Below are 72,089 nucleotides of genomic sequence, written 5' to 3'. Positions count from 1 at the left end.
CCGCGCTGCGGATGAGTGGCTGCTTAAGTTTGGAAATTAGGTAGGTGAGGGGGGCGTGTCGTGCAGGGAGAGCAGCCCAGGTGTAGGCAATGGGGCTCGCAGGGACTCCTGGGCAATGGAGTCCCCTGCTGCTCGCAGCCCTGTACAGATGCGCTCACCCCGGTGAAGGCAACCCCGTCCAGGCGCTCTTACGGTGTTCACTGGACGCTGCGGGACCCGCGCAGCGGGTCCGGCGAGTTGTTGGGCCGGGAAAGGCAAGAAAGTCAACTGGTTAGTCCCACGTCGTTCCTGAAAGCAAAGATGAATCCCAGGGATGGGAGCTTGGTGTTCTGCTTTTAATCACAGCTATGCAGGGGGGCGTGTCGTGCAGGGAGAGCAGCCCAGGTGTAGGCAATGGGGCTCGCAGGGACTCCTGGGCAATGGAGTCCCCTGCTGCTCGCAGCCCTGTACAGATGCGCTCACCCCGGTGAAGGCAACCCCGTCCAGGCGCTCTTACGGTGTTCACTGGACGCTGCGGGACCCGCGCAGCGGGTCCGGCGAGTTGTTGGGCCGGGAAAGGCAAGAAAGTCAACTGGTTAGTCCCACGTCGTTCCTGAAAGCAAAGATGAATCCCAGGGATGGGAGCTTGGTGTTCTGCTTTTAATCACAGCTATGCAGGGGGGCGTGTCGTGCAGGGAGAGCAGCCCAGGTGTAGGCAATGGGGCTCGCAGGGACTCCTGGGCAATGGAGTCCCCTGCTGCTCGCAGCCCTGTACAGATGCGCTCACCCCGGTGAAGGCAACCCCGTCCAGGCGCTCTTACGGTGTTCACTGGACGCTGCGGGACCCGCGCAGCGGGTCCGGCGAGTTGTTGGGCCGGGAAAGGCAAGAAAGTCAACTGGTTAGTCCCACGTCGTTCCTGAAAGCAAAGATGAATCCCAGGGATGGGAGCTTGGTGTTCTGCTTTTAATCACAGCTATGCAGGGGGGCGTGTCGTGCAGGGAGAGCAGCCCAGGTGTAGGCAATGGGGCTCGCAGGGACTCCTGGGCAATGGAGTCCCCTGCTGCTCGCAGCCCTGTACAGATGCGCTCACCCCGGTGAAGGCAACCCCGTCCAGGCGCTCTTACGGTGTTCACTGGACGCTGCGGGACCCGCGCAGCGGGTCCGGCGAGTTGTTGGGCCGGGAAAGGCAAGAAAGTCAACTGGTTAGTCCCACGTCGTTCCTGAAAGCAAAGATGAATCGTCTACTCATTGGATATCTGGGGGGGGGTTCGGAGAGCTAATAGTAATAAAACACTATTATAACTAGTCGGGCAGGGGATTGTGGTGGGTTCTGTTCTGATCGAGGTGTGAGTGTGAGGAAGGTCCAACCTCCCATCACCAACATCCTATTTTCTTGTGCAATGTTCTGAATGTGGAAAATCCCTACAACAGTATTAGTATGTCCTATCCTATCAAAATAGTAAAATCTGGATTGGTAAAATTGTTGGTGGGAATTGTCGAAAAACATCAAGATTAATAAAGCCTCAAAGATTATGAAGAATAGAAGGAGTACAAAAGGACAACCCAAAAGACTGGACTCATCAATGGCTAGAGCTACTGGTGAATCTGAGTTTTATTTAAAACCTTTTCAAATAAAGAGTGGCCAACTGGGCATGCTTAGCTACAGACAGACTAATAGTAGTTGTACAGAGAATCATAGCAGAGGCCGTTAGAGACAGGGATAACAAGAATCTAGAAACAGATAGTCTAGATCGAAGGGTAATTGTTGGTAAAAAATAGAATTAGGAAACGGAAACAATAGTTCGAGAAAAAAAATACGGTGCAGTAAAAGTTAGTGAATAAGAATTAATATTAAAAACAGGAAGACTTACTGGGGCCAGCAGAAGAGCCCTCGTTCTGGTCCTCCTGTCTGACTGGAACTGCTCCCGCCGACTCTGCCCCCGTCTTCTTGCCCCTGGGTGCTGATCATGAAAGATATAAGAAAGAAAGAGACAAACATCGATGATTGGTGTGAAACAAATAAAATATTTTTATAAGACTGTCAAAAAAACATTTGTGTAAACAACAATTGCAATAAAATTGACCTATCTAATCTGGTCGACAAGTAGTATCTGGGGATTCGCGAACCGACTAGTTATTATTTATCTACACTAATCCAGTGTTCCATTCTGATTCCAGAATACTAACTAAGCCTAAGTAGTACGTACCACCTGACCGAGCCCACCTATTCCAGGCGTGCCTATTGTATATTAAGTAAGCATTTCCACTTCTTTTAGTCCTCAAAAATACATAAATGGAAGACATATGCCTGTATTTTTGCAAACACTAAATTGTTGGTTGGTTGATGCAGATGTTCTGCCAGTGCTAAGCCTATTAGCACTCACTGAACAAACTACAAAAGGTTCTACTATGGACTGGGTAAGCACTAGCAGCACTCAGCAGCACATGACGTAAAAGAGGGGGCGTCGCAGACCACTAAAAAATTACAAACTTATAATAAGTAACTAAACCTAAGTATCAATCCACCCCTATCTCTTAGTGACAGGACAAAGGAAGGACTAGAGTCACTCTAGCATTACCTAACTTAAGTTTTCTAAAATAAACTCTTACATAATCACGCAAAACGAGCGCAAACGCAAAGTTGCAAATAACAAGATTAGTAGCGCAGAGCACCTGTGTCAGAACAATCACAGAAGACTTTTAAACGTAAATTACCTGTAATGTGGCATTCTAGCTGGTCGGAAAAAAATTATATTTGCAATATATAACACAGAGCAGAAGAACAGACACAAAGTAGTATTAATTAAATAGCTACTCACCAAGACCCGGGACCTCCACTCCTAGCAGGTCCAGCAGGTCCTGCTGCTGGTCCAGGATATCGGACCACCGGTGAGTCAGCTGGTTCTGGCTGCGCCGGACACCCGAGCAGCGAAACAGTGCCCGGCGCACCTTTCCCCACAGCTGCCGACGCTCCCTGAGTCCATACCCGGACCCAGGCCTGCGGCCTGCTGCCAGGTTTAAGGGGAGGTGGCGCTGCACAAAAAAAAACAGTGCAACCAACTCCACCTCCCCAAATAAGGCCCGTGCCTGCACTCCTTGTGGGTGCCGCCTTCTGCAAGGAAGGCGGTCGCGGCTCAGGCTGCGATGCCCCCTGTGGCCCTTTGCCATCGTTCTGGGGAAGGTGGGGGGGCAGAAAAGAAAAGGTAAAAATGAAAAAAGTAAGTAAAAGAAATAAATAAGCAGGTAATAGAAAAAGAGTGAAAAAGTAGTTAAAAAACACACAAAAAGCAGACAAAAACCAAAAATATAGAGTCAGGAAAATAGAGAGAGAGATAATAAATAAAAAAGATAAAATAAAGTTTTCAGAAACAAAGGATTGAAAAGATAGAGGGAGGATTGAAAAGCAGGCCCCAGAACCATAGCATAGAGTAAAAAACAAGATGGCCGCGCCCATTGCGACCGCTTGGGCAAGTTCGCGAGATATTTTCCCCCGAGTACGCAAAAAGCATCGCGAACACGCAATATGAGTTCCCAAACAGGAAATACCTATTGCGAACAAGCGCGAGCATGCATTGCGCGACCCAGGAACAGGAAATAGCATCGCGAGCGGGTGGGACAAGTGAAAACAAGATGGCTGCGCCCATTAGCGACTGCATGGGCAAGTTGGCAACACATTTCCAATGCGATCACGCAAAAAACATCGCGAACAGGTGGGACAAAAACTTCCGCGTCTTCGCAATATTTCCACGTCTTTGCGATAATTTTTAGTGTTTTCAGAAGATTCGCGTAACGCGATTACACAATTTCCGCCCACCCTTAGCCAATACCTCACTTAATTTTCATAGCCTAGAACTTTCACACCGGTAAGTATGATTAGTTCACTTCACAACCCCTCTATAGCACACCCTAAACACCCCACAAAAGTTACAGTGCTCCTACCCTCCTCTTTCCACCATTTTTTGCCCTTTTTCCCCCTTACTTGCTTCAACAGAATCACAAAATGGCGGCCAACACTTCCTAGTTGCAAACACTCGCAGGGCTCGCAGCCAATCAGCAGCAAGCTGTGGTAAATAATTTAATTACCGGAACTTAATTTGATGCGGAAAATCTATAACAATAGCTCAGTAAAATAAGAGGCAGAATCCGTGGTATTAGAGGTTCGGAACGGGCTTTATTCCAGAATCAATTTAAATTGATGAGCTCCATATTCCATCACCACGAAGGTTCAGGAAGTGAAGACACTACTTTATTGACAAGTAATCATTTTTATACAATAGGCATTACAGTGAAGCAAATGCAGGAGGCGTAACAATTGATAGTAAAGATAAAACATACATGCGTAGCAAAAGTGGGTGTAACTGGGTGTAACTAGAGAACGTCATCAGGTATGATGTCATAATAGGGTGGTTCCATGAAAGAATTTCGCAATGTCAGCAAAAATACTTGGCAGAAATGCGCGCGCAGCAGCATGACGTGTGATTGACGTGCAGCTAGGGGGTGAAGGGGACTTGACATTTAGCTCTACATGTGGCGACAGAAGTCTAGAGGGTCAAGTCAACCTAATCCCAAATCATATCTAACATCCTATGTTTAAAGAACTGTGTTATCCAAAAGAGAGGTCTCTTAGAGTAGAATCTTATTCTGTACTGCCTATACTGACTGTTAGTGCGTGTACAAGCGTCTAAGTGTCTACACTAGATGCGAGGGCAGAAATCTTCCATAGTAACAGGGCTATGAATTACTTGCATAAAGACAGAGAAGCCGGGCCTTTTGCTCGGTAGCTGGAAGAATGTTTACTTAAACTACTAGACAGGAATGCATTGGGTAGGGAGCGGAGCAGATAATTTCGAAGGTGAAATACAGTTTTTGGCAGGCAACAGGCTGATGTCAGGCACCGTTAGCTGCGCAGGGAGTAGGACAAAGTTCATGGATACAGATGCGAGCTCAGACTGGAGCTTTCAGAGGCAGAAGGCAGGAAAAGCTTGATGGCAGAATCAGGGCCTACTTGCCTGGACTGTAAAATGGCATAAGTGAACCATATAAAGTCGGTGGCCTTTCGTACTTAGGAATAGAATATCCGGCCCATTCATGGCGGATCTGAAAGAGGACTTGTTGACGGTGGACGCACATGTGTTTGCGTCTTCATAACTGGAACTGGAGGGAACATACATGTACTTGTGATTTATACATGAAACCGTTGGGGTCCAAGATAGGGGACATAACTGATCATAAAAATCCATATTTCCACATTCCCTCCTTGTCCCCTACTTGCCCGTCAAGAGATAGCAATCTTCATCAATCCGTTGATCTGTTCATATAGCATCATTTGTTCTTCTTTTTTCTTCTGGGATGAATGAAATCTTGGTGGTGGAATACACGACGTGGCACACAGACCACAGATCGCTGGTCCACATTGTAGACATAGACAGCAACTGAATAATATGAGAAAGCCAATACCGAGGAAGGATAGGACCCTCCATCCAAAGGTTGACAATACACTCCAAAACCAGCCGGACCAAGTCCAGGTGCCTGGATTCTGGTGTATCTGGCTTACAATCTTATGAAGGCGAGTTATGGCTTTATATACAGATGGCGAATTTTCTGGTATGAAAATGCAACAACTTGATCCGATGACCCTACAAGCTCCGCCCCTATCGGCCAGGATGACGTCAAGGACAAGACGATTTTGAAGCACAACAATCCGCATAGCAGACTGCTCTTCTGTTAAATTGCCTAAGGCGGAAATAGTTTCGTTCACTACTGCTTCAAGGGTTCTAGTTAATCTACGTATCAGCTTACTATTAGTAACTGTACCTATATAGGGAAAGAGACCTTTATTGAAATCTGTGTATTTTTCCCATGCTGTCTCAGTATAATCGACTATTGGGAGATCTCTCCTTTCTCTATTGTGTACTAGATGAGTATTTCTATGATAATCAGGAGGAGCTAGAAAAACAGGTGGCAAAAGGAATCCGATGTAGCAGGTACCATCCCAATCTAGTGGCAAACGTATATATGCCGTCTGACCACATATGAAGTAGGAATGGCGGGAAGCTCTAAATGTAGACTTGCCTTGATCACTAAATTCTATTACAGTGGTGCATCTACTATGGCCCATATGTATGGAACCATTCTTTCTTACACATAATTCACCTTTTACTGGAAATACTGACATGGCGGGCAAAATTGGAGTAGCTTCGGATTCGACATTTAGGATCATGAGATTAAGCGTAAAATTACCTAATCCATACACTTCATTTTCTAGATCAGTTCCTGTTCTTTTGGGAAGTCCCTCCTTGTTAGGGTGACAAACTTTGAGTAAAACTAAGTTCAGATTTCCCCATACCCAGTTATTCTGGTAAACTGCAGAATTCGGATCTAGGGAATTAATTAAACTAAACCATGCTCCACAGGAGCCATTGTGTGTGAACGGGTATGGAAAGAGAGGTAGAATTCCTTTATAGTTCTGATAGGGAGGGAGTCGACCACATATCCAACAATTTGTAGCATTGCTAACCTGATGGGAATGATGTAACATACTAATAAACGTGTTATTGCGCAGCGCAAATCTATAAGACAATTCATGCGGAGGTAATTCACTAAAAGAATGTTCAGCAGTAACATTATAAACATGTCTAGAAATAGGATAATATGTGTGCAACAATATACTTGCAGTAATTATTAAAAGACTTAAGAAAAACAAAATTAATAACGTCACTGTGCAATGACTACGCAGTGATTTACAGTACGCATGTCGTTTCAACTTTATCCTTCTGTTTCTTTCTCTATATAGGTCTAAGGGATACATGTCAGAGACAAATTCGACCGATTCACCTTGGAGAGGACTTAAACAATCAAATTGCCTGACTTGTTAGACCTAAGTTTTAGTTTGTATTGTTCATGGCTATTCAGTTCAACCAAAGGAAGTTTTAAGTCAATCGGGGAAGACACGCAAGGTGTGTCGTTTACGTCTGACGGTAGTCCATGAAATTTCTTGATATGACTTGAATGTATCCAGCCTTTTCGACCTTCGATCTTCACGGCTGTCCTCGTCGTTAGCAATACGAGTTGAGGCGATCTCCACCTAGGATCCAGCTGAGACTTCCGGTCAAAGTTCCTCACTAAAACCAAATCCCCTGGAATTACGTCATGGGGTTTCACCTCGGTGTTGTCGGGAAAGGCTGCAGCTACCTGTGAACGACAAGATTGTAGTGCAGACATCAAGGAAGCCAAGTAATCTGTCAGCATATTACAGTCAATATCAGTTATTTTGCGTGGTATAGGCGTCCCCCACATATTTGGCGGTCTACCGAAGATCACCTCATACGGGGATAGCCCTGTTCGAGAGTGTGCTACCATTCTCATGTAAAAGAGTGCAACGGGTAAGGCTACTACCCAGTCGACACCTTTCTCTCTACAAATTTTGGACAATCTAATTTTCAGGGTCTGATTATGTCTTTCCACGAGACCTGCTGCCTCGGGGTGTCGGACACAGTGAAATTTCCACTGATAGCCTAACAAAAGTGAAACGTGTTTCATTAGTTCGGATGAGAACGGCTGGCCGTTATCTGAGTAGACAACACGTGGTAAACCGTACCGTGGGAAGAATTCTCGAACTAACTGTTTGGCAGTAGTCGGGGCAGTGTAATCTGAAACCGGGTATGCCTCTGTCCAACGGGAAAGAGCACAGACAACTACGAGAACATATTTGAATCCTCGACATCGTTCCATCTGGATATAATCCATCTGGAGAACTTCAAAAGGGTGATCAGGAGGCTGAAATCCACCCTGTTCTACGGGAATGCTTTTTCCTGGGTTAAACTGACAACAGATCATACAGGTACGAACTTTTTGTTTAGCTGCTGCTCGTAAATGTTTGTTGAACCAAATGTGTTGAATGCTGTCTAGCATAGCTTTTTCTCCTAGATGCGCTGGACTATGTACAGTGTTAATAATGACTTGGACCATTGAATCAGGAAGGAACCACACAGATTTTTCCTTCGTCATCCATCCTTGATCCGTTTGGATCCCTCCTAATTCAGTCCATTTCTTTATTTCGTCTGGTGTAGCATGTGTCTGTATGTCAATTACGTCAAGAGCGGGATCCTTAACCGTCATGCAATATGTTGGTGTCGGGACTATTGTCTTTGTCATGTCGGGTGTTTGAGTTTGAGCAGTCTGTTTAGCTGTTCTGTCAGCTAGATCATTGCCTTGAGAAATGATATCAGTAACTTTCGTATGAGCTTTACATTTCATAATTGATATTGCAGTGGGTAGATGTATTGCATCTAACAAGGCATGAATGAGGGGTCCGTGCTGAATGTGGGCACCGTGAGAAGTTAAATAACCCCTCTCTCGCCACAGCACGCCGAAGTCATGTACAACTCCGAATGCATAACGTGAATCAGTGTATATGTTGACTTTTTTATTTGTGGCTTGAATACAGGCTTGTGTCAGAGCGATGAGCTCTGCTGCTTGAGCGGACAGGGTATTTATGCAATTAGTTTCAATGATTTCAGTGTCTGTTGTGACTGCGTAAGCGGCCACTAGCTCTCCTGTACCTGTTCTCATACATGAACCATCTACATACAACGTCAGGTCTGGGTCTAACAATGGGACGTCTGTCAAATCTTGTCTGGGTTTCGTCGTGATAGTGATAACTTCAATACAATCATGTGCTAGTGGGTCTGTTCCATTTATAGGTAACAGTGTGGCAGGATTCAATGTACTACAACGTCTGATTTCTATATGTGGCTGAAACAATGTTAATTCGTAACCAGTAAGTCGTGCTATAGTCAAGTGTTTTGTTTGTGTGCGGTTCAAGAGAACCTCTACTGCATGTGGTACTTGTACTGTCAATGGATGTCCTAATACTATGGCATCGCTTTGTCTGATTGCTAAAGCTGTTGCTGCCACTGATTTCAGGCACGCAGGCAAAGCCTGAGCTACGGGATCTAATGTACTAGAAAAATAAGCACATGGTTTGTGTGATCCTGCTTGTTCCTGTGTGAGTACTGACAAGGCAGTACCTTCGCGTTCTGTAACGAAGAGTGTAAACTGTTTATTGTAACATGGTGTTGCTAAAACAGGTGCTTGGCATAAGGCTTTCTTTAGGCTTTCAAAAGCTTGTGTATGTTCCTGAGTCCAAGGGAGAACAGTCGATGTGGCTGCCTCCTGTGTTGTCAATTGAATGAGTGGTTTTGCTAGAAATGCATACTGAGGGATCCACTGCCTACAATATGAAGTGAGGCCTATGAAAGCCCGCACCTCCTTTTGTGTCTTGGGTATTGGCATATTAGCAATTAGCTGGATGCGATCTGGTGTAAGCTGCCTTCCCTCCTTGGACAGCGAGTGACCAAGGTAAACAACTCGCTGGACACAGAATTGCAGCTTAGAAGGGGACACCTTGTGCCCCTTTTCGGCCAAAAATTGTAAAACCGTCAGTGAGGCTTGTTCACATTCAGGTTCGCTTCTAGCGGTGATCAGCAGATCATCGACATATTGAAGCAGGGCAGTGTTGACTGGCATGCGGATACTGTCGAGTTCTCGTTTCAGTGCTTGGCTATAAATGCTGGGGCTTTCTGTAAATCCTTGAGGTGCGCGTGTGAATTTAAAGCTACGTCCATTTAAACTAAATCCGAACAAATATTGGCTTTCCGGATCTATTGGGACGCTGAAGAAGGCATTCTTGAGATCAATTACAGTAAAGAATGTTGCTTCGGAATCAATGGCTGTCAGTAATGAAGAAATGTCTGGGACTACGGGGTATTGTGGTACTATGCATTTATTTAATTCGCGCAGATCAATAACCAATCGATATACTGGCGGGGCTGTTGGATCAGTTCGTTTAAGAATCGGAATTATCGGTGAATTACATACATTGGAGTCAGTTTCCACAACCACTCCTTGGGTAATAAGCTCGTCAATCATTTGTAGTAAAGCCACTACAGCATCTGGGGGTAACTTGTATTGTCGCATTCGTGGAAGTACCACTCCTGCCTTTAGTGTGACTCGATATGGTGTAATGTTCATGCAACCAACATCTGTAGGGCCTTGTGCCCATAAATGTGTGGGTAAAGTCTAGTCGGTGATCCATGTCTCGGGACACGTAGTGCCCTTTGAAATCACGTAAAAACAATCTTACTCCTTCCGGAGAACAACATATAATAGCTCCTAGAGCTTTCAAAGTTTTTATACCTAACAAGTTTTCTGGACATGATTTAGTAAGTAATAAATCTGTAGTTCGTGTCAAGGGACCGATCGTAAGTGGAAGAGGCTGTGTTACTTCGTTAATGATAGGTTTTCCTGAAAAGCCAAGGGAAATATTCTGTGAGCCTGAGAGGGGTGCCCCTGGAACTTCACTACGTTTTATTGTTGATCGGCTTGCCCCTGTATCCAGTAAGAATTTTCTATCTTGACCTAATAGTTCACTGTGTACATAAGGTCCTTCTTGATCTACAGGGACCTCAATAAGGGGTAAGCCAACTTCCCTCTCTAGGCTGTTTCATGAGTATCGTTGATAATCAGGATAGTCATACTGTGCGGTCTGATACATCTGTCGGGTCGTTGTTTGTGTGGCAGCAATAGGTTGCGGTGGTGGAGCTGGCATAGACTGTTGCGGAGCTGGCATGGACTGTGCATGCTGCGGTGCTCCTTGTTGGTTCTGATCCTGTCTAAGTGGTCGTGGTCTTTCTTTTGTGTTACCTATGGCGATATTGTGTTTTAAAACGGGACAATCGTGTACATAATGACCTGGCTGTTTACAATAGTTGCACGTCCCTTTAACAGGACCTGTTGAAACACTGGACTGTGTTATACCCTTCTTATGACCGTCAGCTGGCACTGTCTGGGAAACTAGCATTTTCATTTTCGTGTCTTTCATGCGTCTATGTTCATGTTCTTGTTCTTCTCTAATTCTATTGTGATGGTACTGTAGCATTTGTGACATTTGTGATGGAGTGTTACCTTGCCAGGTACTCTCGAACTTCAATATTCTATTCTTAACTTGGGGCAAGGTATTTTCAACCAATTTTGTCACAAACAGATGTGGATACGACTCGCTACTTGCTTTTATTCCACTATTTATACCAAAACATTTCTCAAATCGGGAATAGAAATCACTAGTGTCTTCATCTGATTTTTGTTTACAGGCTGAGATTGCACCCCAGTCTTCCTTTTTCGTAGTTAATAAACGTGGCAGTACCTGTACTAGTAAACCTGGTAGTGCTTTGGTCTTGTCCCCGAGCCCTGAACCTGGACCTCGAGCTCTTTCTTCGTTTTCTAATGCTGTCCAATCTATCTTCTGGTCTCCCACCTCCCAATCCTTTTCCTTGAGTTTTTCGTAAATGCCCGCAGGCATTAATACCTTCAATATTGTCATAATGTCGGGGTAGGTATATTCTCCCATGAGTAACATATCTTTAATTTCACGGTGGAAACCCGCTGGGTCTTTGTCATGACTGGGTACCACTTTCTTCATTTCTAATAGTTCTATTTTGGATATGGGTATGTATACAAACACACGTTTAAACTCATTGTCATCACCCTTTATCGAGTGCACTTCGCGTAAGGGATTCTGTCTATCCATGTAATACGTCGTTCTTTCCTTGATGGGCAGTGAGACATGTTCAGGACATACAAAAAGGATGTACTGCCTTCTAGATTCTAGTATTTCTCTAATTAACTTAGTACTGGAACCTCTCCATTTATTTGTGAGTAATTCAGTCAATATATCAGGTAAGGGGCCAGGATCGGAGTGTTGGCTTTTATATAATATAAGGAGTTGTTGAATCATATAGATACCAGCTAAACGCTGTTCATCTGGGGCGAGGTTCAAAAACGTATGTGCTAGCGTATCATCACCATATTTTCCAGGACTATCAACCCAGTGTACGGCTGACCTGGCTAATTCTTGTTCGTCCATAGAATCGAGTATATGATAACCCCTTCGTTCTCGGAGTAATTTGTCAGCGGCTTGGAATGAATGTTCAGGGGACCTTATATTTATTATAGGAGTTTGGAATTTTCTGTTATTATCTGGACGTATCGGACATATCGGATCAGTAAAGCATCTAGTATTATTGCAAGATCTTCCTCTACCTACATAGGCCATGGTTTCTAACTGTCCTGTGGGCAGTTCTAATTCTTCCTCGTCCTCGGTTTGTTCAGGCTCGTCTACTGCTAATCTTTCTTCGTGTATTCGTTCTATTTCTTTGCGGATCTTTCGGCTCATAGCTACTATACATGATCGTTTATCGTGTCTCCCCTCTGATATATTCTTACCCCATGTGGTAAGAATTTGCATTTCTTCCGGACTTACCCCTGGTTGATCTTGATTTCTGATCACACAGTTTATGAGGAAACGTAACAGTTCCCCCTGGATTTCCACTTTTTGGTACTCCATGGCTCTGGTAATACTCTCAGGGTCTCGCCCTGACTGAACAAAATGATATATATTTTCTAAATGTGCAGTCATTCCTGGTAGCTTCCCTAAGTATATTGCAGCTCGTCGGATACGTAATGATGCCAGCATCATTTCATCCCCTTTTCCGGGCACAGGGTCATATCTACAATCTATTAGAAGTTCCTTGAGCGTGTTGGGAGTTACTAGTTTGGGTGTACGTTGGTGGGCTAATTCTTGAAAGGAAAGTTTATTTGTTCTGGGTGGCGTAGAAAAAATGCTTGATGTACCTCCGGTAGCACCACCTGGGGTGCTGGATGTGAAAGGATTCGTTGAACGTGATATAGCAACCATAGGTGTGGATGCGGATGTAGAAACAGATGTGCTTGCCGGAACTTGTGTCGGGGTTTGCTGTTGCAGAGGTACAGACGGAGGAGGGTCTTGGCGTTGAACCCCCTCGGCAGACGGTCTATGTGGCGCAGCATTAGCATACTCGGGAGCTGCGTCGTCTAAATAAGAGGAAAGAAAAACATCTTCTGCGGATCTGGGATGCCCTTTGGGATGTGCTTTTATCGGAAACAATGGGGGTGGCAAGTCTTTTGGTATTTCCGGAGTAGCCTTAGGTAATCCTTCGGCCAGAAGAGGATACATACCATTCACAAGGGCATTTCTTTGTCTGTCTGTTTGTTCTGACTTTACTCGAGTACCTTCTTCAATTAATACACTTTCTCGAACCTTATTTGAATCCTCCTTACTTTTCTCTTCCTGTCTGAGCGCTTTCTCTGTGCGTCTATATGATTCTTTACGCCATAATTCAATGGCATCTTTCTGTGACTGTCTAGCTTTCTTTTTCCATAATTCTTCTTCTACTTTCATAATGCAATCTGCATCCCAGGTCCCAGCTGCGGGCCATCTCTGACTTTCTGGTAATTCCTTGGTGTAGTCTACCCATAGATCAAGAAATAATATGGCGTCTAGGCCATGTTTATGATACATGAAGTACCCTGGAGTGTCCCTAGGAGGAATGGGAACAGCTTCTTCGAGTACCCCTTTTCTGGTTTTGATCTGTCTTAATTTCGAAAAGAGCGGCATATTGGGAACTGATCTGATACCTAATTTTGAACACGTTTAATACCATAAAACACAATAATGAACAGTCATTCACACCACAGTATACAGAACGTATTTAAAACATTTTAACATTTAACATTTAATGAATAAACAATGATGGTCATTTAGGGAACTAGTCACTAAGCATAATACTCGATACTAACTAGGTAATTCTGAATTATATACTAGACATACTTGATATACTGCTAAACAGTACAGATACACTGCTGAAACAGTGCAGACCGGATTTGTGTACCCAAACCCGTCTTGACCGGCACAACCTATGTGCACGTCAGAACGCCTCCCCGATAATGGTACTCACCGGGTAGCTCGGAACGGAAGGCCTCGGAACTGAACTGAACTTGAACCGGACTGGACTCGACTCGGAACTTCGGAAACTTCGGAAACTGGTGGGCCTCTGTATACCTCGGATCTTGCTCTCTCAGCTAGGCTCTGGTCGGGATACTTCGCACTTCTCACCGCCTCGTCTGGGTGTTGATCGCAGCCTCAGTTACCCCCGCTCGGCAGGAGGGAGATACAGGAAATCCTGTGGGTACGCGTTGTTGTCCGTCCAGCTGTGACAGGAGACCGGGCCTGCAACGCACCGCCGGCGCGTGAGATGAGAAAGTGTCCCTATTCGGGCGCCATTTATGTGGTAAATAATTTAATTACCGGAACTTAATTTGATGCGGAAAATCTATAACAATAGCTCAGTAAAATAAGAGGCAGAATCCGTGGTATTAGAGGTTCGGAACGGGCTTTATTCCAGAATCAATTTAAATTGATGAGCTCCATATTCCATCACCACGAAGGTTCAGGAAGTGAAGACGCTACTTTATTGACAAGTAATCATTTTTATACAATAGGCATTACAGTGAAGCAAATGCAGGAGGCGTAACAATTGATAGTAAAGATAAAACATACATGCGTAGCAAAAGTGGGTGTAACTGGGTGTAACTAGAGAACGTCATCAGGTATGATGTCATAATAGGGTGGTTCCATGAAAGAATTTCGCAATGTCAGCAGAAATACTTGGCAGAAATGCGCGCGCAGCAGCATGACGTGTGATTGACGTGCAGCTAGGGGGTGAAGGGGACTTGACATTTAGCTCTACATGTGGCGACAGAAGTCTAGAGGGTCAAGTCAACCTAATCCCAAATCATATCTAACATCCTATGTTTAAAGAACTGTGTTATCCAAAAGAGAGGTCTCTTAGAGTAGAATCTTATTCTATACTGCCTATACTGACTGTTAGTGCGTGTACAAGCGTCTAAGTGTCTACACTAGATGCGAGGGCAGAAATCTTCCATAGTAACAGGGCTATGAATTACTTGCATAAAGACAGAGAAGCTGGGCCTTTTGCTCGGTAGCTGGAAGAATGTTTACTTAAACTACTAGACAGGAATGCATTGGGTAGGGAGCGGAGCAGATAATTTCGAAGGTGAAATACAGTTTTTGGCAGGCAACAGGCTGATGTCAGGCACCGTTAGCTGCGCAGGGAGTAGGACAAAGTTCATGGATACAGATGCGAGCTCAGACTGGAGCTTTCAGAGGCAGAAGGCAGGAAAAGCTTGATGGCAGAATCAGGGCCTACTTGCCTGGACTGTAAAATGGCATAAGTGAACCATATAAAGTCGGTGGCCTTTCGTACTTAGGAATGGAATATCCGGCCCATTCATGGCGGATCTGAAAGAGGACTTGTTGACGGTGGACGCACATGTGTTTGCGTCTTCATAACTGGAACTAGAGGGAACATACATGTACTTGTGATTTATACATGAAACCGTTGGGGTCCAAGATAGGGGACATAACTGATCATAAAAATCCATATTTCCACAGTAACACCTCAGCCAATCAGATGGCAGAATTCCCAAATATCGATATCTGTAAATTTTGATATTTCTCAAAAACTACTGAACGGGTTTACACCAAAATAAACAAAAGTGTGATTTCTAGACCAAGACCCTTTTCCCTGCCAAATTTGGGGTAATTCCGTTCACCCGTTCGACCTGTAGCATTGTCTAAAGTTTCCTATGGAAATTAACATTGAAAAAACACGTTTTGGGACCCCCTTTTTTCTCAGCCCCCCTTGACGAATCACCCCCAAACTTTCAACATAGGAGCTGATTTCAACAAAGAATTCGTTTTGAAAATTTCACGAAGATTCATGAATCGGCGCCAAAGTTATTGCGAATAGAATGTTGCCACTTTCCTGTAGTAACTAGGTCCTAACTACAACTACCTACTGGCGACCGCCAGTAGGTAATATATATATATATATATATATATATTCATGAAGAAATACGATCCAAATATCGGATAGAATCGAGCCCAGACCAACAGTTTCTGCGTGTAAGTTTTTTTATTTAGATTGCAGACAAGGACGACGCGTTTCGACCACGTCTGTGGTCTTGGTCACATGACCTCCGCCTCCGATCACATATTATTTAAAGGTACAGATAGCATTCGTCATCATAATAGACATAAAGAAAATAAATGTTATAGTCACATTGAAAAAAAATTATATACTGAGTGCCAAACTGTGTTTACAAATGGTAAAATAAGGCTAGCAGTTCTAGGTCTTTGCAGTGCATTATGTGTGTGGTATTGGATGAATAATCATGGTATACTGGGTCTAATGCCCATTTTAATACAAAACTTTTAGCCGTGTTCGTTCTCAAGATGGTCTTGGTTAGTTGGGGTTAATTACATTATGTTGATACAACGGAGAGATAAAGGCTCAATATTTGTCACAAGAAGGTTATTTTTGTTATTGTTATCAGCAGAAAAAACCATACACAACTAGTGAAATTGTTGGTTTTAATACACAAGTGGGGGTTTAGTACCCTGTTTATATTGCTGAAACTATAACGCGACTCGGAGTCAAATAGAGGGTCACTCCAGTGCTCATATCTCTAACACGAAAGTGCAGGTCAGATGATTTGCAGAAGCTCTCTCTTGAAAAAAACACAATTCCACATGATTGGTATCCCTACAGCGTCCATCGATCAAACAAAATACATATGACAATTTAAGATCAAAATCACCATCACACTTCTTTGAAGATATGCACAACTCTAGATACTGCTATACTATTATTAAAAACTTGAAATTGGTGAAGTGTGGGGAAGGAGGGAAGAAGCAAGTGTTCAGTCAAGGCAAGATTAAAAATGTGTATTCCTTAGTTTACAAATGGCTGTACAATTCCTCATCCTGATTAAGGCCATTGGGAAATTTTGTGCCTGCTAGGAGAATAAGACGTGATTCTCGTTTGCGTAGTGCAGCTATTCGATTCCCTCCCCTAGGATTCAGGTTGACTGTGTCCAGTCCAAAAAATCTGGCTTTGGTCCAGTCACTCCCCTGTTCTTTGGAGAAGTGTCTCGCTGTGCTGTAACTCTGGTCATTGTTTGTAATTGCATGCCAATGTTCTAAGATTCGTTTTTTTACTGCAAATGTAGTAGATCCTATGTACCATAGGCCGCAAGGGCAGACAATGGCATACACTACATACTCAGTATTGCAATTTATTGCACTGGATATTTTCCATTTGGTCTTAGTTCTCTCAAGAATGGTTTCAGTGACATTGCTGCTATGTTTGCAGGCTTTACATTTCCCGCATCTGCCGAAGCCTCTACTTCTCATGAGCCAGTTGTTGTCCTTGGGCCGAAGATGACTATGTACTAAGATATCTCTGAGTGATGCACTCCTTCTGAAAGTAATCGATGGGGAAGTAGTTATTTCGTTACGCAGGATGGGATCCTGTCTAAGGATATCCCATCGGTTCCTTAGAATCCTGCGTATTTGGTTCGATTGACTGCAGTATCTCCTGATGAAAATCCTTGGTTCCTTGGTTCCTGTTTGTTTTCTTTTTTTAGTTCTACTCTTTTCAAGGATCTCTTCTCTGCATTGTGTTTCTACTCGTTTTTCTGCTTGATGTAGTGCCTTTCTCGAGTAACCTCTTTCCTTAAACCTTGCTTTCATCTCCTGTTTTGTTTTAGTGTATGCTGTCTCAGTACTTCTTTTGCGCTTGGCTCTTAGGAACTCACTGTAGGGAATTCCCCACCTGAAACTAGGTGGATGTGAGCTGGAGGAGTGTAAGATGGAGTTACCTGCTGTTATTTTTCTAAAGAGATTAGTACTCACTTTCCCATTCTCAATAGTCAACTTAAGATCAAGAAATTCAATGTGGCTTTGACTATAGTGTCTAGTGAATCTTAGATTAACATCATTTTGGTTTAAGCAATCAATAAACAGGTTTAGATCACTTTCCGACCATTGTTCAGTAAGGTCATTCCAGAGCACCTGTTTCTCCCACCTGCCCACCAAAAGATTGGCATAGCTTGGGGCGAATCCGGTGCCCATAGAAGTCCCCTGCAATTGTCTGCAATGGACATTCTCAAACAAAAAGACATTTTCCTTGAGGCACATTGCAATCATTTCCAACAACATGTGTGTGTGTTGTAGCGATTCAGCTCTGCGTTTCTTAAGAAAAAATTGGCATGCTTTAAGACCATCTTCATGCCGTATGCTCGTGTACAGAGCTTCGACATCTAGGCTGACCAACCACTCGTTCTCCCCTATTGTGATGTTTTGTATTTTATAGAGAAAATCAGTCGTATCCCGTAAATAAGACGTCAGTTCTCTCACAAAGGGAAATAGGAAATAGTCTACATAAATGCTGGTATTCTCCATTAAGCTGTTTTTGGAGGGCACTATAGGTCTGCCAGGTGGATTACTGCTGTTCTTGTGTACCTTTGGTAGTAAATATAGTGTGGGAGTTGTAGGAGTATAATTTTTTTTAAATTGTTTTTCATCCCACGTAAGTAGATTTTGTTCATGCCATTTTTCAAGCTTGTTGTGGTATTGAGTTTTCAAGTCATTGAGGTATTTCTTATCAACTTTGACGTAGCAAGTACCAAAACCTGCCCTTGTGGGCGTGGCCATCCACATGGCCTTATGGGTGATGTAGTGTACTCCTAATAATTCCCAGTAGATGCATTGCCGCAGTCTTATTACTGTCCATAAGTAAATGATAGATATATATATATAAATAGATAGACAGATATATTGCCACAATGCACTCCTTAGGATCGTCCTATCCTCATCTGTAACCCCCCCCCCCAAAAAAAACGTATAGATATCTATATATAGCTATATATATATATATATATATATATATATATATATATATATATATATATATATATATATATATATATATATATATTATCTACTGGCGGTCGCCAGTAGATAGTTATAGTTACAACCTAGTTTCCATAGGAAATCTCAAAATTCTATTTTGAATAACTTTGGCGCCAGTTGACGAATCCTCGCGAAATTTTCAAAACTAATGGGGCGCTCCGTTCAGCTCCTACCCTGAAAGTCTCGGGGTGATTCGTCAAGCAGGGGCCGAGAAAAAAGGGGGGTCCCAAAACACGTTTTCCCCATGCATTTTTCCATAGGACCTTTAGACACAGCTACAGCCCAAACGGCTGAACAGAATTACTTGAAATCTGGCAGAGAGGTAGCCATAAGGTCAAGGAAGTGACTTTTGCAGGTCTGGTGTAAATCTGTTCAGTATTTCCTGAGAAAATAGCATTTAAAAGCATATATGTATGTGGGCGGAGCCTAACCACACATCTCATCCTGAGATCTGATTGGCTGTCAGCACTTCATCCAAGAAGTGTTGGCAGCCATCTTGGGACCAATATACATGATAGCACCTCATTAAAAAGCATTGCAGTTAATAGAAGGTTTTAAGACTTTAGTTACATTATAAATCATTTGTTGATGGTACCATACTCCTTTTAGGAATTGTGGTATGTTCTAAGGTGATCTCACCATGTGAAAAAGCCTTCTGCTGGGATATCATGATTGAGAGAAAAATATTTTCTCATGCTTTTACCACAGAGGTTTGGAAGGTGATCTATAAGCTAAACTGAGAGCTTATTTTCTGTAAATTCACATTATCATTCTCAGTCATGTGAGAATGAAGTCTGACATTCTCAGTAAAACATGTACATCCAACAAGGGCAGAGACTGTCAGTTTGTTCTACTGCAGCTTCCCAGAGTGTTCCAAAGAACTACTAGAGCACTAACAGTCCTACTTATGATAAACGTATGGCACACCTGAAGCCATCTTGCTTGGATTAAAGTGGTAACTCTTAAAACATTTAATTTAAAAAGGAACAAAATGAGGGGGTTCATTTTTCCATAAAAAGTATGATTAGTGCTGCAGAAAGAAAAATTAGGGCACATTTTGAGTGACTTCTCAAATCCTCTTCTATTTCATTAAAACATTCTGACATGCAGACTGAAACATGCACTTTCAATACCAGCAGCAGTTTTCCCTGGTGAGCAGTAGCTTTACTACAGTGATCTAATGAGCAAAAAGAGTGCTAACATTCAGAATTTATGGCAAATGTGTGACACATCTGAATGCCTTCTTGATGGAATCAAAGTAAAAAACTGAAAGTATTTCCTACTGAGGAGACTGCAGTAAATGAGGAAATTAGGAAACTTCATAACAAATAAGTCTCCCAAGATGGCCACCAGAGACAAAAGAGCCCAAATGTAGCCCAAATATCACCCAGATGTAGCCCAAGTATAGCCCAATGACAGAATGTCCCAGAATGTTCTTAAAAACAACTAGAGCGCTTACTGTCTTACTTATGACAAAAGTATGGCACACCTGAAGCCAACTTGATTGGAATAAACTGGTAACACTTAAAACATTTCATTTAAAAAGGAACACAATGAGGGGGTTCATTTTGCCATAGAAATTATGATTAATGCTGAAGAAAGAAAATGAGGGCACATTTTGAGTGACTTCTCAAATCCTCTTCTATTTCATTAAAAAATTCTGACATGCAGACTGAAACATGCACTTTCAATACCAGCAGCAGTTTTCTCTGGTGAGCAGTAGCTTTACTACAGTGATCTAATGAGCAACTAGAGTGCTAACATTCAGAATTTATGGCAAATGTGTGACACATCTGAATACCTTCATGATGGAATCAAAGTAAAAAACTGAAAGCATTTCCTACTGAGGAGACTGCAGTACATGAGGAAATTAGGAAACTTCATAACAAATAAATCTCCCAAGATGGCCACCGGAGACAAAAGAGCCCAAATGTAGCCCAAAATCACCCAGATGTAGCCCACATGTAGACCAATGACAGAAGTGTGCAAAACACTTATTATTTTGTGTTTTTGCAGTTTTATATAGTGCAGACTTGTCAGGTATTGGAATGCTTTACATGAGCACTGGTTACATCACACAAGATCAAATTCATTTTGGTTGTAGACATGGGGAGATTAAGTGAGTTGACCACAATCACAGAATGTTGAGCTGAAGCAGAAACTCCAACCTGGTTCCCCAGTTGCAAAGTCTGCAGCTCTGGAAGTAACACTACATCCTCTCGCCAAGGTGCAACATTTAATCAAGTGGTCAACTGGATAAAAAAACATAAAGATTACAAATAATTTAAAAGTTCTTTGTCGCTATTTGAAAACTCAGAAAATATGTCCTCATTTTAGTTTTTTAGAGCACTAACCATAATTTTGATGCAAATAAGACCCTCTCATATATGTAATTTCTAAAGGAAATACTCTAGGTATTACAGTTTTGATTACATCAAGATGACGTCAGGCGTTCCACACTTTTGTAATAAATATAGAATGTTAGCAATCTAGTTGTTCAGTGGGATACTGTTGAGAGGCAGAGGCCAGGGGCACGGACTCTGAAAATTGAAGGCAGGTAGGAGAGTGCAGAGGCAACAATTTGACCACACTGGGCAGGCAGGAAGGGCAGTGGCAGCACAACAGACTATGGAGGGCAGTGGAAAGGGGGGCAGGGGCAACAAACCAACAATACAGGACTGGCAAGAGAGGCTGTGGCAATATAATAGACCATTGTGGGCATAAGGAAGAGGCAGTGGTAGTACAACCATACATGCCAACAGACCCGTTTCAGCCAGGAAACGTCCAATGTTTTTAAGCTCAAATGGGCTTTATTTGATCTGTCTCCTGTCTACAATCTCCTCTTTTTCAATGTAACTCAAAGGGGAAAATCAATACCCCAGTTTTTTTTCAAAATCTCCCTCTTACCAAGTTCAAAATGTTCGCAAGTGTGGTACATTGAATCATGGTAGGCAGGAGGAATTGGGGTAGGGACATGGACTCGGATAACAGAGGACAGGAGGGACATGGAGAGGTGCATCAAACTGACCCTACAGGGCAGGCATCAGGGTTTGCAGCAGCACAATACACCACACAGCGCATGCGGGACGGGAGTGCAGCACAACAATCCATAGAAAGTAATATGGAGGGGACAGGACAATGCACATGGACAACAGAGAACAGATGGGAAAGAGGCATTGGTAGCTAGCTGACCATAATGGACAGACAGGAGAGAAAGCTGCAGCATAACAGACCATAAAGGGCAGGAGGGACGGATCAGGGGCATTGCAATAGAACAGACAAGCCAGGAGGGAGGGAATAGGGGGACTGCACATGGAAACAGAGGGCTGGGGGCAAGGTGGCAGGGCAGGAGCAGCAAGATGACCATGGAGGTCAGGCAGGATGGGCACTAGAAACAAGACACACCATGGAGAGCAACAATGAGACTATGGTGGCATACACACAGACCATGGAGGGAAGGTGGGAGGGGGTCAGGGACAGCTAGCTGACCACACAGGGAAGGTGGGAGGGGCCATGGCAGCACAGAAGACCATGCATTGCAAACGGGATGGTTAGTGGCAGCACAATGGCTATGATGGGCAAGAAGGAGCTGCAGGGGCATGCACAAAGGACCATGGAGGATAGAAGGGAGGGAAAGGACCTGGGCACAGACAAGAGAGTTCAGGGAAAGGGGCCTCACAAGAGACCGCACGGGGCAGGCAGGAGGAGCAGTTGCAGCAGAACAGATCAGGGAGGGCAGAAGGGTGTGGCAGTAAAATGGACCATGGAGGACAGGAGGAAGGGGATAGGGGCATGGCATGTGGACAGGCAGGGTGGAGGTGGCAGGGACAGGTTACAGTCATCTGACAATGCTAGGCAGGTGGGAGGGGAGTGGCAGCTCAACAGAACACTCAGAGTAGATAGGAGTGGCAGGTCCATGGAACATAGTGGGCAAAAAGGATGGAGCAGGGGCATGCACAAAGACATCGGAGGGCAGGGGGAAGGAGAATAGGGGCAGCAAGCTAAGCACAGAGGCTAAGCAGGAGGTCAATGATGGGCCATAGAATTGGGCAATGGAGGGCAAGTGGGGTGAACTGGTACATCATGCTAAATGGAGGGCAGTGGCAGCACTTCAGACCATGCATGGCAGGAGGGAGGAGGCTAGTCTATGGATTCAGACAACAGAGGATAGGGAGGAGGTGGATGGGGCAGCAAGCTAACTGTTCAGAGAAGGTGGGTATTAGGAACTTTATTGTTTTTAAAATGTGTGTCTGTGCGAACTACTTAAAATATGAACAAGTATGCAGCATAATCTCACTTTTGTTCAGGAAGAAGAGGACGTTTGTGACTGTGACTCCGGGCTCACTTGGCAGAAACACCCCCTGACCCTCCACCCCATCACAAAATGTAATGCCCATAAAAAGGGTAGGTGGACGCAGTGTTATATAGAACATAGTCCTGAGAGTACGATTGAAAATGAAAACTAGATGTAGTATATGGTATAAACTATGCACCAAAAAGTGTGATATAAGATGAACCGGGGCGTGAAATATAATTAGGGCTCCCGGTTTTATGGTATTTACTTTTTTGTCATTTCCGTCTGTATTTATCCATAATTATTTTTTGTCAACTTTATCTGTATTTATCCATATTTATTATGGGTATTGTGAAAAAAATAAAGCTGAAACTGGTATATTTCCACATTTATTTAACTAATAAATATGCAGTCATCCTTGAATGCCTGCCAGGTTTCAGTGATATCAACACCCGCAGAAGATAAATCAATGCACTTATGTGAAAATATGCACATTTCAGTATCAGCCTTGTGTCGTTTAAGCTTCTTTACTAAAATTTCTTTCATTTGAACCCCCCTTACCTATTGATCCACACAGTTATTGGTCTTGCAGTATTGGCAAAGTGTATTTAGAATCACTCAAAAAGCACCCAATTTCCGTTTTTATTCACATTTAAAAATAAATACATGCAAGAAAATAAATGGTTTTCTGTCTGTATTTATCTGTAAAAATCAGTAAAAACGGAAAACTGGGAGCCTTAAATATAATATGCAATACATTGTGCGCAATGACAGATTCATTGGAGAGCGCGAGATAGCACAGGCACTAGCGCGTGCTATGCGATATGCGCCTTGGAGTGTAATATGCACAGGGCAGTGTTGTGTAACATAACTAGTCTCTAAAGTTGTAATATAAAATATGTGCTGGGGAGTGTAACGTTGCATATGCACTGTGACAAAGATATGGATCCCAGATTGTAATATGTATGGCATAGCGCTGTACGTTATAACATACACATCGAGGAAGGCACGTTAAATAGGGCAATATAACCCGTGCGAAGGCAAGTGTGGCATGACAAATTCATGGGGTGGTGTTACAGTGCACATGGACTAGAGAGTGTCATAGCATACGCACTAGCTGGTGTGAGGCAATCGGCGGGCACTGGTGGGTGTAACACAGCATTGGGCTCAGCCAGGAGCACGCTGTGACTCTCAAGTGAGGTTCGTCTCCTTTCCAGAGAGTAAAATAAAAAGTATTACACATCCGGCGGTGGATGTGTTTTTTATTAACCGTGAGGGGGGTTTCTTGCATAGTTTGGTCGAATTTTTGTCGAATCCCCTTTGAATGGCTTGGTGTGCATGTATATTAAATGTGCCCATCAATAGCTACCCATGTTTGCATAAATAAACGACAAGGGTGTCTACTTGGAGAGTACCCACTGGCGGGGCCACCGGGATTAGGCACGGTAGGGCGTCAGACACGTCAGAGCTTCACTAGCGGTGTAAATACATTCCATGTGGATTCATTCTATGCATAGTCGCCTTTTAATGAATATCACGCAAATCATCATGGTGATAGGTACATACGGTTTGTCCAGCATGTCCTAGGTGTTTCTATAAATATATATATTTTTATGGAGCCATAAGTGGCCTGAGGAGGGGGGCAATGCAGCCCCCTCCTAAAGAATTTAAATTAAAAAAAGGCCATGACCCGGGGGTTGGGTCCCCGGGGCCAAATAAGGCCTTGGGATGGGCAAATTTTTTTTTTCAACAAAAAAAATTAGGGTGCAGGCCCTGGGGGATGGGGTCCCCAGGGCCAGTAAATTAGAAAAAGAAGGGGAGCCACACAGCCCTCCTTCTTAAAAAAATAAAATAAATAAAAGACCGGCATCGCGCTGGAGGCCACGCCCCCTCCTTGCAGCACTCTGCAAACGTGCCCCCTGGCCAGTTGTAAGTTGGGGAATTAATTCCCCTTCAATACTGAGGGTCCCTGAGGGCCAACTAGCCCAACAGGTATCTCCAGTGTGTGCCAGGGAGCTGCGTTGCAGACAGGTGTTCTGAGGCCACGCCCCTTTTCACACCTCTATGCAACGCAGCTCTGTGGCGCTTACTGGAGGTACCTAGTGGGCTAGTTTGACCCTAGGGACCCTTAGGATTCAAGGGGACTTAATCTCTCAACTTAGAACAGCCACAGGGCACGTTTACACAGTGGTGAAGGGAGGGGATGGGGCCTGAGGTGACGTGTGCAAACACGCCCTGTGGCGCGTTTTAAGTTGGGGAAATAATTCCCTTTCCATCCTGAGGGCCCCTGGGGGCTAACTAGCCCACCAGGTGCTTCCAGTAAGCACCACTGAGCTGCGTTGCAGAGAGGTGGTCCAGGCCGTGCCACTTTTTACACCTCTCTGCAACGCAGCTCTGTGGCGCATACTGGAGGTACCTAGTGGGCTAGTTGGACCCTAGGGAGCCTCAGGATTCAAATTAACTTAATCTCCCAACTAAAAACGGCCACAGGGCTTATTTACACAGTGGTGAAGGGAGGGGAACGGGGCCTGAGTTAACGTGTGCAAACAAGCCCTGTGGCACGTTTTAGGTTGGGGAAATAATTCCCCTTCAATCCTGAGGGCCCCTGGGGGCTAACTAGCCCACCAGGTGCTTCCAGTAAGCTCCACTGAGCTGCGTTGCAGAGAGGTGGTCCAGGCCGTGCCACTTTTTACACCTCTCTGCAACGCAGCTCTGTGGGGCATACTGGAGGTACCTAGTGGGCTAGTTGGACCCTAGGGAGCCTCATGATTCAAATTAACTTAATCTCCCAACTAAAAACGGCCACAGGGCTTATTTACACAGTGGTGAAGGGAGGGGAACGGGGCCTGAGTTAATGTGTGCAAACAAGCCCTGTGGCACGTTTTAAGTTGGGGAAATAATTCCCCTTCAATCCTGAGGGCCCCTGGGGGCTAACTAGCCCACCAGGTGCTTCCAGTAAGCGCCACTGAGCTGCGTTGCAGAGAGGTGGTCCAAGCCGTGCCTCTTTTTATACCTCTCTGCAACGCAGTTCTGTGGCGCATACTGGAGGTACCTAGTGGTCTAGTTGGACCCTAGGGACCCTCAGGATTCAAGGGGACTTAATCTCCCAACTTAAAACGGCCACAGGGCGTGTTTACACAGTGGGGAAGTGAGGGGACGGGGCCTGAGGTGACATGTGCAAACACGCCCTGTGGCGCATTTTAAGAGGTAGTTTTAATCCCCTGCCCTATTATATACTAGGGGCTTACAGAGGAGGTCATGCTGATCACAGGGGGACCCCAACGCATAGTGTTCCCTAGTGTACGTAGGTGTTTTCACTGTATTTTGAGTGTCTTTTAACATAGCACTGACTCTAGGACTGGTTAGTCAGACTCAGTTACCACCAGTATCCGTCTGAAAAAGTTGAGGGTACAGGATGATTTTGCAACAAGGCTTCTTTCTGCTCTCCTGTTTGTTCTTTCTGCACGTTATCCTTCTTCCTGCACTTTTCTTCGTCTTTGAGGACTTCTTTTGCTTCTTTCTGCATTTATTTTTTTTCTTTTTTGTGCGTTTTTTCTTCTTTCTTCACATGTCCTATCTCTGTAGGCATAGTTAGAAATTAGCATTTAAAAAACCTTTGAAATTCACTGAAAAAACCTTAGGTTTCAGGCACGTTATAGTTAGGAATTAGCATTTAAAAAACCTTAGAAATTCACTGAAAAAACCATAGTTTTCAGGGGCGTTATAGTTAGCTGGACTTTTCACTCGTACAAAACCATTGAAATTCCCCCATTATAGCTAGTTCAGCTAACTATAACTCGCGCGCCCGCAATAGACTGCTGATGACATCACATATTACATCACTCATGACTTGGTCAGTGACATCACTCATGACATCACTGATGACATCTCAAATGACATCACTAATGACATCACTGATGACATTATCCTTGTGATAGTGTGGCAGACCTCCTCTTCCCCTAATATAACCTTTGATACACACATTCAAAAATAGAAACTACAATGTTCAAAACAATGGACATACCAATACCAGTTACAACAACCTATTCAGTAATTCTAAGATCCACATACACATCCACTCATTCACCAACAGTCATATACAGTCACTCATACATGTATTCACTCATCATATGTACTCACACACCTATACATCCTGTTACACAATGCCACTCATCCATAGAGTTACTCACACACATAGTCAATCATGCTAATAAAGAATCAAACATCCATTTACTTGCATATACAGTTATACACACACCACCACACTTACTTCTACAGAAACTTACACATACTTAGTCTTTTAAACAATCACTTATAGAAACACATACTTATTCATACAGGAATTCTTTCAATCTCTTACTCTCACATGTACGCACTTATATACACCAATAGTCACATATACTAGTTTAAAACATATGTAGTTACTCATAAAGACACTATTGAGACATTCTATCACTCACTAACACACCCATGCACACACTCATCCACCCATACAGTCCTGCACACATGCTGTCTTCAACACATACAAACAGTGAGCCACTCATTCATGCACCTATGCACTACGTAATACCCCCCACCGAACCATACAGACACTCAGACACTCATACTGATACTCAAACAACCAACTAATAACCTATATAGACACTCATGTAGCTACTCAGCAACCCATGCAGCCACTTATACACAAAGTGAGAGACTGATACATATATTTACACATTTAAACATTACTCACTGAGCCATGTATTCACTAAGATACACTTAATCAGTCAGTTATACAATCAATTTTTCAAAAACAAATCATCCATTTAGACACTTATATACCCATTTATTCTTCCATCGACCTTGAGATATACATATATAAAACATATGTAATTTTCAGAAAAACACACATTCACTGGATGATGTCATCAGTGATGTCATTTGAGATGTCATCAGTGATGTCATGAGTGATGTCACTGACCATGTCATGAGTGATGTAATATGTGACGTCATCAGCAGTGCATTGCGGGCGCGCGAGTTATAGTTAGCTGAACTAACTATAACGGGGGAATTTCAATGGTTTTGTACGAGTGAAAAGTCCAGCTAACTATAACGCCCCTGAAACCTATGGTTTTTTCAGTGAATTTTCAAGGTTTTTTAAATGCTAATTAATAACTATAATGTGCCTGAAACCTATGGTTTTTTCAGTGAATATATATATACACATACATATATATAAATGCATATGCATATATGTGCATATGTGTGCATGTAGAGAGAGGTAGAGAGAGGTAGAGAGGTAGAGGTGTAGAGGTAGAGACGTAGAGGTAGAGAGGTAGAGGTAGAGAGGTAGAGAGTAGTAGAGAGGGAGGTAGAGAGAGGTAGAGAGGTAGAGAGTAGAGGATGAGTAATAGAGAGTAGAGAGTAGAGAGAGTGTAGTAGAGAGTAGTAGAGAGAATAGCAGAGAGTGAGTAGGAGAGAGTGAGTAGTAGAGCGTAGTAGAGAGTGAGTAGTGGAGACTGAGTAGCAGAGATAGAGTAGTAGAGAATGAGTAGTAGAGTGAGTAGTAGAGAGTAGTAGTAGAGAGAGTAGTAGAGAGTGAATAGTAGAGAGTAGTAGAGAGTGAGTAGTAAAGAGTAGTAGAGAGAGAGTAGTAGAGAGTGAGTAGTAGAGAGTAGTAGAGAGTGAGTAGTAGAGCGTGAGTAATAGAGAGAGAGAGTAGTAGAGAGTGAGTAGTAGAGAGTAGTAGAGAGCAAGTAGTAGAGAGTGTGTAGTAGAGCGAGAGTAGTAGAGAGTAGTAGAGAGTGAGTAGTAGAGAGTGAGTAGTGGAGAGTGAGTAGTGGAGACTGAGTAGCAGAGACAGAGTAGTTTAGAATGAGTAGTAGAGTGAGTAGTAGAAAGTAGTAGTAGAGAGAGTAGTAGAGAGTGAGTAGTAGAGAGTAGTACAGAGTAGTAGAGAGAGTAGTAGAGAGTGAGTAGTAGAGAGTAGTAGAGAGTGAGTAGTAGAGAGTGAGTAGTAGAGAGAGCAGTAGAGAGTGAGTAGTAGAGTGAGTAGTAGAGTGAGTAGTAGAGAGTAGTAGAGTAGTAGAGAGTGAGTAGTAGAGAGTGAGTAGTAGAGAGTAGTAGAGAGTGAGTAGCAGAGAGAGTAGTAGAAAGTAGAAGAGTAGTAGAGAGTGAGTAGTAGAGTGACTAGTAGAGAGTAGTAGAGAGCGAGTAGTAGAGAGTGAGTAGTGGAGAGTGAGTAGTAGAGTAGTAGAGAGTTAGTAGTAGAGAGTGAGTAGTAGAGAGAGAGTAGTAGAGAGTAGTAGAGTGAGTAGTAGAGATTGAGTAGTAGAGAGAGAGTAGTAGAGAGTAGTAGAGAGTGAGTAGTAGAGTAGTAGAGAGTGAGTGGTAGAGAGTAGTAGAGAGTAGTACAGTGAGTAGTAGAGAATAGTAGAGAGTGAGTAGTAGAGAGAGTAGAGTGAGTAGTTGAGAGTGAGTGGTAGAGAGTGAGTAGTAGAGAGTAGTAGAGTAGTAGAGAGTGAGTAGTAGAGAGTGAGTAGTAGAGAGTAGTAGAGTGAGTAGTAGAGAGGGAGTAGTAGAGAGAGAGTAGTAGAGAGTATTAGAGAGTGAGTAGTAGAGTAGTAGAGAGTGAGTGGTTGAGAGTAGTAGAGAGCAGTAGAGTGAGTAGTAGAGAGTAGTAGAGAGTGAGTAGTAGAGAGTGAGTAGTAAAGAGTAGTAGTAGAGAGTAGTAGAGAGAGAGTAGTAGAGAGTGAGTAGTAGAAAGTAGTAGCGAGTGAGTAGTAGAGAGTGAGTAGTTTAATTTAAAAGGAACACAATGAGGAGGTTGATTTTGTCATAGAAATTATGATTAGTGCGGAAAAAAGAAAATGAGGGCACATTTTGAGTGACTTCTCAAATCCTCTTCTATTTCATTAAAAAATTCTGACATGCAGACTGAAACATGCACTTTCAATACCAGCAGCAGACTTCCCTGGTGAGCAGTAGCTTTACTACAGTGATCTAATAAGCAACTAGATTGCTAACATTCCGGATTTATGGCATATGTGTGACACATCTGAATGCCTTCTTGATGGAATGAAAGTAAAAAACCTGAAAGTATTTCCTACTGAGGAGACTGTTGTAAATGAGGAATTTAGGAAACTTCAAAACAAATAAGTCACCCAAGACGGCCACCAGAGACAAAAGAGCCCAAATGTAGCACAAATATCACCGAGATGTAGCCCAATTATAGCCCAATGACAGAATGTCCCAGAGTGTTTTAAACAACAACTAGAGCGCTAACAGTCTTACTTATGACCAAAGTATGGCACACCTGATGCCTTCTTGATTGGAATAAAGTGGTAACACTTAAAACATTTAATTTGCAAAGGAACAAAATGAGGGGGTTAATTTTGCCATAGAAATTATGATTAGTGCTGCAGAAAGAAAGATTAGGGCACATTTTGACTTCTCAAATCCTCTTCCATTTCATTAAAAAAATTCTGACATGCAGACTGAAACATGCACTTTGAATACCAGCAGCAGACTTCCCTGGTGAGCAGTAGCTTTACTACAGTGATCTAATGAGCAACTAGAGTGCTACCATTCAGAATTTATGAAAAATGTGTGACACATCTGAATGCCTTCTTGATGGAATCAAAGTAAACAAGCATTGAAAATGCAATAGGTCTCGCCCTCGTTTAAGTTAAAGCAATTCTGTTTGTAATTAGGTGGCTTTTGGCTTTGCTTGTATTAGAGTTTTTCAAACTTTCATGTACATACCATGCATATGTATGCATATATGTATATGTATATGTTTGCATGCATTTATATTTATATAGATATGCAGATTATATTTATATATGAATGCATATGCATATATATGCTTATGTATGTGCATATGTGTGCAAGTACAGAGAGGTAGAGAGGTAGAGGTGTATAGGTAGAGGTGTAGAGGTAGAGAGGTAGAGGTAGAGAGGGAGAGAATAGTAGAGAGAGAGGTAGAGAGAGGTAGAGAGGTAGAGAGTAGAGAGGGAGTAATAGAGAGTAGAGGTTGAGTAGTAGAGAGTAGTAGAGAGTAGTAGAGAAAGTATCAGATAGTGAGTAGTAGAGAGTAGTAGAGTGAGTAGAAGAGAGTGAGTAGTAGGGAGTGAGTATTAGAGAGTGAGTAGTAGAGAGTAGTAGAGAGTGAGTAGTAGAGAGAGTAGTAGAGAGTGAGTAGTAGAGAGTAGTAGAGAGTGAGTAGTAGAGAGTGAGTAGTAGAGAGTAGTAGAGAGTGAGTAGCAGAGATAGAGTATCAGAGAGTAGTAGAGAATGAGTAGCAGAGTGAGTAGTAGAGAATAGTAGAGAGAGAGTAGTAGAGAGAGAGTAGTAGAGAGTAGTAGAGAGTGAGTAGTAGAGAGTAGTAGAGAGTAGTAGAGAGTGAGTAGTAGAGAATAGTAGAGAATGAATAGTAGAGAGTGAGTAGTAGAGAGAAAGTAGTAGAGAGTGGTAGAGTAGTAGAGAGTGAGTAGTAGAGAGTAGTGGAGTAGTAGAGAGTGAGTAGTAGAGAGTAGTAGAGAGTGAGTAGTAGTGTGAGTACTAGAGAACAGGTAGCAGAGAGCAAGTAGTAGAGAGTGTGTAGTAGAGAGTGAGTAGTAGAGAGTAGTAGAGAGTGAGTAGTAGAGAGAGAGTAGTAGAGAGTGAGTAGTAGAGAGAGAGTAGTAGAGAGTGAGAAGTAGAGAGAGTAGTAGAGTAGTAGAGAGTGAGTAGTAGAGTGAGTAGTAGAGAGTAGTTGAGAGCGAGTAGTAGAGAATGAGTAGTGGAGAGTGAGTAGTGCAGAGTGAGTAGTAGAGAGTAGTAGAGAGTGAGTAGTAGAGAGTAGTAGAGTGAGTAGTACAGAGTGAGTAGTAGAGAGTGAGTAGTAGAGTAGTAGAGAGTGAGTGGTAGAGAGTAGGAGAGAGTAGTAGAGTGAGAAGTAGAGAATAGTAGAGAGTGAGTAGTAGAGCGAGTAGTAGAGAGTAGTAGAGTAGTAGAGAGTGAGTAGTAGATAGTGAGTAGCAGAGAGAGTAGTAGGGAGTAGTAGAGAGTGAGTTGTAGAGAGAGAGTAGTAGAGAGTAGTAGAGAGCAAGTAGTCGAGAGTGCGTAGTGGAGAGTGAGTAGTAGAGAGCGAGTAGTAGAGGAGTGAGTAGTAGAGAGTGAATAGTAGAGAGTGAGTAGTATCGAGAGAGAGTAGTAGAGAGTGAGTAGTAGAGAGTAGTAGAGTGAGTAGTAGAGAGTGAGTAGGAAAGACTAGTATAGAGAGAGTAGTAGAGAGTGAGTAGTAGAGAGAGAGTAGTAGAGTAGTAGAGAGTGAGTGGTAAAGAGCAGCAGAGAGTAGTAGAGTGAATAGTAGAGAGTAGTAGAGAGTGAGTAGTAGAGAGTGAATAGTAGAGAGTAGTAGTAGAGAGTAGTAGAGAGAGAGAATAGTAGAGTGAGTAGTAGAGAGTAGTAGCAAGTGAGTAGTAGAGAGTAGTAGAGAGTGAGTAGTAGAGTAGTAGAGAGTGAGTGGTAGAGAGTTGTAGAAAGTAGTAGAGTGAGTAGTAGAGAGTGAGTAGTAGAGAGTGAATAGTAGAGAGTAGTAGAGAGTGAGTAGTAGAGAGAGTAGTAGTAGACAGTGAGTAGTAGAGAGTAGTAGAGCGTGAGTAGTAGAGAGTGAGTAGTAGAGAGTAGTAGCGAGTGAGTAGTAAAGAGTGAGTAGTAGGGTAGTAGAGAGTGAGTAGTTGAGAGTGAGTAGTAGAGAGTGAGTAGTAGAGAGTAGTAGAGTAGTAGAGCGTAGTAGAGAGTGAGTAGTAGACAGTGAGTAGTAGAGAGAGTAGTAGAGAGTCAATAGTAGAGTACTAGAGAGTAGTCAGTCAGTGTTAGTCAGTGTCAGTCAGTCAGTGTCAGTCAGTCAGTCAGTCAGTGTCAGTCAGTGTTAGTCAGTGTCAGTCAATCAGTGTCAGTCAGTCAGTGTCAGTCAGTGTCAATCAGTGTCAGTCAGTGTCAGTCAGTCAGTCAGTGTCAGTCAGTCAGTGTCAGTCAATCAGTGTCAGTCAGTGTCAGTGTCAGTCAATCTGTGTCAGTCAGTGTCAATCAGTCAGTGTCAGTCAGTCAGTGTCAGTCAGTCAGTGTCAGCTAGAGCAGCTCTGCTGACCTGGTTCTCTGGCTCTAAAGCAGCTCTGCTGACCTGGTTCTCTGGCTCTACAGCAGGTCTGCTGAGATGGTTCTCTGGCTCTAGAGCAGCTCTGCTGACCTGGTTCTCTGGCTCTAAAGCAGCTCCGCTGACCCAGTTCTATGGCTCTACAGCAGGTCTGCTGACATGGTTCTCTGGCTCTAGAGCAGCTCTGCTGACCTGGTTCTCTCCCTCTAAAGCAGCACTACTGACCTGGTTTCTCTGGCTCTGCAGCAGCTCTGCAGACCTGGTTCTCTGGCTCTAGAGCAGCTCTGTTGACCTGGTTCTTAGGCTCTAGAGCAGCACTACTGACCTGGTTCTCTGGCTCTAAAGCAGCTCTGCTGACCTGGTTCTATGGCTCTAAAGCAGCTCTGCTGATTTGGTTCTCTGGCTCTAGAGTAGCTCTGCTGACCTGGTTCTCTGGCTCTAAAGCAGCTCTGCTGGCCTGGTTCTCTGGCTCTAAAGCAGCTCTGCTGACCTGGTTCTCTCCCTCTGAAGCAGCTCTGCTGACCTGGTTTCTCTGGCTCTACAGCAGCTCTGCTGACCTGGTTCTCTGGCTCTAGAGCAGCTCTGCTGACCTAGTTCTTAGGCTCTAGAGCAGCTCTGCTGACCTGGTTCTCTGGCTTTACAGCCGCTCTGCTGACCTGGTTTTCTGCACTCACGATGCACGTACCCGACTTCGCGAAAATATATTTAAAAATAATATAAGTTTATTATAAGTACAAATATATTATTTTGATGAATATCTTCGGTAATCTCTTTCCCTAATATGTATATTAAAGACACATACATATCATTTTGGAACATACATTTTTTTGCGGGAGTCGCGCACCCAGCGCGCCACCAGCACGTATATGATGTCACGCAGGACCTGCAACCGCACCAACATCTCGTACCGTAATGCGCATGTGTCGCAAATGCACGGGAGCAGGAGTCGCAGACTGGTCGCATACCAATCGCGCATATCACGTGATATTAAATGTATATGATGTAACTGAAAAACACGCAGCCGTCGCACACCATACGCGGATCCTTCATGACTTTTCTAAAATGGCGGCTAGACTGCGCGCTCCCACCGTGATGTGTACACTTTGAGTGCGCGGATCCGAAAAAAATTGGATTTTATTTTTTAAAGAAAATAATATAAATATATTCAAATAAAAAATGAAAACAAGAAAATTAAGATGTCATTTGAGATGTCATCAGTGATGTCATCAGTGATGTCACTGACCATGTCATGAAGTATGCAATATGTGACATCATCAGCAGTGCATTGTGGGCGCGTGAGTTATAGTTAGCAGAACTAACTATAACGGAGGAATTTCTATGGTTTTGTATGAGGGAAATGGGCAGCTAACTATAACACCCCTGAAACCTATGGTTTTTTCTGTGAATATATATATATATACATATATATATATATGTATATATATATATCTATATATTCACTGAAAAAACCATAGGTTTTACAGACGCTATAGTTAGGAATTAGCATTTAAAAAACCTTAGAAATTCACTGAAAAAAACAGGTTTCACGGACGTTATAGTTAGTTGGACATTTGACTCATATAAAACCAGAACAATGTGCCTGTTATAGTTAGTTGAACTAACTATAACTCGCGCGCCTGAAATGCACTGCTGATGACGTTACATTTTACATCACTCATGATATGGTCAGTGACATCACTCATGACATCACTGATGACATCTCAGATGACATCACTGATGACTTCATCCAGTGAAAGTGTGTTTCTGTAAAGTTTAAATATTTTTCATATATATCTATGCCAAGGTCTATTCAAGAATAAGTCGATGTAAAAGTGCCTGAATACATTATTTAGTAGATCTATGACTGACTGTATAAGTCACTGATTGAATGTATGTTACTGAATGCATGGATTAGTGACTAGACTGTGTGAATGTCTCTCTTAGTCTCTCACTTGGTGTGCAAGCAGGTGCATGGCTTGGTGAGTAGCTACATCAGTATGTATACGTGTTTTTCATTGATTGTATGAGTATCTGTATGGGGGTCTGACTGTCTATGTGGGTGTGTGGGTGGTGTCTGACTCTGTGCATACATGTCTGAATGGCCGATTCACTGGTTCTATAGATTCAAAAGTGCATCTCAGAAGGGCTGTATAGATAGCTGACTGTGTGAACAGGTGTGTTCATTAGTGAATTGATGTCTCAGTTGTATATATGTGAGTAATTATATGTTTTTACACACGATATGTGAGTGTTGGAATGTATGATTGACTACATGAAAGACAGTGATTGCAAGAGTGTCTACATATACAACTGTGTACATGTATTAGTGATTGTATAAGAGAGTAAGTTTGCGATAGTATCTATATAAATAAGGAAAGTGATGTGTGTATAAATAAGGCAGGTGTTGTGTATTTATCTGCATAGGTGAGTACATGGGTGTATGATTGATTTTTGGCATGACTGAATAGATGTGTGAGTAACTCTATGGATCAGTAGCACTGTGTAAATGTATATATCCGTGTATGAGTGGATATTATACTGATGTAATGATGAGTGACACCATGTATGAGTGACTGTATCAGTGTATATCTGGCTCACAATATATAGATAGGAATCAGTAGATGGATATCTAGTATCTGGTATTGGTGTGTCTATGCTTTTCAAAACAGTAGTCTGTATTTTAGAGTGCGTCTATCAAAGGTTATATTACATTGTGAAGAGGTGTGTCAGACTATCACGTGGATGATGTCATCAGTGATGTCATCAGTGACGTCATTTGAGATGTCATCGGTGATGTCATCAGTGATGTCACTGACCATGTCATGAGTGATGTAATATGTGATGCAGTGCATTGCAGGCGCACGAGTTATAGTTAGCTCAACTAACTATAACAGGCAAATTTCTCTGGTTTTATATGAGTTAAATGTCCAACTAACTATAACGTCCCTGAAACCTATGGTTTTTTCAGTGAATTTCTAAGGTTTTTTAAATGCTAATCCCTAACTATAACGTCTGTAAAACCTATGGTTTTTTCACTGAATTTTGAAGGTTTTTTAAATGTTAATTTCATATTTTAATATTTATAATACCTATATTTTTTCAAATAGATTTTTTATATTTTGCAACTCTATCATCCTTTTTTTAAACTTTACAAATTCTGTAATCTTTTATTTCTTCCCCACAAAATATGTATCTTTTTTTTTTTTTTTGAGAAAACTACAGTCCCGTACCGGTAGTCTACCAAGCTCGATCAACACGCGAATCCTATCCACCACATTTAAATGATGCACATTTCGTATCAGACGAGTTTGTGGCACCGCATCCTGCGTAACATGTACATATGAGGTCATGCCAGCTGCTACTTTGGTATGCGACGGGTACGCACTAAAAAGCCTCGCGTTACGTAATGTACGTATAGGGTCACGCCTGCTGCGTGATGCGTATGCGACGAGTGCACGCAGTCACGCCCTGTGTTACGTTATAGACGTACGATGTCACGCCGCATACGCCATTCCCTAATTATTTTTTGTCTCAAAACTATATCTAAAAAGCTTTAAAGTTTATATGAGAGCAAGCGATAATTACAAATATTTTAAACAGTTATATACTTCTAACTCTAATAAACTTATATTATAATAAATATATTTTCTCAAAATCACATTGGGTGCGGTCTCATTGCGCACTGGCTGCGCGATTGCCATGTAACCATAAAAAAAAGCATTTCATTAGTTCATAACATTTCCCATTGTAACAGATGGAAAAGCCACCCATTTTAGTCAATATCTGTAGTGACACACCTCTTCTGCTTAGAGAGCTTTGTTCATAACTTTTTGCAATATACACATATCTTACACTACACACAACATGCAACCATCATTTTCACCAATATTCATGCTCTGCAAAGTAGCCTTCCAGCTATGATACCGATACACCTAAAAGTTACATTACTGAAATTTTCTCCAATACCACAGGTAACATGGTTGCATACGCTGTCCACAACACAACGTAATAAAGTACGGCTCAGAGACAGTATCATGCATAGATAATGAGCACACGGACACAGATAGATAGTGGAAGTGGATACGGGCACGTACGTGCAACTCCTTTTTATTACCATGGTGACATATCCAGTGACGTCTGTGCTGGATGTGTGTGTGGTAAGTCTAAACCGGCCTTCAGACAATGGTTGCTGCTAGCATCAACTACAACAGTAATCATTGGATCACACACAGAGATTCAATATTAAAAGTATCAATCATTTATGCTGCAGTAAGGTAGGGACAGTAGATGTGAAATAATACAGAAATAATTCCATCGTAAAAGAACAACAACTTGTGGTATACTGACACACAATCAATAGATCTGAAATAATACACAAACAGATTATATCATAAATGCTCCATCAGTTCTAGTGCACTCACATAACCAAATCAAAAGCATTCAGCATGTGCACAGCCACCGATAATGCGTGCTGTAGACAGGCCGTACTAGGAGCAATATCTGTTGCCATCAACACTGCATCATCTGCAATACCGACTCAATCTGAATTATGAACACTGCTGTCTGCAGTGTAGGCCATAGAGAGCGGTCACAAAGGACCCACAGATACGTAAAGTGACTTCACCTACCCAGTTTATCGTCAGCGAAGCAACAAAAAAGAGTGTGTAATACACAAAGTTTAAAACACGTGCGCAGAGCCCACAATGATGCGTATGAGTAGTGCAGATAGAGCACACTGGAGCAATGTCTTTTCCTACAGGACAGCATCATCTACAATACCGACTCAATGTCAATTGTGAAAACTGAAGTCTGCAGTATAGGCCAGAGAGCGCGTTCAGCAAGGGTCCACAGCCAAGTGACATTGACTTGACCTCTACAGTTTGCAATACACAAAGCAAACAATATGTGTACAGAGCCTACAATGATTCGTATGAGTGCTGCAGACAGAGCACACTGGAGCAATGTCTTGTCCTATAGAACTACCTAATCTACAGTAGCGACTACATCTGAATTGTGAACACTGCTGTCTGCAGTGTAGGCCAGAGAGAGCAGTTAGCAAGAGCCCACAGCCACCTGGCATTCACTTGAGCTCTACAGTTTGCAATACACGAAGAAAAAAAACATGTGCAGATCCTGCAATGATGCATATCAGTGGTGCAGACAGAGCTCACTGGAGCAATTTCTTTTCCTACAGGACTGCATCATCTATAATACCGACTCAATGTCAAATGTGGACACTGAAGTCTGCAGTATAGGTCAGAGAGAGCGCTCAGCAAGGGCCCACAGCCACGTGGCATTGACTTGAGCTCTACGGTTTGCAATACACGAAGTTTAAAAAACGTGGTCAGAGCCTGCATTGATGCGTATGAGTGGTGCAGACAGAGCACACTGGAGCAATGTCTTTTCTTACAGGACTGCATCATCTACAATACCGACTCAATGTCAAATGTGAACACTACTGTCTGCATTGTTAATTAAAAGCAGTACTCACACACACAACCATCAATACCTTTTCTCACTCCCTCTTTACAAAATAAAACAACATAAATTACAGAAAACTCTATAATGAATAAATCAAAACAATTCGAATTGGGATTTCATCTCTCCAGAGTCTACACTATTCAATGTTCCTTTGGACTTACAAGATAAATTTGGTAATTTCACTAAACCTATAACTGACATAAAAAAACTTCTTGAAGCAAGTATACTAAATCAATATTGTGTATGTTTCAATAGACGTTCTCATTACTTAACTACTGGATTCTGTAATTAAACAATCACCACGCATTCTAAATTGTGAACCCTGCGAAATGCAGTCTACACCAAATCCAGTGGTCATTCACAACTCACAGCCACATACCGTTGGATTCGGAAGCACGGAGTTGGTTGCACCTGATCAGAGGGGGTACACAAAAATCATCACAGACTTTAACTTATGACATCCTCAATCATAGACTCAAGACCCCATTTCACTGTTTGCACCTGCTGTACCACAGTATACTCCACCGACTACTGTCAACCAAGCCCAATAATCATGTGCAGCAGTTAGCTATGGATTCACAGACTGTGATGCACCTCAACACACGAACTTCTGAAAAAAGCAAGCCGCAGGTAATATTGGACATCATCCATTGTGGGATCAAGACACCGTTCCACAGTTGGGACCTAAAGTTGGATGAACCTGATTGAAGAGAGTACCTTTATCTCCACTCTCAAATGCAGTTCTAATATCATCCATTGTGGAGTCAACACACGGTTCTACTTTTGGAACCAAGAGTTGGTTGCAGCTGGTAGAAGGGAATACCTCCATCTCCACTCTCAGATACAGTTCTAACATCATCCATTGTGGGATCAACACACCATTCCACTGTTGGGACCTACAGTTGCTTGCACCTCATCGGAGGTGGTACATAGAAATCATCACAAACTGTAACTTCTAACATCCTCAATCATATAATTAAGACCCCATTTCACTGTTTGGACCTGCTCAACCGCGGTGTATTCCAGCAATACCAGTCAACTAAGCCCAATAACCATGTGCAGCACTTAACTACAGAAGCACAGAATCTGATTCACCTCAACAGACGGAGTTCTGTGAAAAACCAGCAACAGGTAATATCGGACATCGTCCATTGTGTGATCAAGACACCATTCCACTGTTGGTACCTAGAGTTGGTTGCGCCTCATCAGAAGCTATACACACAAATCATCACAGACAATTAAGTCCTCGTTTCACTGTTCGAACATGCTGTACTGCTGTGTACTCCAGCAACTGTAATAAACCATGCCTAATAATCATGTGCAGCTGTTAACTACAGAAGGACAGAGTCTAATCCACCTCAATGGAAAGAGTTCTGTAAAAATTAAGCAGAATGTAATATCGGACATCTTCCATTGTGGAATCAAGACAACGTTCCACTGTTGCAACCTAGAGTTGGTTCCACCTGGTCAAAGGGAGTACCTTCATCTTCTCTCGCAGATGCAGTTCTAACATCATCCATTGTGGGATCAAGACACCGTTCCACTGGTCGGATCTAGAGTTGGTTGCAACTGATCGGAGGGGGTACACCAAAATCATCACCGACTTTAACTTCTGACATCCTTAATCATAGAATCAAGACCACATTTCATTGTTCGGACCTGCTGTACCACGCTATAGTCCAGCAACTACAGTCAACAAAGCCCAATAATCCTGTATAGCAGTTAGCTACGGAAGCACAGAGTGTGATGCACCTCAACGGAGGGAGTTCTGTGAAAAGCAAGCAGCAGGTATTATCGGACATCATCCATTATGGGATCAAGAAACCGTTCCACTGTTGGGACCCAGAGTTGGTTGCAGCTGGTCGAAGGGAGTACCTTCATCTCCACTCTCAGATACAGTTCTAACATCGTCCACTATGGTATCAAAACACTGTTCCAGTGTCAGTACCTGTCGGACTACTGTGTTACTATTATACAGAGCACTCCATGCTCCTGGGCCTCAGGCTGGGCTCTGTGTGCCTGTGTCGTGGTAGCCAGCATTAATCTCAGGAGCCTTCCGAGCTCGCAGACCTCGGCCCAGGACCTTACGCCAGCACATGGTCAGCCCTCTTTCACATACAGCGGTGTCAAAAGGTGAACTGTGGGGCATGTATGTGTCACAGCGGCCATGACGGTTTCTGAGTACCAGCAGGCTGAGAGCATACCTGCATGATTTTGTGGTACATTTTGTATGTGTGTTCACAAGGAGAACGCTCCATTGAGGGGTTGGGGAACAAGGTAGTTCACAAGGTGATCATTCTTCCTTATCCTCCCTATAGCCAGACAAGTGAATACCCGTATGCCCCGCTCTCTTCTGGTGGTCAACGCTCTGGTTATTTTCCTTTACAGGTAGGAGGGGGAAGCCCACTAATCTAACGTTGTGTTTCAAGCATCTGTTTACACTAGGGCTGGGTGCTAGGGAAACGATTACTGATCTCATTCTTGTGTCTGTTTCAGGTCTCCCTCCCTGCTGTACCTACCCTTTCCTTCCCCCGCTTGATAACTCCAACAGTCTGAGAGTATTACATTCCGGACTTGGTGTTATCGGGAGGTGGGCCCCCATAGAGCATCGACACCACTCCGAGGATCTGGGAAGAAGAGGCCTGACACACAGTAACTTCCTGTGGCAATATCTTTTCCCACCCACACAAACTAACTCCCAAACTTCAACTTGGCCTTCAATTCCTAGTTTGAAAACACATTTCAAGAAACAAACCAAACTAAAACCACCTTTGTTCAGAACAGAAGTGTCCCTCACTTCTGCAAAGGAAATGTATTGACTGCAGATACCACGAATTTCAAATAAAATACACTCCCTTTTGAATACGAACCGCCAATTACACTTTGTGATTTGTTACACAATTTTCAACACATGTCGCACTCAAGGTCTGGCACACTTTTTTAACACGGTCTCCTTCAGCCTTCTAACACGCTTTCAAACTGTTCTTCTTTTAATACCAGACTACATTTAGACTTTCTTTCGATCATCTCTTGAATAACAGGAACAGTTCCCATAATTCTCACCCTCTTTGTGGCCATCCTATTACTAATTCTACGTCTAGAAATGGCTACGCTCTCTATGGTAACAACTATGTCCAACAGAATACCCCTCTACGCCAAGCTACATCAATACTGTACAAAAACAGAAAAACTTTTCGGCTGCCTGCCTCTATCTATTATCGGAGCTAGCTACAACATAACATTTATCTACACTTATGCAATATGCGTACAACCATCGTTTTATTGCAAAACTGTCCATTCGACTGGCGAATGGATGTATGCCTTGCCAACATCTCAACAATTGCTCCAGATATCCAGCAGGTAATGGAGTATCTTGAAAACCATGAACGTGATTGTTCTGGCAGCGGATCAATGGCGAATGCAATGCAAAAAGGATTCGCACCGCAATGGGATTTCTGCACAGCCGCAAAAGATCTCCTGCAATGTGCGACCTTTCACAACATCGCAGATTGCCTGCCCATTCAAATTACCGCTCCAACATTCGAGGAACATTACTGTCCCTTCGAGGATATGAATTGGATAGCTTCGCTTTTCTCACACAATGGCAACAATAGCCTCTTGGAACATTACACATCTCAAGCAACTGAAGAACTTCTGGACTGGAATCTCCAAGACTTGTAAGAAACTCACATTATTCTTGAATGGATTTTTTTCCATCTTTTTTGACTGTTTCCTTTACATTTTTTATAATAAACTTCAATCCTACTACTTTGATATAATAACTTTCTAAGTATACTCAGACATTTGAACTCTATCCTCATTATTCCCCCTTATGTCTCTAGTCTAACCAGGAATCGGTGATGTATGGCCTATGCAAATACGCTTTTTTTTTCCAAAATTAACCTAAACCCGACACCCATTTAGAAACCACGTCTAGTCTTTGTGAACACACCTCTCTTCCTGTCTGTTATTCACAAAGCCCTTTCGCACAATTTTACTCAAAGTCAGCCTCTGCTCAGAAACACACGATAAAAATGTAAAAAGACAACTTTGTTTAGGAACTGGTTGGCACAGTGTGGTAATCGTAAACTACCTTTATTTTCATTATACAATGTATTTATTCATGTCTAATAGCTATTCTGTAGGTCACACAGAACTGTAACATATAATGTGCAATTCACTGATGCAGGAGCTTCGATTTGACTACAGCAGAAGCAATTGGAGTTTGTCTAAGCTCGATGCCTTAGCTCTCTACACAAGAATGTTTTTTTGAACCAGCTGAAGACAATAATGTACGGTTTGATTACAAAGGTACCGAATGTGCTTCTCAGAAGTGAAATGTTTGTATTGATCCTCAAAGTTCCAATGTGGGTAGAACTAGTACCAATTCTGACACGCACCACTTTAAATCTACTGTACAACAGATTGCTAAGTATTCTACTGTTGTTAATTTTCTGTTACCAAAAAGCACTGCCAAGGTACATAAAAAGTTTGATGACTACATTTTGAAATTTCTTTTTTATTTCTTTCTTTTCTTAAATGATACATGTGGTAATCGTATCCTACCTTTATTTTCCTTATAGAATGTAGAGTCATTCAAGTGTAATAGCTATTGTTTATTTCACTTGTAATATACAATTCAACAATGCCGGAGCTTACATTTGAATACAGCAGAAGTGGTTCAACTTTGCATCAGCTGGATACCCTAGCTCTTGCACCAGTGGGTCCAATTATGACACTTAAATAAAGACACTTTCTATATAATTTTCAAACTCCATCCCTTTATTGCACACAACCACTTTCTTAGACACAACTCATTTTACCATTTTCCTTCTTTGGCATTGCAACATTCTGCATTATATTCTTCACGATTATTCCTTTATTCCTGCTTCCTAAAACACTACATTCGACTTTTCAGACCAATTGGGATGAGTAGTTTGTTTCACACTTCCTGTATAGAATAAACGCACACTAACTCTACTTACACAGGTCTGCTAAAGCGGCCAGTATCCTACAGCGCCCACAGCACATCACTTCACAGCAATAAACTCACGACTTACACTCACAGTTTCATCCCCGAGTCTTCATACCGATACCACTAAGTACTTTGCTTCCAACTCCCGCTATACTCTAAACGCATACTAACACCACCTGCACAGATATGCTACAGTACCCACTATGCTACAGCGTCCAGAGCACATCACTTTACAGCACTCAGCTCATAGTTTAGACGCACGGTTTCATCCCAGAGTGTACCGGCACCTCACCTCAGCACCATCTCACAGTGGGCAAAACAGCACTCTCACACCAGTAGGGATAAATAATTCGCTTCACACTCCCTCTATAGATCACCCTACCCACCCTACAAACCTCACAGCGCTCCTACCCTCCTCTTTACCACTTTTTTCTCCCTTTTTTCCCCTTACACGCTTCAACGGAATCACTAAATGTAAGCCAACACTTCATAGTTGAAACCGCTGGCACCGCTCGCAGCCAATCACCAGCAAGCTTGTGCTCGTAGCGCCTCAGCCAATCAGATGGCAGAATTTCCAAATATCGATATCTGTAAATTACGATATTTCACAAAACCTACTTAACGGATTTACACTAAATAAACAAAAGCCTGCTTTCTAGACCAAGACCCTTCTCTCTTCCAAATTTGGGGTAATTCCGGTCACCCGTTCGACCTGTAGCCTTGTCTAAAGTTTCCTATGGAAATAAACATTGAAAAAACACGTTTTGGGACCCCCTTTTTTTCTCAGCCCCCCTCCTTCACAAATCACCCACCAAACTTTCAAAATAGGAGCTGACCTCAACAAAGAATTCGTTTTAAAAATTTCGTGAAGATTCGTCAATCAGCGCCAAAGTTATTGGGAATAGAATGTTGCCATTTTCCTATGGTAACTAGGGGCCATATGTAGGTAAAAGTGAAATACCAAATTCTTAATACCGAATTTTACCGATTCGGTTTTAAGAATTCGGTATTTCCGATGTAGGTGAAAAATCTGGATTTTTTACCGATTCGGTAAAAATCGGAAAAACAATACTGAATCCTTAATACCGATCGGTATTACCGATCGGTATTACCGAATCTGTATTACCTAATCGGTAAATACAGATTCGGGAATTCAAAACACCAGCAAATGAGGAGTCAGCCAATCATGTGCATCCACCCCACCTCCCAACCAGGAAGTGGCCACACCCATGCAGGTGTACTGAATCTGAACATTCTGGAGAGGCTGGGAGTGCAGAGGAAGACAGAGGAGCCACTAGGAGAACTTTATCAGTGAAACCTGCACAATGTCTGTCAAGGAGGCAGACAAAGAAGGTGCTGAGCAGAAGCAAAAGTTAAAGTTCAGTGAAAGGGAGCTACAGGTCCTAATTGAGGAGGTGGCCAAACAACATTCAAAGCTGTTTGGCAAAAAGTCCCAGCAAGTGGCTGAATCAGCAAAACGGAAGATCTGGCTGGGGATACAGGCACAAGTGAGTGCCATAGGAGTGACCACCCGGGAAATAGATGAACTGAAAAAGATGTGGTATGACATCAGGGGCATCACCAAAAAGAAGATGGCAGAGATAAAAAAAACAAGCCAGCCAGACAGGAGGAGGAAGGAGCAGGGTGCCTGCACTGACTGCTCTTGAACAGCTGGTGGAGTCCACCATAGAGCCGGACAGAGTATGCGGAAGCGGGGATGTAGACAGCTCAGCCAGCGCTGCCAACAAACAAGGTAAGAAGCATGCACACCAATCTGCACCCCCATTCCCTGTCCCCATTCTCCAATGAGGCTGTGTGAATCCCACTCCAGTACAGGTTTTACTAATCACCAGCAATGTATTCTGGGAGATGTAGGCAGTGGAACACGTATCATGACAGTCATCCCACTGAACACCAAAGCATGTGACACACATCAGTGATAAACAAGCAGAGGACAGAAATATAGTGTTCCAGAAATGACAATTTATTATTGCTACATAGGGCTGCCAGACTAGTGAGCTAATGTACAATTTCTGTCCACAGGTGAGACATCGCGCAGGGCTGCACGAGACAAGGGAGGAAGGCTACCCCAGAAGGAGAGAGTGGAGGAGGCCAGTGCAAGTACAGGGCACACCACACCACCACCGTCAGCATCACCACCACTGCCAGCATCACCACCACCTCCAGCATCACCAACACTGCTAGCATCACCAACGCTGCTAGCATCACCAGCAGCAACACCATCGCCAGTGGTAAGACCCAGGAGGCATGCTGTTGCCACTCTACAAGAGATGGACTCATCCTTGGAAGACACCAGGGGTGGCGAAATCTCGACTGTGCCAGTGGATGGCAGTAATGCAGGGTCACAGTCCACCTCAGGGAGATCGCACACAGGTGCCAGACGCTGCAGGCCCAGGGAACAAAGTCCACCTTTGCAGGGTGAGGATAATGGTGTATTTGCAGGGCTGGAGGCAAACATGGTCAAGGTTCAGCGCCTGCAAGGGAAGGCAATACAATCTGTACAGCGGAAAATGAGGCATCTTAATTGTAGCATGCATTACATTGAGAAGGGCATAAGCACTATGAGCTCCACGCTGTCTGAGGGCATGAAGGAGATGGCGGAGGGCATGAAAGGGATGGCTGAGGGCAAGAGGGACATATCCCAGGCTGTGATGCTGCTGTGCAGTAAACTTGAGGAGGACAGGGTAGCACGGCGCAGGGAGAGGCAGAAGAAGGAAAACCATACAAAGGCAGTGAACCGCCTCGCAACTGCCACATCTCTACACTGTAGGAGCTCCGTGACCATACAAGAAGGGATGCAACAGTGCAGCCATGATGTCTCTAGGGGGCTTGTCAAGGTCACAACCGCACTAGAAGTGCCACAAACAACTCAGGCTGCCAATACTAGTGTATGTGATGTGGGGGACGCCGAGGAGACTACCAGTTGCAGCAGCATAACGCCGCCTGCAACTGTGACCAGGAGGAGCAGCAGGCGTCATGGGGCTAGCACTGGGAGCATTGCCAGAGAAGACAGTCTGCTTAGTGAACCCAGCAGTGTTGTGCGTGGCCGCAGGCATTGATGCAGCCCACACTTTGTGTACTCTATTGGGTGACTTAACCCATGACAAGCTCTTAGCGTTGTCACAAATAGGACTGGCAAGTTGAGCCCTTTGTGTAGTGGCGTAGTGCCCAAAAATCAAACTACGCATTCAAATGCAACAACTGGCTGTGTCTCCTCACTTACTCAGAAGTAGTTGCGTGTGATCTCTGCCCATCTTTGTCTCCCATCTGGTGCTGGGGCCACTCCTGCTGTGTTGGGCTCTGGCTCAGCAAGTTCATCATCATCGTCCTCTGAGTCCATTAATTCAGCTTCTGTGCTTTTCTTAGTGGCAAGGTTGTGCAGCATAGCACAAGTTGATTTTGCAGCAGATGATGGGTGTGTACTGACGGGCACCTCAGCTTTTGTGAAGGCAGCGGAACCTGCTTTTCAATAGTCCAAACATGTGCTCCACTACTTTGCATGTTGTCTTGTGTGCCACATTGTATCGTCTCTCACTTGGGGTTGATGGGTTTAGGTGGGGAGTGAGGATAAATGACCGCACAGCATAAGCGCTATCACCTAGGTGAGAAAGAGAGTGCAATTAATTTCAAACTCCAACACATTAATCTGCTGTATCCATCATGGTTTGTCACAATGACTTACCTAGCAGGTATCCTTCTCCAAATTGTCCTGCGGCCAGACGTGTGTAGATCCCACTGTTTTGGAACATGTAGGAGTCGTGGGTGCTCCCTGGAAATTTGGCCACAATGTCGGTGATTAGGTTGGCTGCATTGCAGATTACCTGCACATTTATGGAGTGGGTGGATTTTCGGTTTCTCTAGATATACTCAGTGGCTGCAGGTGGGCAGATTGTAATGCTTGTCCCATCAATGCACCCTATGACATGTGGGAACTGTGCCATTTGGTAAAAGTCTGTCTTGGTTTTCAGCAGTTCCGCCTGTGTGTGTGGGGAGCTTATGTAGTGATGCATTCTCTGCATCATGGCGTCCAGGAACTTCTTGAAGAAACGGGACATGCAACTCTGTGACACCCCACCTACAGCAGCTATCACCCCCTGGTAACTGCCAGATGCATTTAGGTGTAGGCTACAGAGCACTTGCACATGTGGTGGTATGGCGTTCGCCCTTGTTATTGGATGGTCCAGGAGTGGGTGCAAGTCTCTTATCAGGTCCATGATGGTTTGGGGGTGTAGCCTGTACCTTTCATAGATCTCAGCCTCAGTCAGTTGGAAGAGTGTGGTGCACTGTCTGTAAACGCGCTCCTCCTGTCTCCAGATCCTCACTCCTGCTTCCTGTAGCCGTAGCCGCCTTGCAATTACATAGAAGGCCGCCATAGTGATCACACTGTTGCATTTTGGGATTGCTTATATACACTTCACCTGATTACCACCTGCTTTCATTCAGTGTTAAATACCGACTCCTAAATACCGAATTTCATGAAATTCGATATTACCGACTTTTCCTACATCTCTTTCATTGTTTTTACCGTTTCTTATTTACCGATTCCGTAAATTAGGAATCGGTAATTCCGATTCGGTAAATTCGGACTAGGTAATGAGGAATCGGTATTTACCGATTCCTTATTACCGATTCCTTTCCTACATCGCGCATGCCTATATACCGGTCGGTAACGGTGAAATTTACCGATTTTCACCGTTACCGACCGGTATTTGGCCTCCTACATCGGGCCATAGGTCCTAACTTTAACTACCTACTGGCAACCGCCAGTAGGTAATATATATATTATATCGAAGGGGACGATACAATCGGAAATAGAAGACAGTCTGAACATTATTAATCTTTCACCTAGGACCTTGAGTACGGAAGAAGAAAAGGTACTCAAACTTGGTTTAACTTTTTGTCCCACCAGCTGCTATGAGTATACCCAAACGCGAATAGACTTATTCAAATTTGTACGAAAATTAAAACTAATGAAATTTTTCAAACAAAGAAATCCTGCGCAACAAAGCGAAACGATCCAAAAAGGGAGACGGCTTGTAATAACAGAGCCATGTGAAATGAGTGTTCACGATTTGGAAACATTGGCAATTTTGGAGGAGCTGGGTGAAGAAAGCGGCTCCCAGTTACCACAAACAAAGGACAACCGACAACGTGCAACTGATATGGGAATAATCCAAGTTGGGGAAAAAACCCCCTTCAGACCACCTTCACGTTTCCTTCCACAACTACCTACGGATGCCATTGATATATTCTCGGAATCAGTAATTCAGGACCTCAAAGAACTCCGAAACAGAGAGGGAAGTTGCAAAAGCAAAAATCAACGACAATGGAACTTATCCTTGAACCAAAGAAAGGCAATACAGAATTTACAACAGGATGCTTCTATAATCATAAAACCTTCAGACAAGGGCGGTAATGTTGTCATACAGACTTACACAGGTTATTGTAAAGAAGCTCTCCGTCAATTACAGGATGAAGCTAACTATGCCCTAACAACTGAAAAAGAGTATAAGATCAGCATTCAGAACTATGCCAATTTGATTCAAAAGTGGTTCGAAAGAGGAACGTTGTCCAGGGAAGAATTATTGTTTTTACAAAACAAAAATCCAAAGATGCCTACATTTTATCACTTACCGAAGGTGCACAAAGACACTGTGAATCCACCTGGAAGGCCAATAGTGTCCTCTATTGGAGGTTTGACTGAGAACATGTCCAAATTTATCGATCATTTCTTAGCACCTTTGGTGGTTCAGACAAGTTCTTACACGAAGGACACTAAGGACTTTCTGAAACAGATGCAGGGCATTACATGGGAAAATGATTTTCTGATGATAACTATGGATGTTTGTAATTTATATACGAGCATAAAACATCAGGATGGCCTGATGGCTGTAAAATTCTTCTTAGGGCAACGACCAGCGAGGTTTCTAGATCACAATGAAATGTTACTGGAGTTTATTGATTTTTGCTTGAACAATAACATCTTTGTTTTCCAAGATCAGAGGTATCGACAGACAATGGGTACTGCAATGGGCACCTGCTTCGCCCCCAGCTATGCGAATCTTTTCGTAGGCTGGTGGGAGAAGCAGGTAGCCTGGGCAGATGACAATAGCAATTGGGTGGACCAAGTTGTCTGCTGGCGTCGTTACATTGACGACCTCTTCGTTATTTGGAAGGGGTCCAAACAATCAGCAGAAGAATATATTACCGCTCTCAATGTAAACAACCTTAACCTGCGATTCACCCATGAAATGAGTGATAAGGAAATACACTTTCTAGACATAAAAGATTTGTAAAAGCAGGTATGATTCATACATCACTGTATAGAAAGACCACAGCAGGCAACTCTATTTTGCATGGCGGGAGTAGCCATCCGAGAAACCTGATAAGTAGCATTCCGTATGGCGAATTGCTACGAATAAAAAGGAATTGCTCAATGGATGAGGATTTTGACCAAGCAGCTAATGACAGCGTTAGACGCTTTAAAGCTAGAGGATATTCACAAAAGGTATTGAATGAAGCACAATTGAAAGTCAAGGAAGTGACAAGACTAACCTTGTTAAAAGACAGTCCCAAGAAGAAAGATGAGGCAGGAAGCCTTAGGTTAATTACCACTTATTCTTCATCAGCCATGAGGATAAGGTCGATATTACGAAGGCATTGGAGGATTCTCAAAACGGACACTACTATAGGTAGTTCTCTGACTAATTATCCTCAGATTACTTTTAGGAAATCAAGATCCCTAAAAGATCTACTAGTACAAAGTCACCTAAAAAAACCATCTGTTTCCACCTTGGGACTAAGGGACCTTCAAGGTTCATTTCCCTGTGGGAAATGTAAGGCGTGCCAGGCAAGTAGAAAGACCATCATGTATACTATTCCGGGATGTAAAATTCCAAAAAAGATTACTAAGTTCATAACTTGCACTACACCTTTTGTGGTATATTGCCTCGAATGCCCCTGCAACTACCGTTATATAGGTAGTACGGTAAATGCGGTTAAGATGCGCATCCTAGAACATCAAAGGGCAATTGCAAATAGAGATGTCAATTACCCTGTTGCACGACACTTTGCCTCTCACCACAATAGTGATAGAACTCTCCTCAGTTTTTTCAGTCTGGATTGCATACCTAAAGATATCAGAGGTGGAGAAAGGGAAAAAGCTCTGAGGCGCCTGGAATCCAGGTATATCATTGAACTCCAAACAAAAACACCTGAGGGACTGAATTCAGGGGAGGAACTAATTACCCATTTATGAGAAACTATCTTGTCACTGTGTTCCTACATTTGAGCTGAATAGAAATTAAGGAAAAACTGTAAAACTTATATAAATGTGATTAATCAAGTAATGGGATGTCTCGTTTAAAAGTGCACTAATGATATTGTGAACATGCAATCTTGGGGTATGCCCATCCAGGGCTTTATACTTTTGGTATATGATGATAATGAGATGCCTCATCGAGAATGAATTGATGAATTGTTAAACATGCAATTTAAAGCTAAAGAATTGAATGAATTACGAGTTTAATTTGCTTATAAGGAACGTGCAATATGAATGAAATGTAATTTTGCATGTTTAAAGCTGGCGACCAAAGTTACATTGAATTGGTCCCTCGTTTATGTTTACAGAATAAGATATAAATCAATTTCCGTTTTTGAACGCGAGCCGACACTGACGAAAGCTACGGCTGAAACGCGTCTGTTTGCACCAATAAATCCGAATTGGGATTAAAATCTAACCGGAGTGCTGGTCCTTTGTTCATTTTGTGGAACTTGGAGCGTTATATATATATATGTGTATATATATATACATCCATAAATATACAATGCCAGTGGCGAAATAGTGACAACCAATACCAAACTATGTCAGACACCCTTTAAACCACCATCCAAATTTTACCCACTCATGATAAAAGACACAATAGACAGTTTTCAAGAACAAGTCATCAAAGACTTAAAACAACTGAATAAAGTTACACTCAAGGAAAAAAACGAGAAAGTCAAAAACAAAAAAGAGCTCCAATATCATCAACTAATGACGAAGATAAAGAACAACAAGGAAGTAGTCATTAGAAATGCGGATAAAGGCGGCAACATCGTGCTGTGGAAAAGAGAGGATTATTTGGCAGAAGCAATGCGCCAACTCAATGACAAAACATGCTACGGGAACAGTAACAAATTGATTTTCAGTTCAGTACAAACGGCGTTCAAAATAAAACTGATGGGGTGGCGTGACACTGGTCAGTTAACCCCTGATGAATACAAATATCTATGGAATCCCAATCCAACCATTCCCATCATGTACTTTATCCCCAAAGTACACAAGAACGAACAAAACCCTCCAGGGAGACCAATAATATCGGCAAGGAACAGTATTTTTGAAAACACTTCAATCTATGTTGACTACTTCCTACAGGAACATGTTGGGAAACTAACCTCTTACATCAAAGACATAGGGGATTTTTTGGCCAAAATGGCAAACTTTTAGTGAATATGGTAGAAATGTGTTTGTTGAATAACATTTTTATGTTCCAGAATACCTTGTTCCAACAGTTACAGGGAGTAGCCATGGGAGCTAGCTTCTCCCCCAGCTATGCCTGCCTACACATGGGCTGGTGGGAGGAGCTGGTTCTCAGGAACAAATATTTGGAAATCCTAGAAACTCACATAAAATGTTGGTGGAGATTCATTGATGACCTTTTTGTGGTATGGCAGGGCACTGAGGAGGCAGCATTAAAATTCATTGAATCCATTAACATCAATGATTTAAATCTTAGTTTTACCGCCAACATTAGCAAAACCAATGTGGTATTTCTAGATGTAGAACTCATTGTCAATCAGGACAAATTAGACACCAGACTACATAGGAAACCCACGGCAGGGAATGCCATCCTCCATGCAAAAAGTGCACACCCAAAACACTTAGTGCAAAGCATTCCATATGGGGAGTTACTGCGTATCAAACGCATCTGCAGTAATGACAAAGATTTGGAAACAGCACAATTGGAATGCTTAACCAGATTTAGAGAACGAGGCTACAGCAAAACATGCTTAGTTAAAGCATTAAACAGAAGCAATTTGAAAACAAGGGAAAATTTGCTAAAACCAAAAGTAGAAGCAACCAAACGAGACACACCACACAGTAAATTTAGATTTATCTTGGAATACAATCAGCATGAGTCATCAATACGTAAGATTATCAACAAAAATTGTTATCTGATTAAACAGGATCCAATAATAGGTGAATCAATTTCCCAAAAACCCTCCATAACATACAGAAAAAATACTTCAATGAAGGATACCCTGGTAGACAATGACCCCTGTGGACTTACAACTAAGGGGTCATGGTTAGCTCAAAGAACCGGATTTTACAAATGTAAAACATGTAAGGCTTGTCAGTTTGGAGTAACTACCACCGAATATTCAACCCCTTTCGGTGGACCAAACAGACAGATCACAAAGGCCTTAAATTGCAGAACTGAATATGTGATTTATGTGTTGGAATGTCCTTGCAGACTGAGATATATCGGCAGTACCATCTTGCAAGGACATAAGCGAATACTCCAACACATACGGGCCATCAAAAATCATGACCAGGCTTATCCTGTGGCACATCATTTTTATGAGCAACATGATGTGATCCAAAGGGTCTTAAATATTTCCCATTGGATTCAGTCCCCAAAAAGAAGCGAGGGGGCAACAGGGAAAAGACCCTACGTATCTTGGAAGTGAATTATATTCTAAACCTAGATACCAAACAACCCAACGGGTTAAACAGCTCTGAAGAACTACATGCCAGTTTGTAACAATAATTATGGACCATCAGCATAAGTACCAAATGAGCTATAAGAAGTACTTTTAGAAGTACATCTCGTAATGTTCAAAGTAAAATCATAATAACACACACATGTGAGAAACTGCGATAGTCGCAAGAAATAGCCTCTGTAACAAATATATTGGCAATACGAACCAATTTAAGTTACCATTAATTTCAAGACCAATCAACCTACTGGATTCTTCCTTTCCAAGTGAACTGTTTTTAATCACCTTTTTTAGATTAATTTTAGGCACTTAGCACCTTTTTTACAAGCACTTTATTTTTACACAATAATGGGCGACGAGTACACAACATACACAACAAAAAATATTTTAAAAAATCTTTTAGCAAGTGAAGACATAAGACATCATTTTGAGTTCAGTTTCAGAAATAGTTGGTTAGATTACCAACTTAGTGAATAAACAATATCCTTCAGTGTACCAGTATTGGTAATCTGATATATATAAATGATTAAAACCCAATAATTTAAATGGATCAGCCTATACTCTTTATAAAGACTATTATAGTAAGCAAAAGAGCATTTGGGCAGATGAATTGGTTTTGGATTTATCCTTTTATTTAAATTTCGTGCATTTATTTATTACACTTTACTAAATGATGCAATGTATTTACTCAACATATGATATTGTTTTTACTATTTTTACTACTTTTATGGTTGTATTTTAAACAGGAAATGTGTAGTATTTGTATATAATTATTTATTTAACTAGTTATTTATTTATTTATTTAATTGCAAATTTGCACACAATGACTTGCACCTTATAAGTATCCAAAGAACTTAATTTGAAACTGAGTTTAAATTATTTAAATTTTGACGACAACAAATACCAGTTCTATGTTGATGTCTTCTATTTGCTTTTAAATGTTGGTATGAACATTTTAAAGAAATCAAACTAGGTGGTGTTTGCACACGAAACACAACCACAACAAATAAAGTTAATGAATTATCTCATGACAAAAAAGTACTGGGAGAAAAAAAAGAGGAAAAAAATGAAGGAGAAAAAAACTAGCTTTAAAAAAAAGTGTGTAACCTATAAAAAGCATTCTCATTGGTAAATGCGCGTCATGTGATCAAGTCCCCAGGGAGGAACGAAACGCGTAATGACTGCCGTTTCTGTTTGTGTAACCATGAAATAAACTGAGCGGTATTTCAAAAGGATTTTTGTGGTCCGTGCTCTTTGTATCCAGCATCCAGTATCCAAAAGGAAGGAAATGTGGTGAAAGAGTATGAAAGCGACATATATATATATATATTAGGCCTGGGCAAAAATTCCGTTCCGCTCGCGGAAATTGCGATAATTTGACATTTTCACATTCCGCGAAGAGCGCGAAAATGTCAAAGTTTCCGCAATCCACATCTTACCGTAAATTTTTGTCTTGCTTGCGCTGTAAACAAATACATTCTCGCATGCGCTCGATTGCCTTACCTGAATCCCCGCGTTCGCCGACAAGTTTTCCCAATCGGGTCACGTTCTCCATAAGATGTTGGATTGTTGGGAGCCATTTGCCCTGTCTCGCGACAGTTCGCACCCGTATTAACGGAATTTGTCGCGCGATCACATCATTCGTCGCGCGATCACGTCTTTCTTCTCGCGATCATGCACCGCGAGAGTATGAGATGATTGAGATCTTGAACACGTCATTCTCCACCGCAAGCGAGAGCGTGAGGACGCGGGCACGTCATATCGAACGCGAGTGGGCGGGACAAGTGAAAACAAGATGGCCACGCCCGTGAGCAACCGCATGGGTAAGTTGGTGAGCCGCGATCACGCAGAAAATACCACGAACGGGTGGGAAAAAAACTTCGCGATATTTCCATGTGTTTGCGGAGATTTTTAACATTTTCGCGACAGTTTGTGAAAGTGAATTTCGCAATTTCTGCCCAACCCTCATTTATATATATATATATATATATATATATTAACGCTCCAATATTTCTCTCATTCAAAGAAAGAAAAAAAAACTAGGGAACAATACTGCGGAGAAGCTCTAAGGCAGTTGTCAGACAGCAAATACTACTTGAAGACTACACGAGAAATTTATCAAGCAAGTGTACACAGCTATGAGACTCTAATCAGGAAATGGTATAATACATCTATGTTGGGAACTGAAGAACATTTGTTTTTAAGAAATACCACCCCAGTAATGGCAACCTTTTACCATATTCCAAAACTCCACAAGGACAGTGTGAGACCGCCAGGCAGACCTATAGTATCTTCACAGGGTAGCCTGATGGAGCACGTGTCTATGTTTATTGATTATTATCTGTTTCCATTTGTGGTTAAACTTGAATCATATGTAAAAGACACCAAAGATTTCTTATGCAAGATTAACAGTCTAACCTGGGATCCTAGGTACAGACTAATGGTATTAGATATCACTAGTCTGTACACTTGTATTAACCATGAAGATGGTATGAAAGCTGTCCAATTCTATCTCAACAAAAGGCAACTGCATTTTGCTGAACATAACTCTATGCTGATGGAATTTACAAGCTTTTGCCTCACTAACAACATCTTTGTTTTTGAAGATAAGTACTTCAACAGATCTCAGGACCGGCGATGGGCACCTGCTTCGCTCCCAGCTATGCGAATTTATTTGTTGGCTGGTGGGAGGAGCAGGTGCCTAGAACCTATGAAAGGGGCGACATCAAAGGAAGAGTGACAGCTTGGTACCGATATATTGATGACCTCTTCATTGTATGGGAGGGAACGTCTGAGTCCGCTAGAGGGTATATCGAGAATCTTAACAGTAACAATCTGAATCTGCACTTTTAGGGGACAGTGAGTCCAGTGGCAGTGGACTATCTGGACCTGAAAGTGTTTGTGTCAGAAGGCAAGTTAGAAACAGCAGGCAACTCCATTCTCTTTGCAACTAGCAATCATCCTCCCAAATTGATACAAAGTATTCGGTATGGTGAGCTTTTAAGATTGAAAAGGAACAGCTCCAGACCATGTGATTTTGAAGCAGCCGCTAAAGACTGTATATCTAGATTTCAAGTAAGGGGATATGGATCGGCCCAATTGGAGAAAACATTGCATAAGGTCAAAGGGATCCCTAAACAATATTTGTTGGAAGACAAGAAGAAAGTTAGGTGGGAGTCGGAAGACTCCAAAGAAGGCAAGTTCAGAATGATCACAACATATTCTGCAGAAGCCAATTTTCTGAAACATATGCTCAAGAAAAATTCGCATATTTTAAAAATGGACAATGTTATAGGTGGGGACATTCCAACCTATCCATTGGTAACTTTTAAAAAGGCGAGATCCTTAAAAGATAGGCTAGTGAATAGCCATCTAACTAAGGAAGCTCCATTGCTGGGAACTTTGAAAGACATGCATGGTTTTTCCCATGTGGTAAGTGCAAGGCTTGTTCAAATAGCAAGGGAGTCTTAACATACACAGTACCTAATATCAATTTAAAAAGACCAATTAAAAAGTTTTTGACCGGCAGCACTTCCTATGCGATTTATTGCCTTGTATGTCCGTGTGGCCTTTTTTTATATAGGCTGTACCATCCACCCTCTGAAAATCAGGATACTAGAACATAGGAGGGCAATTGCGAAAAGCGATGCATCATATCCTGTAGCAAGGCAGTATGGTGAAAAACATTCTAGCAATAAAAATGTGCTACAATTTTTTGGCCTTGATCATATTCCAGAAAATATCAGAGGAGGTGACCGCCCTAAAAAATTACGAAGGCTGGAATCACGTTACATAATTGACTTACAAACTAAGTTTCCCAAAGGTTTGAATAGCAATGAGGAGCTATCAGTACATTTGGGCACTTAGATTTTGAAATATATGTTGGCAATGATGAATTCATTTGAAAATAACTATGTCTTGTATATACAATGATTGCTGTATCAATAATAAGTTATTTTCAAATCCCCCCTCTTTTTCCCCCCCGCTTTTTTGGAAATTAAGCAATGTATTATGGACACCTGCCGATACACGGCATGATTGTATGGTGGATATGTTGCCAAAATGATAGTAAGTAAAATAGTACTGAATAGAGGATATAAATCAAAAGTGAATCGGTGTCTATCATATAAAAATGCTACAGTGAAAGTATGCTTACATAATAGGTGGATTGATGTATCTATGAATTGGAACAATATACATTTGCATTGTTGGGATTTGTAGACTCTCTATTTGGCAACGTGTGTGTAATAATATTAACACATTACAAGATGGCGCCACCGCTTTTGTAATACAGGAGCTGTCCTTTGTTTATTTCCATTACACATAGAGGTGTTTAAATGACGGCTGTTTACAGTGTGCCGGTAACACCGAAGAAGGCAGACCGCCGAAACGCGTTTGTTCTGGCAATAAAGACCCGTCAACACGTTACCCGTGAGTGCTTTTATTTCTCTTTGAATGAGAGAAATATTGAAGCGTTAATAAATTGCGGCAGGCACCGCCGCATTAACAGCACCCGACCGTGAGTGAGTCGGATATGGTGCAAGGGGAGCAGAGATATATATATATTTATTTATCTACTGGCGGTCACCAGTAGATAGTTATAGTTAGGACCGTGTTTCTATAGGAAATCCGCAACATTCTATTTGGAATAACTTTGGCGCCGGTTGACGAATCCTCGTGAAATTTTAAAAATAGGTGGGGCGCTCCACTCCGCTCCTACCCTGGAAGTCTCGGGGGGATTCGTCAAGCGGGGGCTGAGAAAAAAGGGGGGTCTCAAAATGCGTTTTCCCCATGCAATTTTCCATAGGGACCTTTAGTCCAAGGTACAGCCCGAACGGCGGAACAGAATTACTTGAAATTTGGCAGAGAGGTAGTCCTCAGCTCAGGGATGTGCCTTTTGCAGATATGGAGTCAATCTGTTCAGTAGTTCCTGAGAAAATTGCAGTTAAAAGCACATACATATCTATATCAAAATCAACAGGAGAGGAAGGGATCAACACGGCTAGTCCCCTCAGTAGAATATCAAAAAACAACAAAGCCAGTGTACAATAATATGGAACAGGGGGCACTCTAATCAATGCAATACATCAATCAAACGAGCAACGAGCCTCAGATTCCCTGTGAACCGTTATGTTCATAGGAAGTAAGTTTGGCCACTATGGAACAGTACCCAGTGGGTATGAAAAAGCCCTCACTCGCCAACCTGGTTGGTGACATGCTTCATCATTGGGCTTCCACTGGGACGACCGAATGTCATCCCAGTGTGCTGCGACGCCAGGTTACTGCGGAGCTGGGTTGGTTGTGTGGGGAAAGTGAATTTAAAATATCCAATCAAGTCAAAAAGAAACTTTATTAATTTTGCTTAAATGGAAAGGAGTAAGGCACACAGTGTGCAGTCATTTGCTTCTCCTCCTGGTCTTGTTCAGGGGTGGTTTCACGGACCTGGCCTGCGTTGTCCTCTTCAGTGTATTTTTCTGCAGGTGCAGACCATCACCTTTCTTCAAGACTGCATTGTGTACTTGGCTCAACAGCAGCAGCTGGTGTCACGTACTTCTGACACTTTATGATGGGCACTCAGCACTCAGCGTGGGTCATAGAATGGTCAGGTACGTCCTCTTCTTGTCTGTTGTGTTGCGCAGGTCATCTGGTGACAGATGTTCACCAATTTCTGGTACCTTTGTCTAAAGACGTTGGGGGTGCTGTCATCTTGTCCCCTTAATCCATTCATGGCGTTGGTTCACTGTCTGTGGTCCAGTCCGCCTACAACTAGGAGAAACAGCTTTTATTTTCCTCACCATGACAATGTCTCTGTAGCTGCTTTTGATGGCTTTGCCCCTATTGTGTGCAGTACTAAAGGCAGAGCATCAGGCAATTTTAGGACTGTTCCATCAGTTGCCTTTGCTAATCTGTTTATTTTGGAGATCATTTTCTCCTCCTGGCCTGAATGTTTGGGAGGGGCTGGTATGAGGAATGCAGTTTACACTTTATTCCTAACCACAACATCTTTTGCTTAAATGCAGCCACTAAGTCATCTCCTCTATCACTATTTATGCCCTGGTTGACTCCAAACCTAGGAAAGATGGCTTTCCTGAAGCACTAAGCAACATTAGCTGCATCATTCTTCCTTGTTGGACACACCTCCATTCATTTTGAAAACAAATCCGCCTAAACCAGCAGATATTTCAATCCATTCAATGGGAAGCAAAATGCCTCTACATTCATCTCCACTTGTGCATTATCAGAGCATCCATGTTCAAGCCTTGTAATGGAAAGGAACATCCTGCGTGGGGCCACATGCCTCTCATCCTGGTAGGCCCACACTCCCCTCATTATCCCGCTCACATCCAGCATCAATCCACACTCTCTCTTCATCTGGTGTTGTAGACCATTGTGCTTCCTTCAGATTAGCTTGCAACAATTGTGTCTGAACAAGCTGTAGTTTTGGAATGCTTTTATTCATTAGTCCCATCTGCACTGGCTGTAACATGCCCTCATTTGCTGCTGTGTCATCCATGATGATACCGCCGGCTATGTTAGTATTAGCTCCTGTATGTGCTTTGCATTTTATTACAACTATCCTGTTGGGTAGTAATATTGCTTTTAACAAGCTCCTTACTAAAGGACAATGTTCAAAAATATGGTTTGCTTCTGTTATGAATCCACAATACTTCACTGCTGGCCAAATGAACAAAACATAATGTTAGTCAGTGTAAATGTAATCAGTATCCCCCTCAACTACGTTTCATGGTCTTGTTACAGCATACAGCTAATCCTATTGGGTAGATGTGCCTGGTGGCAGAGCTACACTTTCAACTATGGTGTTTGCTATCGCTAAAGCATACCCTGCTCTGTCATTGGTGTCCATCAGTCTGCTGAAGGAACCATCAGTGTACCAATCATATAGTCTGCCTTTTCTAATTATGTCTAATCTTGGTGTGGTGCCAGCTTCTACAATCTCAACACCAACATACTTAGGGGTTGCATCAGAATAACCGTATGCAGGTAATACTGTTGCCAAATTAACAGGTGGGCATCTTATTATGATATTCCAGTTAGACAACAAGGTGCCGTCATAACCTGTGTGCCTGCCAGTGGAAAAATGTTGTGCCGCTCCAGATGACAACAACAACTGTACCAAATGTGGCACCTAGATAATACAAGTATAGTCCAACACAATGAGAGCTATCCTCTCGGCCATCACAGCTGCCCACCCTCAGTCACTGCTCAAGTCAAAGTCACATAGCACTTTCCCACAGGCCTTTTTTCCAGCTGTGTCAGTACACCATTGGCAGCACCACATAATTTGCAATGTAATTTTGCTCTGAAACAGAGATGGAAAGGCAGTTTGTAGTCAGGCAGTCCCCATGCTGCACAGTATACAATGTCTTTAGTTTATTGAAACAGTTTGCAAGTTCATTATTCATAGCATCTGCATTCAGGGATCCAGTGGTGGCAGTAGTTCGTTATTCCCTTGAATGATATCATTCTTTTCTCGGTGGAAAGGGGCTGCATACCCTGAATCAATTTTATTCTGTCAGGTGACCTGTGGCCTGTACTATCGAATATTACATAACCCAGGTAAGTCACCTCTTTTTGGCAGCACTGGCATTTTGACAGTGAGGCTTTGTGTCTCTCCTGGAGGTGGTGCGGCAGAGCTACAGTGTCTTTTTCACATGCTTTCACAGGCCTCAAGTGGTGGAGATTTCACAAGGAGGTCATCGGCATACTGCAAGACGATGTTGCCAACTTCCAGTCGTAGGTGGTCCAAGTCTCTCTTTCGTGCCAGCGCATTGACCTTGGGACTCACACTGAAGGAAGTGTGCTGGTTATCTTTTAGAGAGACGGCAAAGAGGCTTTCACCCTGTGGATGGACTTTAATGCTCAAAATCACTGATGAGAGAACAATACTCTCCCTTTTCTAGTATAAATGAGAATATCATATTGGTGTCAGGTACAACAGGCTCTAAGGGAACCCCAAGTTCATAAGGTAATCACTTTATGGGGACAACATGTTTTCACCAATCCTCTTTTAAAAAAAAAATATTACTTAATGGGCGGCATTTCCCAAACCTCTCTGTTCCTTAGTTCTAGAACATTGTTGTTAGGCATCTGTAAAGCCATTTCCCCTTCATATTTATCAAACTGCAGTCTACCAGCATCATTCTTCATCTCTCAAACAATCCACAATTGCACTGCAGTGGGGTGCATAAAACAAATAATCCTTACTGAAGCTGCAAGCAGTGAGTGTACTGTTCTAACCTGTCCTCAGGTATACCGCTGAAAACAATTTTCAGAGGGGTCATATCTCCCGCAAATTTGTGGGGTGCATCCATATTAAAATTGTGAAATATATCCCTTTATATCCTAACTTAGTAGAAAGATGACATTCTCCTCAGGTGTGTGATACCTTCATCTTGAAACAGTGGGCAACAATAACACTGGTCCCTACTGTTATCTACTCTCTGGTAGTCATGCTGCGCTCCTTGGTAATGTTATGCAGTAGGATAAGCCCCATCCTGCATATCTCCTACAAAGGTTTTATTTCTCAAGAAAACAGTGATATCCCCATATGCTCTTAAAAGAATTTCCAAAACTTATTTTAGCAAATCTTACCTAAAACAGATATGTGGTGTCCAATCTAGTTCCAAGAGGGCTTAATCAAGGCCATAATTTCATGGTAACCACTATGAAAATTCTTCCATTAATTAAATGTAGTTAAATTACTAATGATGACATCCAGAATATTATTAACATATATTGAGCATTCATTTGACCCTTGTTTTCCTAGGCACATGAAAGTCTCAGACATCATCAGAGGCAAGTTCACTTTAACATTTCTATAAATGAGCACTTTTTAACTGCTATGTACTTCTCTGTACATTACCCGTAGTGTGTTATCCTACAGAATGTTATATTCATGAAACCTAATACAAAGGAATTAAGTTATTGTTAAACTACTCTTCAAGGTTACAAGCATTCATTAAATACATCTTTCCTCTTGTCCGGAGTGCCTATTTAGAACACTTTGCACTTTAGTATGCGTTTGTTTAACACATGTGTGGCTATAAGTTGTCTAAACAAAGCATTTGCTGTAGGTCGAAATAGAAGCAAACCCGCTAAAAAGAAATATCTTCCCCCTTCAACAAACTACAGCCCTGTTTATTTTCTTTATTATTACTACAAGGGCTAGAGGCTAAATGTACAACTAGCATTTACATAATCAAACATATACATGTATGCATCAGAACCTGCTGTCATTATTTCAAAGACTAATGTAGGCCCCTAAAAGTTCAAATCACACACATTGTTTTAGAAGATACTCTGAAATATTCTGATCCAATTTGTTCTACAAATACTGCTTTTAGCTTGCACTAGTGAGATTGTGGGTGTGACTCTCTGAAATTATTTAGATAACATGAATTTCACCAGTGAACTGCTAACAACTGGTATAAAATAAGAACTGTCACAGTAGCTAACTTCAGATAACACAATGCTTAAAACCCCCTGCTTCAACATTTTGCTTTCAGCAGTGCTAGCTTGAGCTAGATACAGAACCCAGCATCTGACACTTAAACCTGTTGTCATAAATTCACGTCCCCTGTCTGAGCACGGTTATCCCATGTGGCCATCAGAATTCAAAGTAATTCTCCAGAAGCATGACTGAGGGTGTTTCTGTGCTGATATTTTAAAGATATGATCTAATTTTTGCTCTTAAAGAACAGGCTCAAAATGTATAATGCCAGAATGCGCCAAGTAATCTTGTGCATAAAGGCAGGCAATGTAGTTCAAATATCTCTAGAGCTACTCTTGTGACGTAACTTTTAATAGCCATTGTATTTGAGACATACTGCAGCCATTAGGCCACCCAAAAAATCACTAAGATGCAGTAATATTGGCATTGTTAGAGAAACTAACACTCTTCCTTTTAATTTGAGACACAACAAATTTACCAATTTAGACATAGAAATCTGAACGCACACTTTGCACATGTTGAGTAGTTATTAATTTATAGTAGGGTTAGTTCTGCAGATGTACTCAAGTCCTGCACAGGTCTCAAAAAGACTGCTTTCTCTAATTGAATTTTTTAAAAAATCTATGTGTGTCTTGTACTGTACTGTGCCTGGAAAATTTACATCAGTTAGCACTGGAGCAGTTCTCAAACACAGAGGAGAAGGCAGGAGGGCAGACCGCGGGTGCTGTTAAAGGCTATGGAAAGAAGCGCTGGTGACTGCACCCTGAGCAAAATTAATGAAAAATATTTCTCCATTTTATTATCCTAAAACAAAGAGAACTAAGTTGTATGAAAGACATATTGTGCCTTCCCTTTTGTAACTCCCAATTAGTCTTCTCTGTGGCAGAAGGACAGGTGTTAACTCTGTTTTATAGCCTGCACACATGGCCTCATAAATCTTGTGGCAACAAATGACACAACCATTGGTATGCACAAGAAGCCGTGCAGCTCCTGTTATCAGAGTCCCTTAACTTTTCTTTTCAGTGTCAAACTGGAAAAGAAAATACGGTCAGGCACCACAATAAAAGTGCCCCCTATTAGCTCAGCAGATAGCTAAAACTAGTACTGTGAACAAGAGAGTAAAAGTGGAGTTCAATGCTAATAATGCTAAATTGCTTATACATTACGTCTGACCTTGGGTGGGACAATGAGGGCCCGATTACATTCTTGTTAGGGTGGAGCTTCACATGGGGTGCCAGGATGTAACAGCCCGGACTACAACATTTTCATGGGGGCTCAAACGAGTTTAGGAACATGTCCAGGGACCCCCACATCCTTCTGGAGGCCGGTTTCCAGGGTGAATTCTGTAGTGTCATGGTGTCTGCTCCTCTACGATGTGTGATCCAGTTGAACCATCCTTTGTACAATGTCTTAGTAGTGTCTTTCCAGTTTGTGAGGACCATTTTTACTGCTGCCAGTAGTAAGTCCAGTAGGTCCCTGTCATCTGCTGACTTGAACTCAGTGCTCATAAAACCTGTGGTGATAGTGGAGAATTCTTTTGTTATAGTGCAGTCAAACATTTTGTTTAAAAACCTAAAGATTTCACCCCAGAATGTTTTAAGAGCTGGGCAATACAGGATAAGGTGTGCTAGGACCCCTTTTTCTTTGTTACAGTTCCAGCATACTGCCTCCTCCCTGAGGTCTAATGAGTGTAATCTTGCAGGGGTCCAGAAAGTCCTGTGAAGCAGCCAAAACTTTGTTTGTGAGAGCACTGGGGAAATCTTATTACGTGAAGCCGATGTCCAAGTATAAGCAATGTAACTCTCTAGTGCCTGTCCTCTATCTCTTCTTTCACCCCTTACTTTCATGCTCCTTTCTATTTTCCTATTTTCCTTCTCTTCTTGACTGGTAAGTGAGTTAGGGAATGCATAGAATTATATAGGCTAAAAGCAAGTGGAAGAATCCATGCAAACCCTGTAACAGAATTGCTAATGTGTTCTTGTTTTAAAAAAATTAATAAAACATGTTGAAATAAAAAATACATTAACACGTTACAAGTGCGGCCCACTAGGGGGCCATTGAAAGAATAAAAGCAGTATTTTTGCCAAATTAAAAAAATAATAATAATAATAATAATGCTAAATTGCACAATTGCAATTTCACACTTTTAGTAAAGGTTCTTTATGATGCATTCTGAAGCAAGAATATAGTTCACGTGGTAAGATTCTTGGAATTCTAATACACTTATTAATTTAGTTATTCTGTAAAATTCTACGCAGGCAATTTGCTAACTGTCTTAATTAAGTATACATGTTACTCAAAATTCTATATTTTTCAGTATGACAGAGAATCTAAAAATACAGCTTGTTTAATTTGCTCCTTACTCTGTCTAAATAAGTCATGTTCTAGGAAGCAAACACTGGAGTGCATTTATCTGGTGCCTATTGCTCAAAGAAATGTATTTTGCAAATTAATTCAATATTAACACATTAATCTTGTGATGTTGGAACTTTGTTTTTGTATTTCAAGGAGCAAACTATATTGATATGACCGCTGCCAAATATTTGATGTCATCTAGAGCAACAGAAGCTAATCTAGGCCACCTCTCACTCCCTTTCCTATTTTAGTAACTTTTCCACATCTCTAGGGAGGAGGTGTGTATGCATTGCATTTTTATGACCAATGCTAAAGTGCATGCGCTTGGGGGGCGTGGCTACAGCGTGTTGTGTATTGGCTGCCAGGCACAACAATTCGACTAATACCATTATTGAGCAAGAAAGCACGGGCTGCGGTGTAACACTAATATAACACATCTCTGTGGTCCCACGCCAAAGCTGTCCAGCACCACAGCAAGGCCAGAGGAGTTGGTGATAAAGCCCACGGGAAAATTGGAACTGCTACTGCTCTGACAGAACTCATCGTTGCAATATTCTGCCACTAGGGTTGTGCACACAGATACCACAGTGTATAGGCTGAGGCTTGCATGGGCATCCCCACCTGGGGGAATCCACGATCTGGATCAATTATTTGGGACCCTGAGCAAGATACAAAACTACAGCAGTGAGGGTGCGGTGTACGTGGAAGGATGCTGCTGCTGCGCACTTACTGTACAATGAGAAAACCAAACCCCAAACAGCCCAAAATTCCATTCGAAAGCAAGCGAAACACACTTGCCACAAATACCATGACGGATTTGGATGCGTCACAGGGCTTGTCGGAGAATGCGGATAATCTGGATGAAGACATGAGATCTATACTACTGGAGCTGCATTCCGGCCTGAAAACTATCGATAGAAAGATTGATGCACTCACATCCAGACTGGACGCAGTAAAGAACAAGGTAGATATACATGAAACCAGACTTGATGTACTCAATAATAGCTTGTCGGATACTCAAGGCATTCAGGCTGAATCGCGGACACAGATACTACACATGGAAAAAGTGCTAGAGATAATAAGAGCGAAAAACGAGGACTTAGAAGTGAGTTCTAGCCGGAATAACATTCACATACTTGGCCTGCCATTACCAAGATGGAGCCTTTCATTGACGGCCTACTGCGTGAGTTGTTCGGCTCGTTGCTGTCACCAGTCATGATAGTGGAACGGGCACACAGATCTCTCAGACCCCGGCCAAAACCAGGGGCACCACCGCGCCCGATAATTGCACACATCCTAAACTATGCGGACAGAGATGCAATACTATGTGAAGCCAGAACAAAGAGTCCCATCAATCACAAAGGAAATATTCTCTCCTTTTTTCCGGACTACACACCGGCGGTACAGGCCGCCCGCAGAGAATTTGTGCCAGCAAAAAAGATATTGCAGTCTGCCGCCATTCCTTATGCAATGCTGTATCCTGCTAAACTGAGGATAACAAATGATGGACAGTCACATTTCTTTACAGACTCTAAGTCAGCTTTGAAATTTACAAAACATATCTGCCCCAGTAAACCTCGTCAACGGGGGCTCGGGATGTCCCATGGGTTTGTCAGAGCCAGAGAATACAATTAAATGATTGATAGTGTTTTTGAAACACAGGGTTGCTGACTATAATGGCGGCATGCTAGGACATAATTGCAATAAGTTATGCTGAAAAACTGTAAAAAGCAATAATGTGTCAAAAGTAACATCATGTTTTCAGGGTGTGGGGTGCTTAGTATTATAAATCTTTTATATTATCGAGGTGCAGTGGTGCAACTAGATGCAGCTGCCTGGCCACCCCACCACGAAGTGGGTGTTTGCCGCTGTATCGTCCCCCCCCAGCGGGTGCACCCCTATTTGTTAGACCTTCTCCGGGAGGATTGGGGAAATGATGGGGAGAGGGGAGGGTTTAAATTCTCAACCTAATTGGGAGGTTGGAGTGGGAGGGGGGACTGTTGGGTTATTCTGGATTATGTTTTTTTTTATTTTTTTCATTCCTGGATTTCACATGATTGTACCTGGGGATTACAATGCCTCTAAGATTGAGACCTGCATATCTGCTGCCCAGTGTGATGATTGTCGATTTGGGGTTCTAGATCAGTTAGACGATGCTAGAAAGGGTCATGGGTGAGAATTATAGGCTGATTACTTGGAACATAAGAGAGCTTAACTCCCCCAAAAAAGTGCATCAAGTGTTTGCTTACTTGAATCATCATGGCACACATATTGCCTTTTTGCAGGAAACGCACCTAACCAAGGTTACGGAATGTGATATAGCAGTCAAATAGGCTGGGTTCAAGATAGCCTCCTCATACTCCTCTTATGCTAGAGGGGTGCTTATTTTGGTCAGAAAGGGGGCTGCGTTTAAACCATTGCACACTTACATGGATGATGAGGGCCGATGTGCGATGGTGCAAGGTAAACTGGGGAACTCGGTGATAACCATGGTAAACATGTATGGTACAATAGCAGACGAGCCAGAATGCTTTTTAAGAATGTATCATATATTGCGTGAATGGCCTGAAACTACCATAATTTGGGGGGAGACCTCAACACTTATCTGGAGCCTGATTTAGATAAATCTAACCCACAGCACAATCGCACCCCGCGGATGGCTCGAAGCGTTCATAATGCTATTTTGGAATTTGGATTGGTTGATGGAGAGTGCGTAATGGCTCTGCTAAAGAAGGAACACATGCTACATTGATGCACCATAGTTGGTCTCGGCTGGATTACTGGTTTCTTGGTGAGGGTGCAGCTCACTGGGTTACAGCAGTCGCTAATTACCTGCGCACTTTGTCTAATAATAATCCGGGGATGCTGGATATTACAATTCCAACGGCAATCCATCGCCACTTCACATGGCGGCTGCGCTCAGAGGCCTTGTTGGACCCAGTATACAACACCACTGTCCGCACAGCCATAGAAAACTATCTTGAGATTAATAAGAGAAAGGTAGACAGTGCTTCTACATTATGGGAAGCGTTTAAAGTGACGATCCGGGGTGTGTGCATAAGTACAACTGCTGGTATATTAAAGGACCCTAGAGTAAAACTTGCCAAAATAGAGATCACGCATAAGACCCTACAATTACACTGAAGCCCCCACCGCAGACACCCTATCCCGCATATACAAACTAATCATGGAATACGACACGCTGGCAGAGACCGAGATCCATTATATCTCACGCAGACATGTGGCATGCAAATATGGAGAGGGAGGTAGGCCGGGCCGCAACCTCACTAACAAAATAAAAATGCATGCAGAACATCAGCACATAGAGATGATAAAGGACTCACATGGTGTAGAACACTACAACCCGTTGGAAATAGTGGAACAGTTTCGGGATTATTATACTGACCTTTATACTTCCAAGGGGGGAACTGCAAACTCATAGGTGGAGGAATATCTGGAGGACATAGCCTGTGCTTGGTTATTGGATAGACACTGGGAATATTTGAGTCAGCCGATAGACGAGGCGGATATAAAAGCGGCAATCGGCGCCCTACCGAATGCAAAGGCGCCCGGGCCTGGCAGACTAACCATTGAATTTTATAAAACCTATGCTGATGTCCTTACTCCCTACTTATTAGAGATGTATGCTGAAGCGCACGACACTGGAGTGTTACCTCCTTCGCTTCGTCAGGGACTGATTATAACGCTGTTAAAAAAAGAGAAACACCCCAATTTATGTGACTCTTACAGGCCACTTTCCTTGGTTTACTATAGATGCGGAAATTATCGCCAAAATCCTCGCCACCAAACTATAGCCTCTGATGACTAGCCTGGTTCTGCCAGATTAGTCGGGTTTTATACCCGAGCGGTCCACATCGCATAACTTGAGAACTATGTTTGCGATGCTGCACGTGCTGGAGCCGAGCCTGCCTGCCGCAGCAATTATGCTTGATGCAACCAAAGCCTTCAATTCTATCGAGTGGAAATATATGTTTTAAATCTTACAGCGACGGGGATTCCTGCCAAATTTTATAAAATGGATTACGATTTTATACACTGATCCATCGGCAGGGATGCGAGTGGGAGGACTGATATTGGAACCACTTCCTATCCGACGTGGCACCCGGCAGGGGTGCTCCTTGTCACCACTTTTGTTTGCTCTTGCATTAGAACCCTTGGCTTGCATGATACGGCATAGGCAAAGGGAAACTGTAGTCAATTTTAACCACTGCCCAGTTGGCATATCTCTATATGCAGATGACATGGTGCTCTTTGTCAGGGAACCTTCTCGCTATCTAGTACAGTTGCTGCGAGAATACATCAGGTTTGGTTTGATGGCAGGTCTAGCTGTAAACTGGGACAAATCCATTGTTATTCCTCTGACAGATATCACATCCCAACCAGTTATGGACAATCCACTTGTCTGGACTGAGGAATCGGTCAAATACATTGGAATTTGGGTCCATCGTGACCCAGAAGTGGGCGGGCTTGCAGCACCCGAGATCAGCAGATTGGCAAATGTATTGCTCTACCACTGTCACTGGCGGACCGTATTGCACTCATAAAAATGGTGGCGTTACTGCCCTTTTTATATTTATTTTCTAACATTCCGATTCCCCTGATGAAGGTTTTTTTTAATAACTTATGGGCGGCACTGATTCGATTGGTGTGGGGGGGCAGGCAGGCCCGGGTGAGTTGGACTACTCCCACACTAGACTACGGCAAAGGGGGATTTAGTGCACCAGATTTTTATGTTTATTATTTGAGTGCTCAAGCACAATATGCCTATTACTGGTTTAGCCCCTATGCGTTCACCCCACATGTGGCAGTGGAGGATGGAGATACTTGCCCCACCCCACTGCACAGCTTACTCACTCACACGAAACGCGGAGTCATGAAAACGGAAATAAATACAATAGACACCACGGTGGCGGCATGGCAAGCAATAGGACAGCTAGCCAATAAATTATCCATTTACGCCCCGGCGATACCACTGGAGCATCATGCATCGTTGTCAGTGACACACGAGGCAGAAGCAGTGCATCTGCTTAAGGAAGCAGGCATACAGTTAATGCAAGACCTGTATCCGGAGGGAACGTTTCACACCTCAGAGACTTTGCAGTATATAAGTAACATCACACCGCTCTTTCAGTTTGCGTTTCACAGACTTCGACATGCCATTAAATCACACTACAATACCTATCCCACCAAACCACCTGCACTAAACTCTCTGCAACTAGTATTAACAACTCCCACTAAGAAAAAACTAGTCACTAAGCTGTATAAAACAATTTGTTCTGAGATACCAGACGGCCCTGAGAGGAGCAGAGAGAGGTGGAATGAGCAACTGACCTCCATAATATCCTTGCCAGACTGGGAACACATTTGTAGTCTTACTGGTAAACTCACTCCAAATGGAAATTTACGTATTATACATTTTAAATACATACACCAGGTATATTACACGCCAGTGCGACTGTATCAGTATGGGCTGTGAGATTCCAGCAGGTGCAAGAGATGCGGACAGCTAGAAGCAGGCTTCCTGCATCTTGCATAGGACTGCGGGAAGGTGGCCAGCTATTGGAGAGATGTGGTTCGGGATATAACAGAAATGTCGGGGTCAGAAATACAGTGCACGCTTTTGATATGTTTACTATGTTGTGTTCCTCATGTAAAAGGGGTCATAGGCAAATTTATACGTCTAGCGCTGCTGATGGCCAAATGCAGAGTTGCCATAATGTGGCAGGGGAAGTGATCACCTAAGGTCAAGCACTGGATTACGGATCTGGTCTACTGCAAAGAGAATGTGGAACTATATGCAGAGGAATTGCCAACCTCATCAAAGCCCAAAGACATATGGGAGCCACTGAGGCAATATCTGCACCAGAAAGCATTAGCAGACTTGCAGAACAAAGTGGGTTAGTAGAAATAAAGACAAATAATCTGGCGCAGTGAGTGTATGTCGAAATTCAGGAATTAGCTATGCATATATATTCCCTAAGGTGACAGAACAATCATAATCGACTTATGTTGTCATCCTATTTTTTTATTTTGTTCGTTATGATTTTTTTGGAGTTGGTAAATGTGTAATCTACCTTGCATGGTAGCGCTGTTGATTATAATTCAAAATGTAATAAACAGAGTTAAAAAAAAGTGCATGCGCTTCTCCCATGAACTTAGTTATATTTGATGTATATTTTTTTAATTGAGTGTTTCAATAAAGAGACACAGTGACAAATATACATTAATTTAAAAGCAATTATCAAACACAAAATACAGCACAGGAGACTTCATAAAGGGTGGTGGTGGGGTAGTGGGGAGGAGGGAGATGGGGTGCATATGATACAGTGCATTCTATCAGCCGCGCTGGGGGAATGTTAGGTATTTCTCCCATGGTGGGACCCAGAGAGACTAAAAGGTACTTAGTTCACTTGTGTCATAATCGTTATAAGCAGGAACGTGTAATGTGCTATAGCGTCTAAATGCCGGCTGGTGCTGGGGGGATGTTGGGTGAGGAAATTTCTGAGGCCCGTTGATCGACAGAAGAGGGTGCTGGGGAGGGGTGTGGCATCTGTCATAAATAGCAACGATAGACATCTCATATGTCCTGTGGTCCTAAGGCCGGGGGTTGGAGCGTAGCATATATCTCAATCTGCAAGTCACAATATGACATTCTGCCTATCCAAGCTGCTTTTGTGGGGTAGTGTTTGGTTCCCCAGTGTATTGCTATTTCCCTTTTGGCCAGCATCAATAATATGGCGAAAAATCTACGGTGGTAAAGTTTAATGTTTCTGACCATCCCTAGCAAATCTAAGTTCTGCGAGAGAGGAAGGGGCTTGGCAATTATGTTGGAGATTGTCTGGAATACATCTATCCAGTATGCATTTATATGGGGGCATGTCCAGGTCAAATGAGAA

This window comes from Triturus cristatus, chromosome 6 (assembly GCF_964204655.1).
Source record: "Triturus cristatus chromosome 6, aTriCri1.1, whole genome shotgun sequence".
NCBI classification, from domain to species: Eukaryota; Metazoa; Chordata; class Amphibia; order Caudata; family Salamandridae; genus Triturus; species Triturus cristatus.
The sequence above is the reverse complement of the archived record's forward strand: the minus strand, read 5'-3'. Positions refer to the sequence as shown.